We start from the raw sequence: 72089 nt of genomic DNA on the forward strand, positions 1-72089 counted from the left end.
CATATGGAGTCTTATCGGCCACTTTAGTCGAGCTTCGATTTAGTGAAAATATTGCAGACAAGAGGGCAAAACCCCAAAATGAACTAGGAAGCTCAGTTAGACTCATCATAGACCGAACCATGTCTAATAAAGTTCAGTTTCTCCTTTCGGCTACACCATTTAGTTGTGGTGTGCCAAGAGGAGTCCATTGTGATACTATACCACAATCTTTGAGGTGTGAATCAAATTCAGTATTTAGATATTCACCACCACGATCGGATCGTAGTGTCTTAATCTTTTTATCCAATTGGTTCTCTACTTTATTTTGAAACTATTTGAACTTGTCAAAAGCTTCACTCTTGTTCTTCATTAAGTAGACATACCCATATCTACTTAAGTCATCAGTAAAAGTAATGAAGTAGTGAAAACCTCCTCTAGCGGTGATGGTTAATGGTCCACACACATCCGTATCTATGAGAGCCAAAACCTCACTAGCTCGTGTCCCTTTTCCCACAAAAGGTGCACGAGTCATCTTGCCTAGAACGCAAGACTCGCATGTACCATAAGATTCGAAACCAAATGGTTTGAGCACTTTTGATGAAGCAAGTCTCTTAATGTGTCTTTCGTTTATGTGGCCTAAACGACAATGCCAAAGGTAGGATTTGTTTGGATCACCCGTTTTGAGCTTTTTAGTTTCTACATGATAAACGTCATTAACATCATTTAAAACATAAATGCCTCCAATTGAAATGGCCTTGCCATAAACCACATCATTTAAAGAAAAAGTACAACTATTGTCCTTAATCATAAAACAAAAGCCTTCCGCGTCTAACGCGAAAATGGAGATGATGTTCTTGGTTAAAGTTGGTACAAAATAACACTTATTTAAATACAACTCTAGACCACTAGCTAAATTGAGCACATAGGTCCCCACGAAAACGGCCGCTACTCTAGCTCCATTGCCCATGCGAAGATCCACATCACCTTTTGCTAGTGCTCGCACGTCCCTTAAACCCTGCAAATTATTACAAAGGTGAGAGCCACATCCGGTATTAAGTACCCAAGGGGAAGTGCAAGCATAATTAACGTCTATCACATAGGGAGAGGATATCATACCAATAGGCGTCACACGCCCTTCCTTGAGATCCTCCAAGTATTTGGGACAAATCCTCCTATAATGCCCCTTCCCATTACAATGGAAACATTCGGCCTCGGAGAGTTTGACACTTTTTTCCTTGGGATTGCCATTCTCAACGGCCTTCCCCTTTCTCTTGTTATGTTTCTTTGACGATTTCTTGAATTGGGACTTTTCCTTCCCTTTTCCTTTCTTAACTCCAAGGGACATGTTCTTTAACTTCATGGTTAAAACATCCCCGTTGTCACTCCCACTAGCTTCCATATCCCTCTCGGCTTGGGTGAGGGGTGCATGAATTTTATGATAACTCTTATCCATGCCATTCATGTTGTAGTTCACCCTGAAGTGGGTAAACTTGGTGGGAAGTGAGTGGAGGATACGATCCACCACAAGAGTCTTAGGAATCTTACACCCTAGACGCTCTAGGATGTCGACATATTCGACCATTTTGAGTACATGGGGACCAACCTTTTGGCCCCTCTCAAGCTTAGCTTCAAAGAAGTGTGCCGCTGCATCGTATTGACGGACTTTAGGTGTGTGTGAAAACATAGTAATCATACGAGTGAATATCTCGTACGCATTTAAAGAAATGCATGAAAGCTTGAGTTTTGGGGACATCGACCATATCAACACATTCTTGATATCATTCGACATCCTCACATGGTCATCATAGGCGGTCCGCACCGCCGATGAAGCCCTTGGACCGGGCTCGATGGGAGGAGCATCGGTCAAGTAAGTGAGCACGTTGTCGGACAACGCGGTGCTTTTGATGTTGGATTCCCATTCAAGAAAGTTACTACCGTCATCTTTTAAGATACATTTGTCCATTACGGACCTTAGCCATGAATCTTTGCCTAGTGAAGTAGTCGATGGAGTTGATGAAGTTGCCATTGCGAATTAAAATTCTACAACAAATAAGGAAATATTAACATCCATTATTTTTAAAAAATTACTTGTGAAAACATGTTTAACAAGTTTTAGCATTTATATAATGATCTCCCACTAAATTATATAAATGATTCCAAGACCCAAATTTTAAACAAAAATGAGCATCGCTTGGGCGAAACATCCCATAATTGTGTAAATTCGGTAAGTCACGTTGACTAATTCTACCTCTAGAACTCTTGGTCGACGAATTTCCTTAAATCCATCTACTAGCCCCGGAACACAAGACCGTCTTATATCCCGTTGAGTCCAACCAATTTTGGCATGTGATAACCGTTTACCACCCTACTTACCCAAGGTGAAAAGAGAACACCCCGCTTGGGCGAGCGTGGCTCTAATGAACAAGAGATTCATAGGTGTTAGTAATTGGTAAGGCTAATCTCAATTTTAGTTATGTGAGAGATCTTGTCAATTTTAGTCATAAATTCCCTATAAGTGAACTAAGTCGGTGAATGTAAATGACGTAAATTGACAACCGCGAAAATAAAATGCATGTGAATGACGATTTTGGCATGCGCGAAAATAAAACAAGCAAGCAAATAAGCATATGAAAAATCCTAGTATGGCCACCTAGTAATAAAAACTAGACTATTACATTTCGGAAGCCAACTCCTTGGTCCCTTGCCTCTTCATTCCAAAAGTGGCTCCTTCTTGTGGGATTTGGAACACCTTCCAAAAATAGACTCCGTCTCGATATAATCCGTCTTTTGGAAACGCCGGTAAGAACAACTATTACAATTGAATTACATAGCTATTCCTATTATACATTAATTAATAAAATAAATAAAACTATTAATTAATTACAAACCGATGATACGAGATCGTATTTAATTACAAACAAATCGATATTCCCATTCATTTCGGGTAATAACGATTAAAATAAACTATGTCATACTAGGTACAACAAGATAAATACTTTAAATAAATGACAATCATTCATTCAACTTAAATAAATATGCTTAAAATGCTGTAAAATGATGCCAAAATCGCCCTATCTATCAATCGTTGGTATCCATCTCGGTTTTTGTGGATTTAATCAATTTTAACATGTAAAAATCAATAATCAACTCTTAAATCTCATTTAAGTCCAAACTAATTGTCCAAACTGTTTTGGAGCTCAAAATTACTCCTCACTAATTTTATGATGAAGAATTAGTTTGATTTGGTGATATTTTGCTAATTTAATCGGTAAAATCATAATTTTTAAGTAAAAATCCAAAATAATTGAAACATTACCCAAAAAATTGAAACTTTGAGTATTCTGGAACACTCCCAAGAACACCAAAATGTCAGAAAAATTGCCCCAAAAATCCGGATAAAATTTATGAAGAAAAAGATCGATATTTATCGGTTTTTAACCACTAAAACCAATAAACATCAAAACAAGGTGAAATCACATTTTAAATTTCACTTTTAACTTTTAAATAATATTTTTAAATGTACATAAATTTATCAAGGGCAGGAACAATCGTTTCAAAATTATGATAAATTTATTTCACTTTTATCGACTTTTATCTCATAACATCAATAAACATGCAAAACTTCAAAACAACCTTCAAAATTTTGCATACAATCTGTAGAAAACAAGCATGATTCACCATAAAAATTTCATGACCCGAATCAACATTTAACTATTTTTAGTCAATTCTTAACTAAAATACGGCATTTTGACTCGGTTTTCTACCAAAAATCATTAAAAATAGCAAAATAACTTCATAAATCACCACAATTTACCACAAATCTTTTGAGATCATTAGGTGTGCATGCCCCAAATATTTCGTGCTAAAACCTCTTCTAACACAATTTTTGAGTTTTTATAAATTATCTCATAATTTATTAATATGCTTAAAATCAACATGCAAATTACAAGCCTAAGCTCTGATACCACTTGAAAGATCATAGATCCTAATTAGACTCTCTAATTAAAAACAAATTATCTCATAATATGTTCATTTAGTGATCTATGTAACATGCATGCAAATGTAAAAGCATAAAATTAAAGATTAAGGAAAAATAATTTACTTACATTGATATTTATGATAATATGGGCACAATCAAGATCTCCTATCTTGATTGTTCTTGAGCTTAAAACAAAAGGATGATCCTCCTAGAAAAACTTTCAAAAAGAAAGTCTCCTTCAAGTTGCACCCAAGAACAAATCACCCAAAATAATCTTACAAGTATTAACTAGATACTTGTAAAATTAACCCTTGATAATATTTGTAATATTACTAACACTCTTAGTAATAATATTTTTGATTACTAACTTCTTAGTAAATTATGTATAATAATTTTAGAGAGAAAGACCAAGTTTTGTTCACATGCAAAAGTGAAATAATGAAGTGTAGTAAAAATGAACAAAAGATAGAGTGTAAGTAGAGGAAGTGGCGGGTAGAGTGTGTGGTAGTGGAGTGTAGGATTCATTTTCCTTATTTTATTGTCCAACACATTATGACACACATAATGATCACATGATAATTATGGAAGAAAAATAAGCAAAGTGTAATGATCATGATCATCCACTACACTCCATTTACACGGTGCAATGTCCCATTTACCGGTCCATTTTGGTTCTTATATTTATCGCACAAATACGTGTAAATTTTATTTAAACATCGTTTCATGTTTAAATGCTTCCAATTAATTTCGTCCAAATCACTCCGTAAATATACGTGTACCGCTACACATATTATTTACGTACTAATATTAATCACATTAATCAATTAGTACAATTTTAGTGAATTAACAATTAATTAACTAAAACTCGTCTCCCATAATATATTATTCAATTATCGCATAATTAAATAATAACTGTCGTGCCTCGAGTTCGCAACTCGAAATCTCTCTAAAATAATCGACTAACCTCTTAGTCTATAAATCAAGGGATTAAATAAATTGTATCTCATACAATTAATTAGTTATCAATTGGGGTTCGTTCCTTTAGGTGTGACCGAAAGGGGTCAGTTGATCACCGCCGCCTCACGACAATAACGTCAAACTCTAGTCAGCTAACCGTTATCGATTTACGTTAATCAACTGACGAGGATCAAATAATTAAATATCTGATGATATTCCTTTAATGAGATTTATTATGTAAACGCACTATTGTGGAGGACACTAACTCCAACAGTAGCAAGTCAGTTAAGTTTTCTTGCTGGCCAAAGGCATGCCTAAAGAGGCGCGAGCTACTTAGTGACTGAAAGGGGTGTACTGTCCCTTTCAGAAATTTGGATTTTGTATTTGTTCTAACCAATGTTTTATTGGTTGTGATTTGTGGTCTTTGATGATTGCTTAGCCATGTCAGCTTGATCTTGGGTGTTATTTGGGGTAGGTATTTTGTGTCCTTGACTCGGGTTTTACCCGTGTGAGTCGGGATTTGAATTTCGAGTCGGTTTTTGGCTCGGTGTCGGTTTTGACTCTAATTATGGTCATTTTAATGCAAATGATGTGATAAAGACATTCATGGCATTATTTTCGACATTCGAGATTTGGTTTGACTCGGGTTGACTCAGGTTGACTGGAGTTGCGGTTTTCTGAGTCGGTTTTGAGTCTGAAGACGGTTTTAACTCTAAATAGTGTTATTTTAATGCAAATGAAGTTAGAAAACCATTTTTGAAATCATTTTTCATATCCGAGTAGTGCATTAAACTGTCTCATGAATAGCCAATCCACGCACGCATATCAAAAACACGTTATAGTCCGATCATCATCGGGTGGTTTTTGGAAGGTGCAGATACTGGGTATCTACAAGTATATACTTGAGTGTCGATATCGTTAAAAGAATGAGTGGTGCTTGCGGTATTACTTATTTGGAGTACTCTCGGTATTACTTATCTGGAACAAATGGAGTCATAAAGTAGTGTTGTAGTTGTGTATAATTGTGGTAGTATTGATGGTGTTGAGTATGAGCGAAATTTGGTGTGTTGAGCGTGATCGAACTTCGGGGACGAAGTTAATATTAAGGAGGGAAGAGTGTAAAATTTAATTTCATGGATGTCCTTGCTTGGTGAATGGCATTAGTATTGGGGTGTTAGGGAGACTGTGGTGTTAGTATTGTGGAATGCATAATGATGGCGATAGGTTGAACGTGATGACGGTTGTAATGCTTGGGAGTCGGCGTTGGATTAGAGGATTAGTAGTGTTGTTGTTATGGAGCTTGATAAGTAGTACTAAGGGCATTGCGGTAGTGTGAGTTGTGTGTGAGGATCACCTTTCCCGTAGAGTTTGTGCTATGAGTTGTCGAGACCTCTTTTCGTGGTAGTGTTGCTTGGCTTTGTGAAAGGAGAGTAAGGTTGATGGCGTTTTGTGCAAGTCGGGTGAGAATTTTGGGGATAAAGTTCGTTTTAAGGGGGGAGACTTAATACACCTCAGTTTTAGGGAGCACTAGGTCGAGTAAGAGAGTGTACTTGACCGAATGGTCCACACTCGGCCGAGTGTGGTGGACCGAGTGCGTTCTGGGTTTAACCTAGGCCGTGACTAGGTGGCAGTTGGCCGAGTGGCTGGTGCACTCGACCGAGTGCAGTGCATTCGATCAAGTGACCAAGCGCTCCGGTTCAGACCCAAAAATGCGGGTCTCGGTTTCGTGTTGCTATATATATACCCGTGAATAGTGTTTTGCCTCTCTCTCTATGATCCCTACAACACTCTCTAACTCCCTCAAACCCCCTCTAAACCTTTCCTATCATCTTAGGGGACTTAGCTTGGATTTGAAGATTCAACATCATTCTTCATATTTTATTTGCCTATTTCATATTGTGAGTCAAGATCTACCCTTTTATCTCTCATATCGTTTTCCTAACCCTAGAAATTGGGGGAATTTTGGGGTTTTGTTATTTGGGTATATTAATTGTCGATTTAGGTAATTCGATAGTGGTAATAAGTAATTATATGTATTATATTGTTGTAGGACATGGTTGTGATAGGAAGTACTTGGTTAATTATAGGAAGAGACTTGATGGAGGAGGAATTCTAACAAGTTGCTTGCTTTATGAGAGTGTGCTAAAATGTAGGGTTTTCCTTACTCGGTTTCAATAATATGAATGTTTACATATGTTATTGTTGTTGGAATCGCATTATAACATGATAACGTTGATTGTTGTTAGTTTCATATTGTGTTGGAATTACATTATAGCATAATATGGGTAGTTGTTGTTAGTCTCAGAGAATGGTGGAAATTACATTATAACATGTTAATGGGTAATGGTGTCTTAAGAGAATGTTATAATTGTTGGAATTGCATTATAACATGAGAATGAGTAATTGTGCCTTAAAGAGTTGGGGTAATTGTTGGTTCATATATTCATGGTATATTGGAGGTTCATGTCGAATGTGAAAGTGTCTTACTTGACATATTGCAATGCATATTGTGTACATGTGGATGTTGGTGTATGTTAGTGGGCGTTGGAGGTTGTTGGTGGAGTTGTGTTGGTGGTGGTACTTCGGGTGCGCCCCAGATATCTTCGTGGAGATGTGGCCGGAGGAGACTAGTGATCTATGTGCACCTCATTCATTGTATTGTATTGTTTTTATATCATGTCATGACTATTTGTATTATTGTAACTAACTCGTGTTGGTTATGTGTAAACTATCACCTTCTTTAATTGTGGTGGCATGTGATGATTGATATGACATTTCCGATCATATTGGGAGCAATTTGGAGTACAAGTTTGTATTTGACAATCGGGATATGGGTCGTGCCACGGACTTACGGAGTCGAGTCGAGTAGTCACATGTTAGTAGATGTAGATTTGTTTAGAAAGATTGTAGTAGTTGAGACATTTTGCATTGTATAATACATTGTATGTAATTCACTAAATATGTATCTTAACAAAATGTTACTTAATTGCAGTTCCGATTCACTGCCTTGAGAAACCGAGATGGTGATACTCCCGATTACCTTGACCGGGTAAGAGGAGTGTTACAGTAACTTATACGATTAGAAGTTTTTGAGGATTTTGATTTAATAACATACAAAGTAAGAGAACGAGGGAGCGGTAGGTAGAGGTCTGGTGGTCGAGTGAAGGGCGGTATATAGAGGTGGCGCGCAATGGTAATGGTGATGGTGGTGGAATGAAGTTAATGTTACGGTGACGTGTGACACGTCTCTCGTGTACCTGTCAAAAATAAACTAACTAAACTAACTATATAGCTAGGGAAGTCAGGTCGATCTCCACAGGGAGGGAAGATATCTGTAGAATTCCGTCTATTTGGTCACAAATAGGAGGGGGGGTTGTTTGAATTGTTATCTAAACTACGAGGTTTAAAGGAAGGAGAAATAAAGGGAAAGAGCAGTAAAGGAAAGAAATAAGGATTAAACTATCAGAAAGAGAGGGACATGTCAGGATTTTGGTTCACTACGGCAGTTCAGTGACTCAGCTGTAAATGACTCAGACGAATTAATGCGAGACGGATACGGGAAAGGTCCTTTCGGTCCACTTTCTATCCTAAAATACCACTAACTTAACGTTCATTCTCGCCAGGGTAGTCTACTGTTCATAGCAGGCTTATTTAGTCCAATCTTTCGATCTAGGATTAATTTTAGCCAGATTAAAGGATGACTCAGAAGCGTGCACTCAACTAAGTCGAATAAATATAATTAAATTGCTATGGTAACAGGGTCTCATAATCCATTCATCTAATTCATTTACTACATCGTCACTTTCCTACCGCAGATCCCCTAATCCCAACATGAAAGAGGTTTAGCTACTCATGTCGCTAATTAAACTAACAGCAGATAAATTTCCAACAATAAACATTATGAAATAAACAATAAATTGCATAAAGGTAAATTAGGGCAGAAGAATAAATGTAACGAAACGAAGAATTAAAGCAAACAAGAGATTAATTATTAATAAGAGAAGAGAAAGGAATTACAATCAAGCGAATCCGGCGTAAAGAACACAAAATCCGAGTGAAATAAATCCGAGAACAAGGTTACAGTGAAGAGGAATAAGCAACGCAGTAAAGTTTTCAGTAGTAAATTTAGATTAATCAAAAGATAGATAAAAGATGATCAAAGAGCCTCCTAATAACCTAGTTAACGTAGGTTTAAATAGGAAAGCAATAAAGTTTTGCGAAATAAAACATAACACGGGCTAATTAAAGCCTATAACAGCGAAACCACTCGATCGAGTGGATTAAAACCACTCGATCGAGCAAATCCTCAGCAACAACTACTCGATCGAGTAGAAAGTTACTCGATCGAGTAACCCATCTTCCTGCAACTTAAGGATCGAGTAGAAATCTACTCGATCGACCATCCTGGGACGAAAAACCACTCGATCGAGTGGTAAAACTGCTCGATCGAGTCCTTTATCTTCAAATCAACTCAAGTCCGTCATCGACTACCTCGTAGTGCGTGCCTTCACGCTTCCCAACGCAGTATCTCACTCTGGAAAATCCCGTCTCCTCTAAATGCATGCAAAAAGGACGAAAAAGAGTACGATTCCACTACTTTCGCGTTCATTTCTACAAAATGGACAAAACGAACCAAAGCAGCCAATTCGGGGCAAAATACCATAAAAACAGTATAAAAATACATAGAAATACGTGCTGAAATAGGCTAAAAAGACTATATATTATGCACGTATCAAATCTCCCCAAACCGAACCTTTACTCGTCCTCGAGTAAACTAAAATGCAACTAATGGAACGGAAATAATAACTCAGAGCTAGCTTAACTTGTCTACTTGAACCAATTTAATGCAACAAAAACTAACAGTTATAGCTAAGCAGTCAATACGCAAACGAATTATAGGCTGTTCAGAAATATAGCCAACCTATCGACCTTGCAAGACCAATAAAATCGGACTCTCTCGTGGTCACTCTTCTCTCATGAAGCAAAGGGTGAATATTATATGTAAAAGAGAGAAGAAAAGATAGTCACTCACCTAACTGCGACCTACATAGCATGCATGCAACAAAAATAAAAGACAATTCAAGTACTAATGCACACACTCCAACCAATAATGTCCGTCACAGCCGAGGGCTTACAAAAAGTATGGGAATAGTGAGGTTACAGGTGAGAAAGGCAAAACATGTTATGGAAATGTGGAGGTAAAAGCGTCAAGCTAGTTCCTAACAGGACCATAATAAACCATCTGAATCTCAACTGACTGAAAAACTAAGTACAAGTGCCCTTCATTTGGCACACAACTCACTAAACTCAAACACAACCTCCTCAAAAATATAGAATAAGAATGGAGGAGTCAGACGGTCACAAACGTTCCTTTTTTAATACCGTCTAAATGAACTAACTCAAATAAATCAACTCTTTTTTTTCAAACTTTCTTTCTTTCTTCTTTTCTCACGTTTCCAGCCTATTTTCATTTTTTTTTCTTTTCTTTTTCTTCCTTTCACGTCTTTCTTTTTCTTTTCAATCATTTTTTTTCAATTCCTTCTTTTCTTGTTCCTCCTTCCTCTATACTTACACCAACTCCAAAACAAGAAATACGGGCCAAACTGCAACGGAAAAACATACCACAAAAGAACATACTAACTAGCTTGACTAGGCAGGCTTAGTTTGGGATGTAGCTAATGGGTCAAAAAGGCAAATTTTGGCTTATGTGGAGCTAAATGGGTGAAAAATATAAAGAAAGGGAAATTTGCAAGCACCTCCCTGCATGTGACACCAACCACAAACCCGAATATGTGCATCTGACGAGAAATTGAATGTCATAAAAGTGCAAAAATGATGAACATGCTATGCAAGGAGTACTACTCTCAATTCCTAATGAACTGGTCATGAATGTCACCAGTTATGGGCTCTAAAACTCAGAATTTATCAAGTAGTTTGCCAATTTATCAGGTCAAGTCTAAACAGTCAGCTATATTTGAACAGAAACTCGTAGACTATGCGTATGACAAAGCTAATAACCATCAAAAGAAGTGCAAGGCTCAAGTAAATTGACAAGTTATAGTGCATTATCATCATGGAAATCTACCGTTCCGACTCAACCTATATGCAAAAATAAACGTGAATATTTTTGAAATTTTTGAAATTTTTCAATTTTTTTGGATTTTTGATTTTTTTTAATGAAATAAACAACAATGCAAGCTGAAAAATAAACGTGAATGCAAAACAAATGCAAATGCAGACTCAAAAGGATGAAATACCCTCCCCAAACCAAAACGGACAACGCCCTCGTTGTCCTCCAGCATACACCAGCAGATATATACAGGGGAACGGGAATATACAACCGATAATAAATAAAAACAATAAATATAAAGGAGACAAAATAAAAGATTAAGAGATACATACAAAATGCGAACTTCCCCAAACCAGCCAGAAAACTGGGGAAGTGAGTAGACCAGTAGCTACTCGTCGTCGTCGTCGTCGTCCACCAATGTGTACTCCGGATCTCTCTCCTCCTCTCTCCTCCTCTGCTCCTCAGCACGAGCTCTCTCCACTGCCACCTCAGGGTCCTCGTCCTCCTCCTCGTCAGCAGACTCCGGGTACCCCTCAGGTGGGTACCGGTAGAAGGAAGGGTGTGGCCAACCCTCTGGGATCGGACGGTGTCACCGCAAGTGGTACTCGTACAGAGGGTGTAAAGCAAGAGCCAAATCCCTCTCCATACGAGCCTGACGCTCTGCAACCTCAAGCAACAAACCGTAAACGGCGCCCCCTTGGTCCAGGACCGCGGGCGCCACAAAGGGAGGAGGTGGTACGAAAGTAGCCGGTAGGACCGGCTGAGCCTGTGTCTGGTCAGTGGCAGAGGGAGTAGGAGTGGTAGTAGTAGTGGGAGTAGGGGTCGGGATGGGAGTAGCCGTGGAAGGCTGGGTACTCTTTGAAGGTGTGGACCCCTCTCCAGTCTCAAGACGCCGCTTCTTGGCGGCGGGTGCAGCAGGAGCAGGTCGGAGTGGAAGGAGAAGGTCAGGCAGTGGTGGCAGACGGGCGCCCCTAGCAACAGTGGGCAAGGGCTCTAGACGGGGGAGAGTCTCACAAGGTAAGTGAACAGACAGGAAGCCGTCTATCTTCCATGTCCGTAGTCCGGGGTCAGCCAATGCTTTGAGAAAGCATGGCATCCAGACTCAGTAGCCTCTCTCCCTCGAGGTACTGCAAGTCACGAAGCCAAACGGGGAAAAGGCGGCGGGCAAGAATGGTGGCTATGCCACCGCAAGCAATAGTTCCCGTCTCCTTCAGCCCCTGGCTCTGAAGGTACTGGGCGGTCAAGTAAGCTATGTTGAGGGTAAAAGGACCCTCGCAGTCGATGTTTAGGTAACCGTCCAGGATGGAGAGCTCGGTGTTTGTCATGTTGTTCGGCTCCTTTCGGCCGAAAATAGTGCTCCCCATCAATCTAAGAAAACAACGGACAGGGGGAAGGTGGACCTGATGGAGCTTTCGCTCCCTAAAAGTGGTCTGGGCCAGGGTCCGCCAAAGCTGACGATGGACCTTCCTAGGGGCAGCAGTCTCGCCCGTAGAGGTAACGCCAAGTAACCTACCAAACTCCTCTAAGGTCATCGGAAAAGTCCGGTTAAACAACCGGAAGGACACTGAAGAGCTAGTGGGGTCAACATCGTGTGCCCCTGAGGAGAAGGTAAAGGAGCTGAGAAACTCAAGGCTCAGCTCTAAAAAGGTACGGCCGCTCATAGTGATGAGTCCGGCCATCCCCGTGCCCCGTAGTAAAGCACAAACCGACTCGTAAATGCCGAGTCTCTCAAGTGTCGATTTATCTAGAAATCGGGAAGGAACATGCACACAGCCTAGCAGGTGATAAAACTTCTTACGATGTAAAGCGTTAACAAAATGTACCTGCGGATAATCTGGGTGAGAGTCGAGGGAAGTGTCCCCTCGGACTGTGACCGTGCCAGAAGTAGAAGGAGCAGCAGCTGAAGTAGAAGCAGTAGAAGTAGAGGTGGCTGGAGCTGGTGTAGAACGAGACTGTCTACGACCCCGGCCTCTGGAACCCGAAGCAGAGTCTGCGGTGACGGTGTGAGGGACCAGGGGCTCTAAAAGCAACGGGCTGCCAAGCGAGTCCACCACAGGCGTAAAAGTAGCGGCTGGTGTAGAGGTAGTGGCTGCTGTGGCCACCACTGAAGAGAGACTAGCAGCAGTGCTAGCGGTGGTGGTGACCGTAGAGGAAGTGGCGGCTGAATCGAGCTAGCAGCGAGCTAGCTATGGAGCGAAAACTGCACTGCAAACAAAACTAGGAACACCGGGGCTGCAGATCTTGATCGACGACGGAGGCGGTGGCAACAGCAGAGGCCACCGTCTCACTCAAGGATGGGCTAGAAGTGGTACTGGTAGAAGGCAAAGTGCTAGACTCCATCCTGTAAACATAGGGCAGGAGGTATGATAAGAAAAATAGTGGCTAACAGTGGCTAAACAGCAAGAACCCAGCATGTTAAACCTGAAAAACTCCCCTACCAGTCGAAAAATTTCGACCTACAGCACATAATTCCCAACAATCCTCAAAAATTCGAATCATAGCATGCAAATGGTGATAGGGAACGGGATAGCAGTTAACAACAGTAGCAAGTAAGCAACAACTAAGGTTAATTAAGTCAAGGAAGCATGTAAACCCGTCTGACAGTCGAAAAATTCGACTGAAACACCCCTAATCGCGAAATCTCGCGCAATATTCGAATTAATCATGCAACAACAGCGAGGAATGGGGATTGATCATCAAGCAAGACAAGTAAGGGCAAACAAAGGCAATTAAAGTCGAAAAAAAATCGACTAAACCAAAATTTCGAACCCTAATTCCAATTTTTCCTCATAAAATTCAAAATAATCGAAATTAAAATGCATAGAGGATGAAGGAATCACTTACTTGATGATAGAAATCCTACAAATGCAATTAATCTTCAAATAAACAAGCAAAAGAGGCGATTTTTCGAGCTAAAAACCGCAAACCCTAAACCCTCTTTAAAACCGTGTAAAGGAGCACGAAACAAGGGGAAAGTAAGGGGCTTTGAAGGATTAATTAACGAGCAACAAGTTGTAGGAGGCGGATTTGGAGATTGGGCAAGAAAAATGGGGATTTGGGGATGAATGGATCGCAATTAGGGTTGAGGGACGAAAATTGGGGGTAAATGAAATAGAAATAAGAACAAAAGAGTTTAAGTTGGAAAAACTCCCTGCGTCCTTTTGCATTTACTCGATCGAGTGGTTTTAAACCACTCGATCGAGCACTTTGATGCTCCATCTACTCGATCGAGTAGAATTCTACTCGATCGAGAACTCCCCTTTATTGCTTTACTCGATCGACTGAAAGAAACACTCGATCGACCATTTTTTCACTCGATCGAGTACAAAAAGTACTCGATCGAGCTCTTTTCTCGCGTAAGCTCTTTAATTTCGTCTTTCTTCCTTTGAAATGCGTAAAACTTACCCAAACCTGCATAAAAACACGTGCAAAAATATCCCAAAATACCAAATACGCATAGAAACAGTCTATAGTCTTAATTCTACGCTAAAAACAGTCTATAAACTAATTGTCCTAATTAAAAGCAATAAAACAAATTCAACGGAAAATTCAAAAATTATTTATTACAAGATGTTACACGGGGCATTTCCCCGCTCAATTCCCAATGCAATTCAGTAGCCCCTTAGAGGGCTCCTGACTGGAGGACGTCCTCTCAGCAACATTGACTGTCCTCTTCAACTTCCATGAGCTTGAATTTGAATCTTTTAATACATTAGGAGGGGAATAGTTCACATCCACATAAGCTCGAACTTTCCTCATCCTTGCTCCTCTATCACCATCTTTAGCATCCTCACTTCCAGTTTGATTGACAATAATTGCACCATGTCCCTTGACAACTTCTTCATTGCTTTCATCTGTACCTGCAGCAAGGAAAACAGACGAACTTTCCTCCTTTTTGCTCTCAGTCTGAGGCGGAGGGGTAGCAATTGCAGCATAATACTCCAAATTTTCATCTGGAGCGTCAATAATAGGGTCAATAGAAGAGAGAGCATTGCAAGGCTGAGCTTGCATGGGAGCCCTCCGGAACTTAGACTGATGAAAAATCAGCTCCTCGTCCCCTACCTGAAATGTCAAGGTCATCCCCCCGACGTCTATATTTCACGGGCAGTAGACAAAAATGGTCTCCCTAAAATGATAGGGGTGTGTGCATCTTCGGGGATGTCTAAGACAACGAAATCAACGGGAATAAAGAATCTCCCGATCTGAACAGGTACGTCTTCTACTACACCTAGTGGCCGTGATATACTACGGTCGGCCATCTGGACAGTCATGTTGGTGCAACTCAGCTTTGTCAAACCAAGTCTCTTAGCCAGAGACAACGGTAAGACACTCACGCTAGCGCCTAAATCACATAGCGCGTTATCAATCAAATGGGTGCCGATATGACACGGAATTGAAAAACTACCCGGGTCTGACTGTTTAGGCGGTAACTTATTTTGAAATAGGGCTGACCCCACCTCAGTCAAAGCTACGGTGTCACTATCACTAATATCCCCGGCAACGGCGCCAAAATTTGACACGTCTGTCGTGTACCTGTCAAAAATAAACTAACTATATAGCTAGGGAAGTCAGGTCGATCTCCACAGGGAGGCAAGATATCTGTAGAAGTCTGTCTATTTGGTCACAAATGGGGGGGGTTGTTTGAATTGTTATCTAAACTATGAGGTTTAAAGGAAGGAGAAATAAAGGGAAGGAGCAGTAAAGGCAAGAAATAAGGATTAAACTATCAGAAAGAGAGGGACATGTCAGGATTTCGGTTCACTACGGCAGTCCAGTGACTCAGCTGTAAATGACTCAGACGAATTAATGCGAGACGGATACGGGAAAGGTCCTTTCGGTCCACTTTCTATCCAAAAATACCACTAACTTAACTTTCATTCTCGTCAGGGTAGTCTACTGTTCATAGCAGGCCTATTTAGTCCAATCTTTCGATCTAGGATTAATTTTAGCCAGATTAAAGGATGACTCAGAAGCGTGCACTCAACTAAGTCGAATAAATACAATTAAATTGCCATGGTAACAGGGTCTCATAATCAATTCATCTAATTCATTTACTACATCGTCACTTTCCTACCGCAGATCCCCTAATCCCAACATGAAAGAGGTTTAGCTACTCATGTCGCTAATTAAACTAACAGCAGATAAATTTCCTGCAATAAACATTATGAAATAAACAATAAATTGCATAAAAGTAAATTAGGGCAGAAGAATAAATGTAACGAAACGAAGAATTAAAGCAAACAAGAGATTAATTATTAATAAGAGAAGAGAAAGGAATTACAATCAAGCGAATCCGGCGTAAAGAACACAAAATCCGAGTGAAATAAATCCGAGAACAAGGTTACAGTGAAGAGGAATAAGCAACGCAGTAAAGTTTTCAGTAGTAAATTTAGATTAATCAAAAGATAGATAAAAGATGATCAAAGAGCCTCCTAATAACCTAGTTAACGTAGGTTTAAATAGGAAAGCAATAAAGTTTTGTGAAATAAAACATAACACGGGCTAATTAAAGCCCATAACAGCGAAACCACTCGATCGAGTGGATTAAAACCACTCGATCGAGCAAATCCTCAGCAACAACTACTCGATCGAGTAGAAAGTTACTCGATCGAGTAACCCATCTTCCTGCAACTTAAGGATCGAGTAGAAATCTACTCGATCGACCATCCTGGGACGTAAAAACCACTCGATCGAGTGGTAAAACTGCTCGATCTAGTTCTTTATCTTCAAATCAGCTCAAGTCCGCCACCGACTGCCTCGTAGTGCGTGCCTTGACGCTTCCCAACGCAGTATCTCACTCTGGAAAATCCTGTCTCCTCTAAATGCATGCAAAAAGGACGAAAAAGAGTACGATTCCACTACTTTCGCGTTCATTTCTACAAAATGGACAAAACGAACCAAAGTAGCCAATTCGAGGCAAAATACCATAAAAACAGTATAAAAATGCATAGAAATACGTGCTGAAATAGGCTAAAAAGACTATATATTATGCACGTATCAACGTGGTGGTTGGGGCAGTAGGAGGCCGCCGATAGAAGAGTGATGGTGGTTGGGTGGTGGCGGCAAGTGTAATACTCCACTGAACCGAATACGTTATTCAGGTGGAATTCCCCTTGAAAAGGTCCATTGATAGGCTTAAAACCTTACGAGTGCTTAAATGGATTGTAAGTACTACTCATATCACCAAAGTGCACTTTCTTTTCTGATTATTCATGCAAAAGAACTCAACAGCTGGGAGTCGTCTTAGGATGGGTGACCTCCTGAGAAGGTTCCCGAGATGCGCATGAGTGAGGACAAAATCTGCAGGAAATGACCCGTGTTGATCTGTGGGCCATATACACAGTCTGGCGAGCTACCGTGAGTGACCACTTCTGAACCTAGGATTGGGTCGGGGTGTTACAAGTGGTATCAGAGCAGCCATGCGACCGTGTGGTGAGCTTGTGGTCAGGAGTACCCGGGTCACCCACCTATCGAGGGAGGATTCGAGGTTTGGCTAGTTGCCTGCGGTCAGATGCTGCCAGGCGCAACGAGGACGTTGAGTTCTTCAAGTGGGGGTGTGTAATACTCCACTGAACCGAAAACGTTATTCGGGTGAGGTACTCCTTGAAGAGGTACATTGATAAGCTTAAAACCTTATCAGTGCTTAAATGGATTATAAATGGATCATATCAACAAAGTACACTTTATTTTCTGGTTATCCATGCAAAAGAACTTCACTGCTAAGCATGTTTGGCTGGGAGTCGTCTTAGGATGGGTGACCTCCTGGGAAGGTTCCCGAGATGCGCATGAGTGAAGACGAAATCCGCAAAAAATGACCCGTGTTGATCTGTGGGCCATGTACACATCTTGACGAGTTACCGTGAGTGACCGCTCCCGACCCTAAGATTGAGGCGGGGTGTTACAACAAGGGTGGTGGTTGGAAGGTGGAGGGAAGAAGTGAAAAGGAGAACATTGAAATGTGTAAATTGTTGAAAAGATGGTTAAAATAAAAAAGGTATAATGGTAAATCATGTACATGAAAGAGCAATACCATTTTGAAAAATAACTTGTTAGCACACAAGTTTAAGACTAGTTGTGAAACCAAGTATGGATATATCATACTAATTCATAGGGACATTTATAGATGGTACGATACCAAAAAAAATGGTTCATTTATAGTAATCCAGTAATATACATTCAAGTGGTGCATTACTTCAACTTCCATATGCCCTCCTGAAAGAGATGCGTTAGCTAAGAAATTGCTGGACAAGGAAACAGGCAGTCATGCAGCCATATGATGGTACTAAAATGGTTCGAGTTGATTTTGATAAACTAAACTCATTCTTTGATAAACTGAACTCATTCTGACATAATCGCCTAAATACATTCGAAGCAACATATGGTCTTTAAGGCTACATCGGCATAGTGTCAGATGGAAATGAATAAATTATCGCCTAAAAGCATCCGTAGACAGTAGACAGTAGACAGACCAATTCAAGAGGTGAAAGAAATAGTACTCCTACATTGTAAATAAATACAGAAAACCTCCCGACTATAAGATGGTAATATGGTAATAGTTACGGAGTAACAAATACTCGCAAGGGCTTGCTTAGGATGGAGATAACTATTACTTAGGGTAATAGAGGCTAAAACAAGAAGAAATAGGAGATTGGTGGTTTCTGACTATAAGAATTATTACCTCCATTACTTGGGAGGGAAGGTGGGTAACTATTACTCCCCTAATGGTGGGGGGCATCATGACTTTCCTCCATTTTTAAGTTCATTTAGGCTCCATTACCCAGTAATAGTTACCTCGAAAGAATGTTTACAAGGTCGCTAAAAACAATGTACAAGCTACAACCTACAAAATTGCACAAGGCAACAGTAATGAATTCCTTCAGACTTGCTCCCCCTGTGCAACCTCCACATCCTCAGCTGCTTCTTGTTCATGATTGACTATGGCAGCTTCATGTGTCGTTTCTTCAACTATGTTTCTTTGTTGAAGCTCAAGCTTCAATCTATTGATTTCAGCATCCCTCTCTTCCAATTTCTCTTGTAAGATCACCACCTGCGCGACGTAATTGTTTCCACATTCAAATCTTGTAAAAAGGCATATCGGAAGTACTTCTTGATTCTTAAATAATGGGACAGGTCGAAGAAGGCACAAAGCAGAACAAAGTCGTGGAATAAAAAGCACACAGATGAATTACCACTTCATTAGATCTCTCAGCATCACTTGCCATGGCCTCTATATTCTTACAAACTCCTGCCAGAAGCAGCAGCAACAACAACAACATCAGAGCCTTAATCCCAAAATAATTTGGGGTCGGCCGACATGAATCATCCTTTGGAACCGTCCATGGATGAACGCACGCCTCAATGCGAAAAAAATAGAAAAGAAAAAGTGAAAAACAAAAGGGGAGTGAAACATAATCCAAAAGCCAGGTAAAACTTATAGGTTTGAAAATCAAAATCCAAATTTCTTTTAAGCGAAAGAAAGAATTGGAAAAATAACGTAAACTCTAAGACGGAGAAATGAAGATTTATGGAAAAACAACTCAAAACATCATCGAGGAAACAAATTCGCATTCCTATCAATAGACATCACATAGCATCAATCTCAAAGGACAACAATCACTGTTATTAAAACTTGGACTCAAATTCCATCAAGTACATTCTGGACTGACTTGCTACCTTCAACAATGAGTGTGAGTGTTTAACTCGTTGAACATCTCATTCTCAACAACCAGCCTTAAATTTAAACTCAGTAGTCCTAATATAATTCTGAACTGTAAATTCTGGAGCTGGTTAATTAGATGGAGACATTATGACATCAGAGACTGCCTTGGACATGAAAATAAGAACGGAAAAAAGTAACCGAAAACGGCAGGGAGGGCTTTTAGCTAAGGGATGTAAACCCTGAACGAGAAAAAAATAAAGAGAAAGGATGACTCATTTGAGTCTTCATACTCAACCCTGTTCCTAGGCCTAGCAAGAGCATCTTAAGATGTGCTCATCTCTAATCCGTCCCCAGAAAACAGTTGCTGGCCAAGTGTCAATATATTTCTAAGCTCTAGATCAACTTACCGTCTCTCATTTGAAAAAGTGTGGAACTTGTTCCCATTAATCTTAGTTGAGCTGTATTGGACTTTATGAGAAGTCCAAATTTAACACCGGCCTAGGGGTTGTCCTAATAATAGGTCAATTTAAACATCACCAGCCACTCTACTGGTGCCTACAACAGAGAGACACTCTAAACACAATTCATACTTACTCACACCAGCTTGCTGACAACATGGATGAGCTTCAATTGAAAAAAAAAAAAAAAAAAAAAAAAAAAAAAAAAAAATTATCCCACCAACCCTCTTTCATGGTGTTGGACAGCACGGAGTTGAAGTTACGAGACAATCACATTAAACGGCATCATTTCTGTTGAAGAAGAAGAGTTTATTTGGGGGGGTTGAGATGGGAGAAGATGGGGAAAAAGTGAAAGTGTGGTTCCAATCACATACTCCAGCTTGATGTGCCATAAGCAGTAATTAAGCAAGAACAGTAAGACCTTCCAGCTTGATGTGCTATAAGCAGTAATTAAGCAAATACGAACAAACATTAGAAGATTGTTTCGATAGAAGGATTATATCGACAAATTCGATTTAAATTTCAAGGGAAGGGCATTTGAAATGTAGAGAATGGCATTAGTAGGGGTAGGAGGAGACCTAAGAAGCCATGTTAGCGCTATAACATCAATTGTCCCCAAACTACACTGAAATCATCGAAACTAGTAAAAGCAACAAGTACATAACAGAGGAAATTAACGGAACAATATTCACATTCACATCATTCATTTTCCAAGTTCATCATTAAGCACAAAAACACAGATAATAACATAAACTTCTCCAAAACCAGGAAAAAAAAAAAGTACAACTTCAAATAAGCTGCCTTTTGTCGATGCTAAAAAGTACAAGCAGAGAGAGAAGAAAAAAAGGGTCCATAAATGAATTTATAGGTTCATTTATTTGATATATAGGAAGAAAGTACAATCAGTGAGAATAAATAAAAAGATATCAACATTAGTTCAACTGTTCAATCACAGACCTTCAAATTGTTTCATTAACTCTGCATTCCGAGATTTTTGTAAAGCAAGTTTCATAGACATCTCTTTTATCTGTTAGAACAAAGTATAATAAATATCAGATTTATCAAAATAACCACCACATTTCAAACATTTCAAAAGTCAAAACACAAACCACACAAATGATAGTGTTTGTCAAGTGCCTCAACATTCGCTGCTTTACAAAGAAGCATTAATCTTTAGCACCGTTTACAACAAATATATGCCTGGAAACATTACAGAGTATATACTAAAGCAAAAAGACGGGGAGAACACAGTTCCCACCAAAATGCTCGTTCATGCAAAAAGAGGAGTTTGATACTTCCTCTGTGGTACATTCAAGATAAGAGGGATGAACGTCTATGGAAAAATATACAACACACCTTTCCTTCAGAAGCTTGGTTGCCTATCTCCTCATTCTCCTCTTGCAAGGTCTTACACCTCGCAATTAGCATTTTTCCCATTTTGCTGTTTGGTGTAAAAATAATTGCATTAATATTATCCTGCAATTCTTTCACCCTTTTCTCCTTTTCTTCAGCAAGATTCTGAAAAAATAAACCCAAGCTATAGAATCAACGTGAATGAGATTCATGCTATCCACAACGTAAGCTTCTAAAATGAAAATTTAAATTCATCAACATCAAAGTCAGTGTAACTTGTGTAAGAGGTACAATGTAAAAGTAGTTTGTCCGTTTTAATTCTAGTACTTGAAGCCATCAGATATTTTACTGAAAACTTCCAAGGCACTTCGAAGTGGTGAAAATTTTAAATGACAATAAAACATGGAGAATTTGGTTTAAAAGGTGTGAACTTGGCTGCCGTATGCCCTTGAAGGCCTTGATAAGCCCACATAATTTGTATATTGTGGACATTACCAGCGCTAATCTTGTAACAACATAAGCAGTACGAAAGTGGTTGGTTATAAACTAATAACAGGAAATACATATTTTAGAGCCTTCTATACGAGGCACACTTTGACATAAAAATGCCACTGTACAGTAAATAAGGTAAATGAATAGTAAAGTAAGACAACTGAAGCAGTATGTTTACATAATCGCTGCTCTTGTCGAGATGACTGCCAAATATAGGAAACCATAAGTTATGAGCACAAAATCACCATTCGTAAGCAATCAATACGGTAAACATAATGACAATACAAGATGGACTCAACATAACAAGATGCCAGGGTAAGAAGAACAAACCTTCAAGCGCATAAACTCCTCATGTATCGCAGGATCTAACAGGAACTTCCTCGTCTGTTAGGAATCACAATCAAATATTAAGCCTCGGTGACAACATTTAAAATTTTAAAGCATTAGCAGATTCAGCTATAAACACCACCCAAATAACAGTTTGAACTGGGATATGTGAAATAATTACTCATAACTATTCAAACTAATCATTATCACCACCACAGTGCCTCCAAACAGACTCCCACACAAAGTATGGTAAGGGAGGTTGAAGTGTTGAATATACGTAGCCTTCCCATACAATAAAGGAGAGATGGTTCTTAATTTACCCTTCAACCAAAACAAGGACAAAGCTTTACTGCTTTGTTAAAAAAGAAACGCCAAGGGTTAAGAGTAACTTTGATTTTAAAAGATAGTCAATTCTCAGTTATAGATGATTCAAAGCAATTCTGATTTAGAGAGAGAGACCTGCATAGAAGGAGGCTTCAGTTGTGCTCTTAAATCCCGAATTGCCGCCTACAATTTGAAAATATCAGGGATTGATCTAAATAAACTAGTAATGCAAAGGATACAGATGTGTCACTTTATAAGTAGCGACGACGACGACCACATCAACACTTGTCGGGATTGATCGTAAAAAAACTAGTAATGCACAGGATACATATGTGTCACTTCATAAGTAGTGCCGACGACGACCACATCAACACTTGTCGGGATTGATCTTACAAAAACTAGTAGACACATATGTGTCACTTCATATGTAGCGACGACGACGATTTCTAATCAACTAGTCTCATATCATTAGGATGTGGTACACTGACTTAGTTTGAAAAGGAGCACCGAGGCGAAGGCGAATGCTCCCTCCTCTTAGACGGGAGGGTCCCTATTTTTGGTAACAACGTTGTATTTCAAAATAAAAGTTTGGGCAACATATTAGGAGTTTTCAAGTTGGCTAACATGTAAAGGAGTAAAAGGTAACAAAATTGGGGAATATGAAGGGCATAACTACAAATTTTGAAGAAAATAATATGAACATTGCTTATTAGTGACCCTTGTTATGTGAGCTTTATCTAAAAGGCGCACCTAAAATGCACCCAGGCGTTTTGACTAGTGTCCGCACTCGAAACGCGCTTTTTAAACTAAGAAACAGAGAAAAAAGAGCATAGAATAGGGGGAGAGAACTAATAAAAAAAATAGTATTAAGAAAATCTTAAAGATAGACAAAAAAAGAGGTGGGGAGAGGAATAATCATAGTGAGGAAAGAAACAAAACCATAAACAAAAAGTTCAGTAAACCCAATGAAGAGGATGGATGATGGAGTGGGATAAATAAGTGCAAGGAAAAAAAAAAGAAAAAAAGTAAAGAGAACAATAGGGAAGATGGAATAGGTGTAAATGACAAAAGAAAAATGGAAGAAAGGTAAAAGAGGACAAAAAAAAGAACATTGACAAATCCACGAAAAAAAATAGGTATAGGTTTCGACTATATGCGGTCCTTTATATGTTATTCTTTTTTATGTTATTCGATTCTTTTCTATAAATAATATTTAAAAATTTAGAGAGTTGTTTTAGGTCGGCCTAAAATTTATTTTTCAAATCAAGGTCTATCTAAATATTACTAATATATATTGTTCAATAATTTTCCAAAGTTCCAAAGTAAGGAGCTTAGTATGAATGATCCCGTTAATTGTTGAGGTGTTGCTATGTGAGCCGGAGGCCGCGGGTCCAAATGGCAACGGAAGGCTTGCCCTTGTTACACCCTTGTGGTGGGGCCCTTCCCCAGACCTTGCGGAGACGCCATCGTGCATCGGACTTCCCTTATTTTTTAAAGGAATATTCTACATGGATCCATATTTTTTCATTTTCTAAGGCGTACCCCTCTTTTTGAACCAAAAAAAACTTTGACTTGCCACAATTCTTAGCCCTTGGTTTGAAAATGTGCAAGTCGAACTGAGACGCAAAGCGCAAGACAAAGGCGCGCGCCTTTTGGACATGAGGCGCCCTACTTTTGACAAATTTGTACTTTCCAAATAAAATTTTGGGCAGCAATAGCCTTTTTAGGAGTTCTCAAGTTGGCTAGCAAAATTAGGATAATGGGGAAAAGAAATGGTGAGCCTTGTCTAAAAGATATGAAAAGTGTGTCTAGTTAGCTTTGTTAGCTAAGCCTTGTCTAGAAGGCACACCTTAAATGCACCAAGGCGTTCGTTTTGGCTATTGCCTCATCCAAGGCGCGCCTTAGGCACGCTTTTTTAAACTAGGTCTTAGCCTCGAATTAAGAATAGTGAATAGTGAATAAAATATATATGTTGAACAAAATAACCTCATCACTGAAGTAACTCTAATTCACACCCACCCAGACATCCTTCCTCATTCACATTCACACCTCCCCACCCAAAGCCCAAACACCAACCCATTACCCACCCCCAACACCCACCAAACAACCAACTACCTCACCGCTGGCATCGCTGACATCAACAACCACCGCTATATTCCCACTTCTCCACCGACATTACCCTACACCGTTGACCTTAGCCACCCCTAGAGCCACAAACTTCCCACACCAGCGACCACCAAAAACCCGTTTTGACAACCCACCACGCCACAAAATCCCACCCTACGAAACAAAAAGGTGACAACCTTCACCCTTCTTTGCCGACAACAATGACCTCATTAGTCAACCAGATCTGGTCAGAAAAGATTTCTGTCAATGAGTATTAATGGTGATGGTGAAGCCCTGAATGCTCGTGATTGGAGTTAACGTTGGATTGGGTTGGAAATGGTGGAGCTTCGGGTATTCTGCATGTGGGGTGGTGGGATTGGGGTGGATGCTGGCCGTTGGGTCAGGTGGACATGGTAAGTTTGGGAGTAAGGAGAGTGGTGGACCAGGTGGTGGTGGTGGTGATGGTGGTGGTGGTGGCGGCGGCGGCGGGATTGGAGTGGGGGTGGTGGATCGGGTGGTCTGGTGGTGGTGAAAGGAATGGTGGGTTTGTTCTAGAGAACTTAGTTGGTGTTTTGAGTGTGGGGCAGATGGGTTGGGGTGAGTCATGATAAGGGTACACAAGTAATTTGTTAGATTATTACATACTACCTCCGATTCTTTGAAATTTCCCCACTTTTTAAGATTTGTGAGGAGTATTTTAATCAAATGGGGCAATTCCTAAGAATCAGAGGAAGTACCATTTATGGAAATGGTATAAATCCAAGGAAATGGAAAGTGGTATGAATCCAGTGCACAAGAGGGAGTAGTACAGAGTAGTTTATTGCCTTTAGTTTGAATTTTTTATATATGGAAAAAGGCCAACGGTAATGCGGCTAAGCCACTTACGGGTAACGCCCAATACCACTGACTGACTCAACGTCTAGATATTTATTTATTATTAAAAAATTGTTGAGTGACTCAGTGATTCTACTTTTTTCTTTTGAGATTCACAAAGATCGAAGTTATTAAAGTCGTTCAGTGGATTAGTGATTATAATTCAAAGACGCAGGTCGACTCAAGGGTTTTGGTCCTAAACTGCCAACCTGAAATTCAATTCAACGTAAACCTGGTTTCAATAAATAGTTTTAAAGCCATTCCATTTTGTTAATTATTTCAATTTGCAAATTATTAGAAAAAAATTTGCGCATTTGTTTTTTTTCCTTTTTGTGTCAAAATGAGCCGTAAGGACAGTACAATAAAGGGAAAGGGGGGATTTGAAGATGGGACTACTTGTCCACAATACCTCCGCCTAAGTTACTAAGCTAAGACCTCTTTGGCCTCACGTGCTAAAGTAATTGGAGATTTTGAGCGGTGATGTCAACTGCAGGTAACATAACTTGTCGTTCCCACAATGTTACTTCCAATTACTAAAGCGTAAAAAAGAGATCACAAGTAATCCAGCGGCAGAAGGCAATAAGCCCATGGACTTATGTGTCGCCAATCAATCCTATTGTTCAAATAAATTTTCCTCTCCATTTTTCTTTAATCCCAATTCCTAAGTGATAAGAAACATATACAAAGTTGAACAGTTTCATAAACAAAAACATAACCACCTTTCAAAAGAACCATGATTTAAAAGTAAGAGGAAGTACAAATAGAGAGCAAAAACCACTAGAACTAGCTAAAACGACATTTGACGGTAAATAAACAAATAAACCAGAATAGGCTTAACATCACTGGTAGAGCTCAAAGACAATTGTAGAATATAGTTTACCTTCAATTCTGCTATCTCTTGCTCTCGTTTCGCAAACGTCACAATAAAAGCAGATTCTTTCTTCTTTGCTTTTTCTAGCTGCCCATACAAAAAACTAACAATTACTGCCTGTCATAATTGCATATAAATTTGAGAGCATGCCAACACAAACCTGTTCTTTCAGAGACTTCTCAGATGACCTTAACGTCCGAACGTACTCAACCACAATTTTAGGTTCTGCAGATATAACAATAACAACAGCAAAGGCACGTAAGTCGGACAATAGCAACAAGAAATTTCAAACAGTAGCTGAATACTTGAATGAAAATAACACACACAAATAACAAAAGCAACAAAGTAAGAACAACTAACCTGGGTTAGTTCCTGCAGGTATGAAAGAATCATTGAGGAATGAAGAATGCCATTTCTGAATTTCAGACTTCGCAGCTTCTAGCTCCATCTAAGATAATAAACCAGAATAAAATGTTCAATAAATGATTGTGTGAAGAACTGAAAGAAATTAAATAAGCTTTAGAAAGAATCTTAGTGATATGAGTATTTTTAGGTCATGCTAGACTGCTAGTCCTTAAGTCCTTACTACAGATAAAAAGCTACTCAAAAATTAATGATAACCTTGAGTACAAATAGAATTCTAAAGTAGCATTGCACCAAGCAATAAGCCATATTCTCGGTGTTTCAGGACTAGAAGTAACATTCAATGTCTAAAAAATTAACTCCTCCCTCAGTCCCAAAAAAGTTGTCAACATCTTCATCTTAGCCATAGACAGTTAATCAATGAAAAACAGTAGACTTGGGGAAAATCATGTTGCGATAACTGTATGTGATAGCGATACTACTATAATACACGGTTATGGCTGATTGAATACATCTACAATTGCACTGTTATGGATCTCATCCTAGTAGATATAAGGTGAGAACTGATGGTGAGAAAGAGGCATGACAAATGAGGAGTTAACTGAATATATTATATATGTAGTCAAGTTACACTCTTTGCATGCCTTGACATAAGCAATTACTACTAAATCATATGACATTGTATTTTGCTTTCCAACATCACTCCTCTCTCCCTCTCTCTCCCCCAATGTAATCCAACTAAAAACAACCTAATGCAATGGTTTTACTTCCTTGAGACTAGAGTACCTTGCTGATTGTCAAAGAAAAACCAAAAAATAAAAGATAATGCAAAAAAAATGTTGACAGAAGTAGAAGCCATACTTTACACTGAGTGAGGTCATCCTTGGACTTGTCAAGACTGGGAAAAGTAACGGATAATAATTCAGTGCACCAAAAACATATAAGCATTTTAAAGATCAGGATTTCAAATTTCCAAACCCCAAAGTACCTCTCACGAAGGGCCAATATCATTCCTGTTGCCGCACCAGAAGCCGTCTCTTCTGGTTTAGAGTTAACCTAAAAAACAAGCCAAAGAATATAAACATAAAAAGGAACCTTTAACAGCAAGATCATAAACCATACACTCATTGAGGAGGTGTCTCATAATATACTCCACGTGCCTTATAAGTTATAACTAGTGTGCCTTAGTAATACATACTACCTACATTCCAATTATATTGTCCTCTTTTGACTTTGATGGTCAACTTCCATTAATCTCTCCAAATATTTGTATAGATACAATGTCAAATTTGGCTTGCTTGATTTACAAAGTAACTATTCTCATATCGTCTTTTTACAAAAATTGCAACTACGGTACATTGTGATAGAGAAGCACTTAAAGTTGACAGTCAAAATCAAAGACACATTGTCGCATACCTTTGCTGTCTCTTTGGAGACATCTCATTCTCTTTACATACCTTGATACCTTTGCACTTTATAGTATTTAATGTGCAAAAGAGGCGCAAAAAGTACACTAGTGGTATGAATGAAAAAAAAAAAAAAAGGAAAAAAAAAAAGTGTATAAGCTACTTCTAGGGTGCATAGCTAAGTGTACCCAATGACTTAGTAACATTGCAGAAACTAACTTCGTGAAGCTACGGATATACCTTTTCACAAATGAATACTAACAATGATTTGCATGAAAAGGCTCAAACAACTTACCATCGACAAAATCACCTATGTCTTGAATGGAGAAAGGAAACAGGAATGAATGAGGTTAATCTCACAATCCTAAAGATGACGGATAAGGGTTCTTTTTTTGAAAGAGATAAGGGAAGGTTTTAATTATACATGACACTAAGACAGACAGGGGAACCAAAATGACAAGGAAAAAAAGCAAAGTACGGGGAAAAAGCAAGTAGTTTCACCTTTCTTTTCCATCTCATACACTGATAGCACCCCTCACCTCAGAGAAAAGGAAGCACAAAAAAGCCCATTGTTCTAAACTTAACGGCTGCCTTGGCCATGATAATGAACCACCTTGCACATACTTACTAATTATCATCTTAGTTTTAAAAGAAGCAAGTCACAAGTCACAACCAGGCGATGAGAGCCCGAGGCGACAAAGCACAAGGAGCAGGCCCGCACCTTATAGACAGTAGGAGCGACAGTTATCACAAAAAAAAAAAAAATGTATTTTCTAGATGAAGTTTTGTGCAATATTTCCCTTTTGTAAGGAATTTAAAGAGGGTTAACATGTAAAGAAGCTAGCGTTAAGGAAAATGTGCCAAAGACAAGGGCATATATTTTCTAAGAAAAAAAGGTAAAATATTAAAATTGCGTTGTAGTGTGCATCACTAGCAGTGGTTTGTATATAAGGGTGCACTTAAGGCTCAATGAGGCATTTTGACCAGTGTCTCACTGAACCTTGGGATGAAGTGCGCCTGATGTGCGAATCGCCATACACCCCAACCGTTCCAATCCCCAGTCTGTCAACAAAAAGTTTAGAAAAAAAATGAAGTACACCAGAAAGTTTGTCTCATGTTGGCTTCGCCACTAAAGGAACAACTAACAATTGTATTAATTACGGAGTATTACTTATTAGGGTTACGAGACTACTATGTCCTAAAATTTAGATCTATTATGAAGTCATAATATTATTATTGACTTCATCAAGCTACTTCTTAGAATTACTTTTCATACTGCAAGTTTCCTGTCCAGATTATAAGCTAAAACTTAATATGCACCATTCATCTAGAACGATGGATGCTCTCAAATTATAACCTAAAACTTATAATGCAGCATGCTATTGCTTGTCAACAAAATTCATACTATTGCTTGTCTTCTCAAAATAAGCCGAACTAGGGTTTACCTAAAATAAGGCCAAATTCGATACCTTTTTCTCAAAATAGATTCACTTAAATTAGAGAACGGCTGCAAGGAGTCCAAATGTTGGATTCCGAAGAGCTTTAACCAGGAAACCTCCAAGGTATGGTCTACCCTATACAATGTAGCTGTTTCTGCTGAATGTCTTTCAAAAGTAGGCTCCATGGACAGGAACCGGTTCTAGAAATACGTCATTAGAATGTAACTCAACACGTTTATAATTGAGAGTTATAGAACCACTGACCTCTAACAATGAATTCATAAACATCCAAGGTAATGCCTCCAGACCAGGTTATAACCTAAAACTTATAATGCAGCATGCATCAAGAACAAGGGAAATCAAGCAGCATACGAACTGTACTCATACAACATCTGGACAATGTCACTATACTCTACACGGAGAGCTAACCCAAAATTGTAATCAACGAGTAGTAGGAAGTGCAAGATTCAATCAAAAAATAATAACAAGACCTTTTTGGAACCGAAAATATCGTCTTCGTCATCGTCAAGCTCTCCAAAGCTCCGCTTAATTCCTAATCAGAAAAATGAAAACATTGAGACTAATTGTTTACAAATTGAATAAGTAATAAAAGAGAAAACAAAATACCTGAGCGGGGATTGCCATGATTATCAGTAAAATCTCCCCCAAAATCATCATCCTAGTAATCGCAATAGAATTGAATTGAGAGCTTAGAAAGAAGGAAAGAAAGAATAAATAAAATAAAGAGAAAAGGATAAGAAATTACATCGTCGAGATTAGGGTGAGTTGCCATTACAATGCTAAACCGAAAGTCAAGTCGTGTATTCAGGAAATACGCGAGAGATGAGACTTGATACTGTAGAGACTACAGACAGAGATGAGACTTGGTTTTTTTCTTTTTAAAAAGAAAAAACTTAAATTTAGGTATGGCAATTTGGCAATGGATCCGCATATTATCTAGGTTCTGGGATCAAATCCAAGTATCCAACGAGTTAAATATGGATCGCAACATTTTGGCTCTGATGGATATGGATTTGGATATGGATATGGATATGAATATGTGATATGTGATATGTATTTATTTCCTCACGATTCTTCCCCTCCTTTCTATGCATTTTGACCCGTTTTGAGACGGTTTACGTACCCTTACTTGCATTTTGTGTCCCAATTTCTCGTTCTATGAGTTTGTGTCTCATTTTGTAGGATTAGAGACGGAAATGAAGAATTGGGAGCAAGCATGATCATTTGGAAGATAGCATAGGAAAGAGAAGAACATGCTGAGAAAGGGCATGCAGCCGGTCGGTCGGCATCCGGTCTCGACGCTTTTTTGTCGACGCTTTTATAAGCGTCGACCCATTTTTTCACCCCATACCCATTTTAAGTAATCTGAAAATCTAAAAATTAAAAAGCTGCCACTCTCTACCATAAACATTCATTTCTCGCGCTCTTCAAATTTCCCAACAAACCATTCATTGCTCGGGTTCTTCAAATTTCCCAAAACCCTAACTGCTCCTCACTCCTTAATCCCGATCACTCACCTCACAAACAAGTCAATTATTCATCTGAAACGGCTGTCTATTCAATGCGGTTGGCGATTGATTCAAGTAATTATAATATTTTGGTCATTTTTCTCCATGTAAGAACTTCGATCTATGTGATTGCACTTCCTTCCTATCTAGCGATTTCGGTCAGACCTGGACAGAACAAGTAAATTATCTATGTAATACCCGCCCTTTTAGAAACTCGTTGACCAACCTTGACCGACTTTGGGAGCAGGTGATATCCCTTAGTGGTGCGTGCCAGAGTTACCATTTGCCGTGTTTGCCTTTCTATGTGGGTGGTACTCGATAAAGTAGAGGCTACTCGATCAAGTAGCTTGGGTACTCGATCGAGTAGGGGGCACTCGATCGAGTACGTTAGTTACTTGATCGAGTAGCGTCTTTTCAGCGGAGGTTTATAATCGTGTTTCGTCAAAACCACAAATCATTTCCGCCTCTTTTCTCTAAACCTAGATGTCGTCCCTTCCTCTTCCTTTCACCAAGTACCTTCCATGGGAGCCTTTGAGGGTGCTTGTGCCATAGGAGTGCATAGCTTGACTCGGGTAGCAGTTCCTTTGCCAGATTTCCACATGTAGGTATGTCATCATCATCATCATCCGTGTCTTTGTGTTTTCAGTTAGGGTTAGAAGGGTAATGATAGAGGATTGTATTGTGTGTATAGGTGTTGCTTGATTGCTGGGTGTCGCGTGTGTGGACACGGAATCGTTGCAATCGCTTAAAGGTAGGTTCGCCTACTCAGTTTCTGTTGATTGTCTAGTGTGTCGGTTGCTGCGTTGTCGTTGTGTTGTTGTCGTGACCGTGTGGTTGAGTATACATGGTAATCGGTTGGTGTATGCTGTTTTGTTGATTGTTGTTGTATTGCAGTTGTCTATGATTATTGTCGTTGGTTCTTGAGGTGCGTCCTCAGCTGAGTGGAATCACTTGCGGGAGTGTCTTCACGCCCTAATTTCGCCCTCCGTGGAACCCGCCACAGGAGGGGATGTGCACATTAATGGGACAGGGTTATCGCTCGATATGATGAGCGGGGCTTAGGTGGGAACGGCTGCGGTCCCCAACTGGCAGGGCTGGTCCAGTGGACAGTCGGTGACGAAGATTGGTTTGAGTGGTTGTGATTGTGTGTGTGTTTGGTTGTGGTTATGGTTGTTATAGGTTGGTTATGTTTGTTGTGTCTTGTCTCAGTTACTGACCTTGTTTGGTTTGTCTTGTTTGTTTTGTTGTGTCTGCCTTGATCCCTTATGGTGAGCAGTCAGTCTTGGCAGGTGTTGTTTTGGATGGTTGCTGGAGTCCGGGCTGGGATGAGTCCTCAAGAGTTACGACAGGATATAGTTTATAGTGATGAGTTGTATCTTTCTTTTAGCAGTTTGGTTGTAACACTTGTAAACAGTTTAAATGTTCTTTTATTGACCTTTGATGATTACTTACCTCGAGCAACCGAGATGGTGATGTCCTTATATGCTAGGGAATGTCTTAGTAAGGCTCCTTGGTATATGGGGGTGTCACAAAGTGGTATCAGAGCTGATACGTGCATATTCTATACACTTTATTTGCAGTTTTGGCACGTATTTCCAGGCGTATTTGTTAGCTTTAAGCTACTATTTCTCCCGAAACGGTTTACTTTGCATTTTCTATGATTTATTGTAGGAATGAGTGGAAGTAAGCTAAATCAAGCCTAAATCGTCCTCCGGAGGCAACTTCAAGGAAGCTTGGAAGAAGGAGGTTCGTACTCACTCACCTCGGGATGCGTGCTTGGGGTGAAGAGGCTGTTCTTGAAGAGAAGAAGCCACTACACAGCTCAGTCCAGTCGATCGACCATGCTGTACAGTCGATCGACCAAGGAGTTTTATCAGGCGTTACTGTACTGCTATCACCAGTCGATCGACCATGCTGACCGGTCGATCGACCAGTCTGCGAGCTGAGAATTAATTCTTCGTGTTAGACTTTTTAAAAGCCCAATTTGTAATTTACTTTTGGCATCGCTTATCAGTAGAACGTATCTACAATTTTCGGTTATGTTTTTTATTATTGAAGAACTCAGTTTTTAGATCTAGCTTTGGGAACGGAAAAACCTCGAATTCGATTACTTTGTTCATCATTTTAATTAGTAAGTTTTTATGCAAATTCTTTCTTCCTTAATTTCTTGTTATTTCGATTCTTGTTTTTACCAATTTAATTTCAGCAATTAAGTTCTTACCTTTTGTCTTTAGTTCAGTTCAATCATGTCAAATTTATTCTTTGCTATCAATTTTGCAATTGTTATAGTTTTAATTATGCTTAGTTAATTTTATTGATTGGGAACGAGGTGAGCCATGGCGTAAATTGGGATTATTTGGTTAGCATGAATTCTTCTACATCGACCTTGTTGTCTTTTGATAAATCTTTTTACTAGATTGAAAGATTAGTAATTTAAATTATCATTAGATTGGAATTTCCTTTGAGCGAAAGCTTTGAGAAATTCTTGGGAATTAGTAGACCGTAAGGTTAATTTGAGCATAGATCGAAAGGCTTGCTCTTATTCCCTGAGACCGTATTTTAGGACCTCTGCTACCTTATTGACCTGACCTTAGCCATGGTGAACCGAAGTTCCCGATCTTCTTTTTATCTTGTTGAGAAATTTCATATTTAGTAATTAGTCGTTAGAATCAACCAATTTCAAACCCCCCATTTAATTGTTACTTTTATAGACTGAAAATAGCAAACAAAATTAATCTTGTCTCTCTGTGGTTCGACCCTTACTACCACTAGCTATAGTTTTAGTTTGGAATTATAAATTTAATTTTGATACAAAACGACGGTATCAAATTTTGGCGCCGTTGCCGGGGAGACGGTGTAATTCTGTTTGCTTTATTTTTAGTTTATTTTTCTTGTCTCAAGGAACTTTGGTTCCTTGAGGCCGTTGCTTACCTTTGCTTCTAGTTTTGCTTTGGCACAGTTAGAAGACAGGTTTTTGAGAGGAAGGCTTGAGTACTCTCAGTTCTGCGAATATGGCTACAATATATGATAATCTTCAGCCAAAGGAACACCATCTTCCAAAGGGGCACCAGTTACCTACCCCTACTACCGGTAACTTCGAATTTCGTTCCTCTTATATCGATTTAGTGGAGCGAAATCAGTTTGCTGGTTTACCAGATGAGGACCCCTTGAAGCATATGGAAATTTTCACGGACTCACTGCTTGCCCATACCTATACCAAATGGGGTGACTCAGGATGAAGTAAAGGGGGTGATGTTCTTATACTCCTTGAAGGATTCGGCACGAGATTGGTACCGCTACCTTGATAGGGTAGCAGCTGGAGTCACAGATTGGACATCTCTAGCATTAGCCTTCTACAAGAAGTACTTCCCGCTTTCAAAGACTGATGCCTTGAGGAGTAAAATTACAAATTTCCAAAGAAGAAGTCGATGAGGGTTTTTGTGAGGCATGGGGACGTTTCAAAGGTTTGGTCCGAGCTGTCCCTCACCATGGCTTCCAGCAGTGGTATCTTTGCAACTTATTCTACAATGCTTTATATGATGATTACAAGGTCATCCTGGACGCAGCTGCGAATGGTAGGTTCCAAAACAATACCGGTCAGAATAGAGGTTGGAACACTATTGAGGAGATGGCGGTCCATAGTGCTGAGTTTGGGAGCTCACGTGGAAATTCACGAAAGCAAAGTGATGAAATGAGCACCGTTGTGACACTCATTACTTCTATTACTGCCCATCTTGAGAGGCTCGAGGCCTCTGAAGCTTCCAAGGAAAGAGTTGAAATTCCTGTCCATAATTCAGATGAGACCGCGAAGTTGAGAGAAATGGTCCAAACTCTTTTGGTTCAAGTGGCGAATATAGAAGCAGCCGGGATTGAGTCCTCAAAGAATTTTGTGAAGCAGTTGGAGAATATAGAGGCTAAGCAAGTCGCCAATTCTTCAAGCAAATGTGAAGGGACAATTGAAACGATTAATGCCATTAATCTCAGAAGCGGCCTCTCTTATGAAGGTCCCGACAAGCCAAGAGGAGACTCGGGAAATGATGAAGAAGCTAGTTTAATTTCTGGTGCAAAAACGAGCTCAATTGCCAGTACTTCTGGTCGATCGACCACTACTATCAGTCGATCGACTGATGTGTCAGATAAAAAAGTTTCTGATCAGAAACTATTCACACCCAGCATAAGCAGTCGATCGACCAACATTGTCAGTCGATCGACTGAGATTCCTGACGAAGAGGTTTCTGTCCAGGAACTGTTCACGCCCAGCCAGTTTGGTCGATCGACCACTCTTACCAGTCGATCGACCGGGGTTCCAGTGCAGGATGCAAATCCGTCAACTAATTCGCATGATTCTACACTTATTGATGATTTGACGGAGGTTTTAAACTTACGGCGGCGGCGGTTACTGATCCTACGACCAGTGTTGTTGCGATCCCGTGTCCGAGCGTTTAAAGAATACTAAGCTGGAGCGCAAGTTTGGTAAGTTTTTGGAGATGGTCCAGGTAACGATTCCTTTCACTGATTTAATTACCCAGGTACCCTCTTACGCTAAATTTATGAAAGATATTTTAAATCATAAGAGAAATTTTCGTGATGATGGTAATGTTGCTTTTGTGGAAGAATGTAATGCTCTTTCGCAAATTAATGTACCACCTAAATTAAAGTACCCGGGTAGTTTTTCAATTCCTTGCACTATAGGTAACCACGAAATTGGAAAGGCCCTTTGCGATTTAGGGGCCAGTGTCAGTGTCATGCCGTATTCTGTTTGCGAAAGGTTAAATATTGGTAGACTTAAGGTGACCGATATTACCGTTCAAATGGCAAATAGATCGACTCAGAGACCTATAGGAGTTCTAGAGGATGTACCCGTTCGAGTGGGTAAGTTTTTTATTCCTGTCGATTTCGTTATTTTGGACATTGCAGAGGACAGTCAGATACCTATTATTTTAGGTAGACCGTTTTTACATACAGCCACTAGTAGAAAAACCCCCTATCGTGTCGCCGCTATCGTGGCGGTTCTATAGGAAACGACATAAAAGACAAAAAAAAAGGGCGGGAACGAAATTTTTATGCTATAGTAAGTCTATTGTGGCGGTTTTAATAAAGAACCGTCACGATAAAATAAATTATTTGTGTCGGTTTTAAGTTAAAACCGCCGCCATAGGTCATTTGTGGCGGTTATTCATACAACCGACATTAATAATGACACTAAAGATAGTGATAAATAATAACGCTTCTTTATCAAAAACCGCCACCAAAGAGTTTTATGGCGGTTTTAACTACAATAGACATATTAATCGACATATTAAAAAAAAGACCACTTATAAAAAAACTAACATTAAGCAAGTAGAAAAGGCTAAAGTCGTTGAAAATAACCGTAGCCTATTACAAAAGGCTACGATCGTTGAGAACCAACCGTAGCCAAATATATATAAATAAAAACAAACGGTTACGGTTCACCTTTAAAACCGTAGCCAAAAATTATTTTAGTAGGTCTCCTGAGAGACGGTCTCTTAATAAGCTTTTTTGAGAGACCATTGTACAATTTTAAGGAAAAAATGGTACTAAAGGTAATAAAATAGGTACAAATCATGATTAATGATAAAATAGGTACATTTATTATGTAAATAGGTACGAAATTACTATGTTACGATCAACAATAAAAAAGAGTGACGAAAATACAAATAAAAGTGATTTAAATATTTGCCTTCACAACTTAAATGGTGAGAGGCGCCTCTCCCAAGTTTTAGTGTATTTTATAAACAGTAAAGGCAACGGTTCTGTAGCAACCGTAGCCATTTATACTAACATAAATTCCAATATCTATTTTGTTTATATGAAGACTTTCTTTTATACCATATCACCTCTTTATTGTAAAAGAAAACACAAAACCTCATCTTTGGCAAAACCTTATGTTCAACAACGCTGAAAACCGTCGGCCGCCTCAAATCCACGTCGCCCGATATCGTCACCGACCCTACTACCTTGTTATCACCGACAGCCAGCTTGTCACCCACAACCACTTCGTCGGAGTTCGTCAAATTCCAGTTCGGATTCAGGTATGATTTTTTTTTTGATTTTTTTTTAAATAATTCATCAACATGCATCTGTTTTCGAAGATTTTGTCACTGAATTTCAATTTTCTTTTAGTTTGGGTTTAGGGATTCAATTATTTTTATCCTGTTAGGATACAATTATTAATTTTTATGGTTAGGGCTTCAGGTGTTAACCTTAATGAAAATAGAAGAAATTAACACATTTGAAGAATATTGCAAGCTTTTGTTTGATTTCACGTTATCTCTGCCTAATTTTGAAAGAAATCATTGTTGTTGGACATAGCTTCGTGGAATCAACATTGCTCTAGTCATGGAATATTTTCCTGTTAATATTAAATTCATTCTTGCTCAGTTTGCCGAATATCAAAGTGATGTCGATTCAGAATGCTTGTAATCAATCCAGCTAGCTGTATTTAGTGTGGAAGTTGCAAGTCAGACCGTTTTTATTTGTACTGTGTTCTATGCTTAAAAGATAAGACTTCACGCAGTATAAGATATAGTACGAGATAAATAGGATAATATTAGCCAGTGTAAGAGAAAGCTACCCCTAAAATTGATTTTACCATGGCATTCAGGAGACTCTCCCAAGGAGATCTAGACACTACAATTAGTATAAAAGACTCTATAATCTTAACACGCCTTCTTAAACTTGCAGACCCACTGGTCGGACAGATTGCAGTCGGGAGGCATCATTTCTTGGAAATTTGCTAGGTAAGTCCAATCTTTGTGTGCTCATTGAAGGTAATGGATGATAAGTCAAAAGTGGACAATGTTAATGAGATGGATGGAGTAATTTAGAAGTTGATACAGTGTTAAATAACAGTTTTTTCGTCCCAGGCTTTTGCTGGAATCGTTCTCTCCGTCATGCTTGGTTCACTGACATTGATATTACTCTTAATGTATAGGGAAAACGTTTAGATTTTCACTTTTGCTTTGATCGCATTACCATGAGATTTATTGACTCCATATTTGTTATCATGAGATTATCTTTTCGATTTTCACATTGTTTCCTCTTGGTACATAGTAGTACAAATTACTCTCTACTGTCTTCTTTTTCTCTATTTTTTTTTGTAGTAATTGAGTGTTTGTTGATGGGTCAGATAATGAGTTGATGAGAAACAGACCAACTTCTCCTCAACACGTTGATTTTGATGAAGCTGGAGATCTTATTTTACCTCACCGCTCCAGTGAGTTCAATCCTTCCATCAATCTTGTTTTCATCCTTACCCTCATCAATTTTTGAACACTATCTATGAAGTACAAATAAATGCTGAACTTGCTTCCACTCATGTCTGTCAACTTTAAATAAAGTTTTAGAGAAGCTGTGCTTTCTTATCATGAATATTATATCTACCCTGTTTATTACTCCCATCTTGTTTCGTCATGCTTTGTGCTTTCTTATTATGAGTTTGCTTTTGGTAGATAATGGATCAGGCATTTGAGCACAATAACATGGAATATTTATGGTTGCTCTTTTGTGGGGGCGTAGTGGCTGATCGCCATGGTTGAAAGACTGTCATGATATAAAGCACGATGGTAGTGTCAGTACTCAGATTTATTCTTCTCTGTGCACGTTAGATTGGGCATCTTCGCGTCATTATTGTTAGGTTTCATCTCTGAGTTTACATTTTCGTGCACTGTAGAATTGTATTCAATATGCTATTTGGCATGAGCACAAGCTTCTGAATGGCAATTACTAAGCGATTTCTTCTTGGAGCTTTTTGTGGAGTACTAGGACCAATGAGCCTGAGCTTTAATTTTATATGAACATAATGGCTTTTTATTACTGTCTTCCCTTCTTCTAGCTTTTGAGTTCTAAATGGGGTGACAAGTACTCGAACAAATACTCTTATCAGTTTTAAGTCATAGTTTTAGATGCTTTGTCGTGTCTACTGTCTTGTAAGAGTAGTTCTTAATCTTCCTCGGCCATTTATATGGTTTTGCCTGATGAATTCTTCTAATTCTTTTAATTTGGCAGATTGGGAGATCGAGAAACGAGTGTTGTAGATCATTAAGCTCACTATTAGGAGCCGTGCCTAAGAAATTGTTGGTCTGTAAAATCAATTCTAATGATGCTGCCTTTTAATGATGCTGCCTGGATCATGGAGAAAATCTTTTAATGCATCCGAGTATAGAGCCCAGCTTACTATAAACGTGGATATTACGTTCCTGGGTTGAAGGTATATAATAATTTCATGGATTTGCTAGTTTCTTTTATTGATTTTAATCCCTTGGTAATTCAAGAAAGCGTATTCCATTTATAAGTTCAATTTGCTAAATAATTCTATGCATTGTCAGTTTTTGATCGTCCACTTGACATCCATCAACTACACTCAGAAATGGTCACCTCCTCTTTCCTTGATCTTTGTGTCAAAAGTAAAGGTAATCAAAACTCAACGGGTTGACATTGTAAATGTATCACACTAAGAATGATCATTACAGTTATTTTCTATTTTTGTGAAAGGAACTGAGGAATACATATGGAAACCAGGAAGTTCTTGTACACTCAGACAACTCGATTAAGTCCTGCAGAACAGAACAGACCAATCGAGGGTAGTCCAACTATCATGGTAGCCAAGGTCAGGTATTTAAACGAAATCTTTTTTAATAACTCTTTACATGATCCTTTTAATCTGTTGTGAACTAATGCTGTTTTACATGCCTACATATGCTAGCCAATGTCTGACATTTATTCATTGTGACAGCAGTGACATGGTATATTTGTTTACAGAGCTTTTGTATCTGACGAGGAGTGTGACCATCTTATCTCTTTGGTAATCATTCTATGTGTATTATACTATTATTCCCTTATGAGCGAGATTTGCTTGAATCGGTTGTTTTTAATGTGTTTTCTATCATGTATCAGGCAAGGGGAAAGACTAACTCCGTAGTCAGTGATACGCAAGGGGTGATTGCAAGATCATTAACTGATGTGGATGCGAAAGTAAGTTCTCTTGTTTTGGAAATGAAATACACATTTGTTTGTTACAACCTGAGTAACCTTAGCGGACCAAAAAGTGAATAAAAATATTTAGGTAGACCGAAGATCGGACCTAAAAACTTCGGTCATAAACAAACCAAAACTTTTTCAGCAAACTAAACGGATTGATAGTTCATTATTTATAGTGTTTTAGGTTGATTTTATGTAAAATTATACTGTTGATTTAATAACGTTTAGGTTTGTTTTTCTTACTATTGGTTTGTTAAATGTATTATCGCAGACAAAACATTCATGAGATGAAGAATGTTAAAGACGTTTGAGCTACCAAGGGTTTAGAGAATACGTAATGTTTATTAGTTAATTAACTAAGACGTGTATGTAAATATTTATACACTTGGATGTATAATTTTTTAACATCGACATTATTGTTTTGTCTGATGATACGCAAGCTTGCTGGTTGGCATTCTTTTGTATTTATTATTTGTTCATTAGATATATGGATTGTCTATAGGACATTGCTGTCAAAATTTAGGTAGCAAATATTTTTTTTTTAAAATATTTTTTTATCTATGGTGGCGGTTCTTAAGTTACGAACGCCACAATTGATTTACCTATTGTGGCGGTTCTTATGCTAGAAACGCCATTATAAGTTCGCCTTTAGTGACGGTTGTTTACCTACAACCGACATTATAGGTAACCCTATAGTGGCAGTTGTAGACTCACAACTGACACCATAACTTACCCTATGGTGGCGGTTTCAGACATACAACCGACACCATAGGTTACCCTATAATGGCGGTTTTGGACTTACAAGCGACGTCATAGCTTACCCTATGGTGGCGGTTTTGCAACCGACACAAAAAATATATGACCCCAGCAATCACGTCGCTAGGAAACCGCCACTAATACCCTATTAGAACAGCCATTGTAGGGTATAATTCCACTAGTGAGCTGGGGCTGTAATAGATGTCAAACGCGGAACCATCACCTTAGAGGTAGGGGATGACACCATTGAGTTCAGTCTTGCTCACAAGGCGACTGCTGACGATGATACGTGTTATTCCATTGATATTGTTGACAGGGCTGTTAGTTATAATTGGAGAGAATCCTTAGCCAAGGATCCCTTAGCTGATCTAACTGGTTCAGATGAGTGTGCAGGAAATACAACGGAGAATGCTGAGGAGCCAGGTGTATTGGTAGCCTCAATGGAAAGCTACGAGCTCACAAAGGAAGAAGATGAGATGCTCTTGAGCCTGGCCAACGAGAATTTGGTGAACACTTGCTATACCATTGAAGCTGATTCTGTCTATCTTTGTAGAGGTAAAAGTGCCGGCGTAAGCCACTTCCTCCTAATCTTAAGTATGTTTTTCTAGATGATACGGAGCAGTACCCAACTATTGTTAGCGCTAAGCTTAATGATGACCAGTTGTCTGCTTTGATGTGTGTGCTTAAGAAAAATAGGAAAGCCCTAGGTTACTCTTTGGATGATATTAAGGGCATCAGCCCTGATATTTGCATGCACAGGATAGAGTTGGAGGAAGGCCACAAGCCTTACAGACAAGGTCAACGCAAGTTGAACCCGAAGATGCAGGAAGTTATTATGGGCCGAGGTGATGAAACTACTCGATGCGGTATTATTTATACGATTGGCAACTCCAAGTGGGTTAGCCCGATTCGTAGTCCCGAAGAAAGGAGGGACTACCGTGGTTAAAAATGAGAAAAATGAATTAATACCAACACGAGTAGTGACGGGGGTGGCGGATGTGCATTGATTATAGACAGTTAAATGCCGCCACAAAGAAAGACCACTTCCCCCTCCCTTTTGTTGACCAAATGACCGAAAGACTTGCTTCTAACAAATTTTTCTCGTTTTTTGACGGATATTCGGGTTCTTTCGGATCCCTATTCATCCGAGATGATCGAGTAAGACCACTTTTACCCGTCCACGGGGTGTTTTTGCATACCGTAGGATGCCTTTCGGATTATGTAACGCCCCCTGCTACCTTTTAGAGGTGCATGATAGGGATTTTTTCGATTACATAGAAAACATTATGGAGGTATTCATGGATGATTTCTCGGTTTATGGTAGTGACTTTGATCGTTGTTTAGCTAACCTTGATAAAGTCATGCAAATAGTTGTATTGATGTTAATCTTGTTTTAAATCGGGAAAAGTGTCGGTTTATGGTCAATGAGGGAGTTGTGTTAGGGCATCGATTTCGATAAAGGTATACATGTTGACAAAGCAAAAGTGCAGGTGATTGAGCAATTGCCTCCTCCCGTGAATGTTAAAGGAGTGAGGAGTTTCCTTGGTCACGCCGGTTTCTATCGGCGTTTCATTAAGGATTTTTCAAAAATTGCTAAACCACTTACACAATTGCTCCTTAAGGATCTTTGTCTTTGAGTTTCTTGATGAGTGCCTTTTAGCTTTTAACGAGGTTGAAGGAGGCTCTAGTTTCGCACCAATCATTCAAATTACCGATTGGGATCTCCCATTTGAGATCATGTGTGATGCCGCGATTATGTAATTGGTGCGATTTTGGGACAAGAAAAGAATAAAGCTTTGAATGCCATATACTATGCGAGCCGAACTCTGGATGAGGCTCAAGTCAACTATTTTACCACTGAGAAAGAGTTTCTAGCAGTAGTTTTTGCCTTAGACAAATTTCGGTCTTATTTGTTAGGTTCTAAGGTTACTTGTTTATACCGACCATGCAAAGATTGAAGACTCTCTTTCTTAAGAAAGATGCGCCGAGGCTTTTGAGGTGGATACTCCTTTTGCAGGAGTTTGATTTGGAGATCAAAGATAAGAAAGGAGCCGAGAATGTGGTGGTGACCACTTATCTCGTCTGCGGTGACGAAAAGGGAGGATTCGTTACCTATTAATGATTCTTTTCCTGATGAGAGTCTGTTAGCTATTACTACTTCAGGGTCTTATCCACCTCCGTGGTTTGCTGATTTTGCTAACTTTGCGGTGACAGGTAGGATACCACCCGAGCTTTCATGGCAGCAGAAGAAGCGGTTCGCTTATGATGCTAGACAATACTTTTGGGATGATCCTTATGTTTTCAAGGAATGCGCAGACGGTCCCATCCGGAGATGAGTGCCTCAATGGGAGGTGAAGGATATCCTAGAAGCTTGCCACTCTTCTGCCTATGGTGGTCACCATGGTCCGTCCCGGACTGTGGCTAAGGTACTCCAATCTGGTTTCTATTGGTCAACTTTGCATGCGATAGTCGCAATTTTGTTCTTTGAGTGCGATGCTTGTCAAAGATCGGGAATATTTCAAGAGACATGAGATGCCACGGTAGGCATTCTTGAGGTTGAGATTTTTGATGTCCGGGGCATTGATTATCAAGGACCCTTTCCGAGCGATCAAGGTAATAAATATATCCTCGTAGTCAGAGATTATGTGTCCAAATGGGTGGAAGCTATTGCTACTCCCCATTGCGATGCAAAAGCCGTGATTAAACTGTTTAAAAAGATTATTTTCCCTCGTTTTGGTGTCCCTCGGGTTGTCATTAGCGATGGTGGAATGCATTTTAAAGAGAAACAACTTAGTGCTTTATTGACTAAATTCGGTGTCCAACATCGTAGAGGTTTGGGGTATCATCCCCAAACTAGTGGTCAGGTTGAGGTTTCTAACAGAGAATTGAAAGAAGTCTTAGCTAAAGTTGTTTCTAAATCACGGAAAGATTAGAGTCTTAAGTTAGATGATGTCTTATAGGCTTATAGGACCGCGTTTAAAACGCCAATCGGGATGTCACCATACCGATTGATTTATGGTAAGACATGTCATTTGCCTGTTGAGTTAGAGCGTAAGTCTTGGTGGGCTATATGTGATTTGAATTTGGATCCTAACCTCTCTCGTGAGAAACGCATGACACAAATTTGAATGAGATGGAGGAATTTAGGTCGCGGCCTATGACAATGCTAGGATCTACAAGGAGAAAACAAAGCGGCACGACAAAGAATCATCAAGCGCGAGTTCCATATTGGCGATAAGGTACTTCTTTTTAACGCTCGTATCCGTTTATTTCTGGTAAGTGAAATCCAGGTGGACTGCCCCTATACGGTCACAAAGATTACAAAGTTCGGATCAGTTGAATTGGAGACCTCTGTTGGAGAAAGGTTCAAAGTTAATGGCCAATATGTGAAGCATTATCACGGAACAGATGAATTTGTTGGAAAAGTCGAGGTATTGTACTTCTACCCGTTATCGGTGTTGGAATATGTGTCCTCCGACAATAATGCGATCACGACTGTTGATCATGATGATCACATGTTTAAGTCTCATTATAAAGAATACAATTGGGAAGTAATATTTTTACCGTCAACTGGTCCACACATATCGGTAATGATTGGCTGACTAGAGTTTGACATTACTGTCGTGCGACGGTGGTGATCAGTTGATCCCCTAGGTCATACCTATAGGGCAACACTCTTAATTGATCATTTAATTGATCGTATAACGTTACGAGTTAATTAAATTACTTGAAAATTGACGGACGATTTTGGAAGTATTATTTACGTATCTCATTGAAATTGATTAAAATGAGATACGGTCTGAGTAATCGAATTGTATCATTACTCAGATGAAATTATTGTTTAAGGAAACAATTGAATTTGAATGAATTATTATAAATACAATTTGTTGTGATTTATAATTGGTAAAATATTTTGATACAAGTAATTATGAATTACTAAGTCGATTTTTGTATATGACGTATTTTTATTAATACGTTGATTTTTAATATGTTAAAAATACATAACAAATTTATGTAACATATGACATGTGACATATTGACAATTGACAAAAATAAAATGGATTCCATTTTATGAATGTGCCGAAAATAAAGAGGAGGATTGGGCTAATATTGTGTTTGATTATGCTAATGGAAAACACAATCATTTCCCTAATAGACTAGCCTTGCAACCTAGTTTACATTGTGAAGATAAACTCTTGCATGCATTGGCTCACTCTTTTCTTCCCTCCTCTTCCCTTACCCGGTTTTCCATAGGAAAATCAAAGGGGTTTTTTGCCTTATATTTTTGATAAACAATACATAACATTGTTGTTGTATTATTCATTTTTCATTCATCTAAAATTTGAGTTTTAGAGAGATAAAAAGCTTCCTTCTTCCTCCTCCCATAAACCGAAAATATTAAGTGTTCTATAATATTTTTGGGTCAATTTTTCTTACAAGATTAATATTGTACTAGTATTTATAATATTAATGTTAATTAAGAGTGTGCTTTGGGTATAAATCCTTGGGACAGATCCTATACTTGGATCTTAGTTCTTCCACTAAGGAAAGCACAAGAACAAGAGAGAAAGGAGATCTCTCTTGTGCCCATATAACCAATATTCCAATGTAAGATGAAGATTCTTTCTTTATATAGTTCATTAGTTTGCATGCATAAGATCATTTATTAATTTTATGACAAATTAAAATAAAACATATATGAATATATTAAGTATATAGATCTACTTTTCCTTCAATTGGTATCAAGAGCCATGGTTGTTTGCATGCAAATCGGTTAAAAGTTTTTCCGAGTTATAAGAATAACATATAAAACTTGTAAAATTTGTGTTATTATGATATATCACGAAAATCATCATGCATGTTAAAATTTATTGTCCTAAAATGTCTTTTAGGATATTTTGGTTAATTTACGGATTTTTATTGTTCATATTATACAATAATGGCATTAAAATATGATTTTATGAGTAAAAATGTCATTTTCGGACCAAAATTAGCTAAACTTCGAATTTTTCAGTGATTTTTTGATATGTTGTAAAATATATTATTTTGAGATGACCTGTAAATTTTCATAATTTTTGGACTTCTTATGCTCGAAAAATGGATTTTTCATTGTTAAAATCGGATTTAAGTGAAAAATAGGTTAATATGAGATAAATTTCGAATCTGGTCATAGAAATTTAGTATGTTGTCACATGCAATTTTACAAGATGTGTGTAAAATAATAGGCTATATTGAAGTCTTTTTGCATGATTTATGGATTTTTGAAGAAAAATAGCATGAATAGTGACTTTATTAGTGAAATATTAATAAAACATACTCTATGACTAAGGAAAAATATTATATGTTGCATTTTAATATCTTTTTCAGATCTAAAATTGAAAAGTTGATGTATATAATTTTTCACATGTTTTTATGATTATTTTAGTTAAAACCGATAAACCGCAACATTGTTTTTCCGGATAAATTTCGAAATTTTTAACCTAAGTTTTTGAACATTATGAGTGTCATGGTATTTTTTCCAGAATGTTCATGAGTTTAAATTTCAAATTTCAAATTTATTTGAAATTTTGTGATTTATTGGAAGTTTATAGCTTATTTTTATTTTTTTAAGTCCATTAATGAACAAATTCTAGAAATATGAGTTAATTATGGTCAAATAATTAGTGAAGACTAAATTTTGAGTCCTAAGAGGTTAGGGTAATTAACTTATGCATAAATACGAATTTATGTATTTTTTGTGATTATAAAATGTTAAAATCACGCAAATCCGTAAAAACCGAGTAATATACGATATTGGCTAATTAAAGGCGATTTAGCATAAAATTGGGCATGTTCATACATATTATAATGCTGCATTTTCTTTATGATTGTCATAATTTTAATTTATGTAATTTTTGAATTATGTAATTTTTACTTAGTATGGCCTTAGTTTTTAATTGGTATTTCCCGAAATGTATGGGAATATCGATTCGGTTGTAATTTTATTCTGATCTCGTATCACCGTTTTGTAATTTAATAGATTTATTTTATTTTAGTTACAAATGTATAATAGGAAATTATGTAATTTATTATGTAATTTTATTCTTTTCGGAGTTCCCAAAGACGGATTTCTTCAAGATGGCGATACATAAAGACGGTGTTACCTCGAGATGCGTGCCACAACCGAAGTTCAAGGGACCAATGGAGTTGGTTTCCGAATATGTAATAGTTAAATAGTTTTTCTATTTTAGGAAGGCCATACTAGGATTTTTTTTATGTTTTGCATTTTATTTATATGTCACATGCATCGCTAAATCGCCATAACTTAAACATGCATCATCATCTTATCGAGTTCATCGACCGTGTCAATTACAATTATCGTAGTTCACCGCTTTAGTTCACTTAAAACGTGATAGATAATAAATTGACATGACCTCTCGCTAAAACAATTAATTGAGACATTGCCTTACCAAATAGTAGAAACCATGAAAACCTATTTCGCGAGGGAGTGCACTCGGCCGTCCCGGGGTACAAACCTTGTTACGTAGGGGAAGTGGGTGATGAATGTCTATCCACCGAATTCGTGTTGATGAGGGTTTCATCGGCCATCCCGTGCCCAAATTAATGTGAATCTGGATCATGGACACATTTATTCGAAATTTGGATTGACCTCAACGGAAGTATTCGTGACCGTAGTCGCATGTGTTCCGGGCTATAGATAAACATTAGAGTAATTTTATCGACCAAGAGTTCTAAAAGTAGAATCGATTAAACGTTAATCCACCGAGTTATATTAATAAGGGTTCCATCGGCTATCCCGTGCCTAAATTGATATGAATTTGGGTCTTGGAATCATTTATCTAGTTGGGTAGAGGTCACTAGAAAAATGCATAAAACTTGTTTAAATTATAAATTTTTACGAGTATTATTATTAAAACGACATTTGTTTTACTCCTTCTATTTTGTTTTGTAGACCACTTTTTTTTCTCATAACAAATGGCAACACCAACCCCTAATGCCACGCCTCTCGCTAATTCATCATGGCTCCGATCCTTCATGGATCGATGTAAACTTGAAAAGAATGGGTCAAATTTCTCCGATTGGGATGCCCAACTCAAATTAGCCGCCCAAGGTGACGACAAGCTTCGTTACCTTACCGAGGCCTCTCCACCCGAACCTACTACTAGGTCGACCGCCGCCACTAGGGAAGCATATGAGGCTTACCAAAAGGAGTCCGCCGCAATGAAAAATGTCTTGATATTTGCGATGGAGGCGGATCTCCAAAGGAGAGCCTTTAAAATGGGCAACGCTAATGAGATTTACTCCAAGCTTGTGACAATGTTTTCACAAACTCCGCGGATCGTCCAATATGAGGCGGCCGCGGCATTCTTTGATCTCGACTTCAAAGAGGGCCAAAAGGTTAGCCCTCATGTGCTCAAACTTATGGAGCTTGTCGAGACCTTGAAAATTCAAAAGGTTGAAATCCCCAAAGAACTCATTGTAGATAGGATTCTACACTCCTTGTCCAAAGTCAAAGCGTATGTTCAATTCCGGGTGAATTTTAACATGCAAGACAAGGATGTGTCTCTTGAAGAATTGCACAAGTTACTTGTGCAAGCCGAGAGGGACATGGGGTTAAATGTGAACCCTCCAAAGGATGTGCTTAACATAAGCACTAAGAGTAAGGGGAAGTTCAAAAGGAATGGGAGGAAGGGTAAGAAGCAAGTTCCCACTTTCACCAAAGTAAAAGCTAATGATGCTAGCACTTCGAAAATCAAGAAGGGTCCTCTTGATAAATGACATTATTGTAATGGTATGGGACATTGGAAAAGAAATTGTTCCAAATACCTTGGTGATATTAAGGCTGGAAAGATTACTCCAGTAGGTAAATGACTATCCTTTCTTTCATGTTTCTAATTCAACTATGGTATTGTGATACAAAGTTGTGATAATATATCTCCCTTTTTATTGTAAATAGGGCCTCCACCAAGCAAAGACAAAGGAAAAGAAAAGCAAGCTTAAGAAACCATCAAGGAGCTAGGAATAGCTTTCATGGAGCTTCGCTTTTTTATTGTCTTATTTTAAATTATGTTTTGGATTTTAGAACCTTAAGTTTCCGTGTTCGACATGGAAAGGTATTTTGGATAATTGGTTGTATTTTGGATAATGGTGACTTGGTTTGCAACCCAAGTCACCCGTTTTATCATTTTATCCTTTTGTTCTAAAATTCATGTTTAAATGCTTGTTCTTAGAAACATATAACTTAAAGTGATCTAATAGACAAATATAATGACGGGATTCATTATATGTCCACATGCTTAAAGCTTGTGTATGATCATTCATAAAAGTGACCTTGAGTCTACGAACTCTCTTAAAGGTATGTCAATCACCAAGTACACATACGAAATCTAAAACTATTAGTCAATCTATGAGATAGTTCTCCTTATAACTTCAACATCATTATTTGTGTCTCATATGCTATCTTTGAATCTCTAGTGTATTTATTCTAAAGATAGAGTGGGAGAAAAATGAGGACACAACTCACACCAAGATAAGATTGTGTAAATAAGATCTACGCAAGAGAGAATGATTTGAATGAAGGCATATCTATTTATATAGTATACCTAATAGATGAGATCTATGGTCTCAAGTAAGTTCTATATGACTAAAGAGACCAAGTGAAGTAATCATAAGAGTATGCTCTCAAGATAACTACACGAGGAGACCAAAAGAAAGTTTTGTGTTCTCAAGATAACTACACGAGGAGACCAAAAGAAAGTTTTGGAACAAAATGACTAATGTAAAGTCTTAACAAAAGTTTTGACTAGTTTATGAAAAATTTTGACTATTAGTTTCAACCTTGAGATTTACTTAAGAGCCTAAATGAATCAATGTAACATCCTAGTAATAAGCGATATTTATGACTAGAGGTTGCAAGGATTGATATACCGATATCTTCAATAGCCAAAGTTTTAAACCACGCAGATGTGATTACTTAACCTCATTATGAAAATGAATTGGTTAAACGTCCTTCTAAAAGGGATATTTTGAAGGATGTGTATTAGATATTACTTATATTTAATAAATGACATTGCCACACATCATTATGACATGAATGTGTGAGAGATTTAAAATCTCTTTCCATAAGGTTAAGATGAGACCTCTTCGAAATAGGAATTTTGAAAGGATATGATGAGAACATATATGGTGTCATCTTAATAACTTTGCAAAGTGACATACATTCCAAATTTTGAAATGTTTTCAATTGAGTAATCAATTTCGAAACATGTGGAATTAAGTGGGAGCTTTAGAAATTATCATGTGAAGACATGGAATTTAGTGGAAGCTATCATCCTTTGAATGTTTACAACTCATTACTCATTAGGAATGACGAGCTAATATCTTCTTTCACAAAGAAGTATTTGAGTTTTCAATTCTGGATGAATTTGGATTATGATGAATCCAATTACGTCAAGAAATATTGGATTAGTATTAAGAGATACACATCGCATCAACATACACATAGGTTATTCATGTAGATGAAAATGGAATTGCCATTAGCAGTCATGGTCGTTCATTGAACATATGAACGGTTGATCTCATGATTATTAGTAACTAATGTTTCCGCCATTAGAATAATCATGCACATGTCCAAAAGTGAATCATTTGCATGAGAGCATGATGATTCATTGGCAAGCCATACAAGAAACGTCATGAATTCTCGAGGAGAATCCGATGAACGATTTCAGTGTTTGACAGAATACTATATTATGTGTTAAGAGGTTGCACATATTATAGAAAATCCGAACACACGTAAAGATTTATGAAAATCCTAAACTTTTCAAGTCAAAAGGAGAAATAAGAAGTTTGGAAAGATACTTAGTTGAATAAGAAGTTACTCAAAAACTAATCTTTCCTAACTATGCTAGGACTTGTAAGAAGTGCTAGGCTGATCATCTTGACAAATTGTTGCAAGACTCTACAAAACATATACCTAGTGCATTGTGTGTGGATGGAGTACTTGATCAGTACAAGTTATATCATTCACCACAAATTCGTTCGTTATGTGATAATCGATAAGGAAGTTCTTTCAAGATAAAGAACCGAAACCAAGGTCGGGAACCTTGATGTGTACTTGGTAAGGTTCATGATATGAGTGATAACATGAATATAAAGGATAATACGATTAAGAAGTTTGAACACATGGACACATTGCATGTTAAACTTCTATTGCAATCAATAAGTGTTTACACTTCCGATATGCATCACAAGGTTGTAATATGGTATTGACTACCCGAGTGTGATGTCGACATTTGTCGTTTGAGTTATTATTAACTCACCTTTTACATTGTTATATCCAAACGGGTTGTGGAGACAATTGAACCCCGTTAAAGTGAACGTGGATTAACATTGTATTTGCCCATAGTTACTTACATGAGGTGACGTCTCGAAGTGACTAGAGTGTGATGCGATTGATGGCAAGTTCAAGTGCCATAGAGTCATGTGAGATGACTAGTCGATCACATAGGCAGACTGTTAGGAACATTTTGTCGGGCCTAATGACCGCTTATAGAGTTCTGGCAAATTTATATAATCTGGTCGTGGCGAGAGCTACTATAGTATTCAAATGAGTCGATTCTTTTGACTAAAGACTATTCGCCTAAGATGGCACAGTTTCAGATTAACTTTGATTTGTGTTACTACGACCTTCGTAAATGGGGTCAAATGGGCATATTTTGGGTTATGATGGCTGTGGCTAGTTGAAGGGAATGAGTGCGATAGGAATTGTCCACCTCTAGTCAGGGTTATAAAAATATTTCAGGGCCACTCGAGGAGTAATGAACTGGAAATGCGTGGCCACGCTCGGAATGTATCCATGGTGGATAAATCCGGTCAATCAGTTATTCTCCAGATCGAGGAAACCACTCTCGATATGATCACTTGCAAGTACGACCTGAAAGACACCTTGCATTGAGTGGGAGATAGTAATAGGACAAGAGAATTGGTGACGCACACTTGTCGAGGACAAGTGGGAGATTGTTGGAATATGTGTCCTCCGACAATAATGCGATCACGACTGTTGATCATGATGATCAAATGTTTAAGTCTCATCATAAAGAATACAATTGGGAAGTAATATTTTTACCGTCAACTGGTCCACACATATCGGTAATGATTGGCTGACTAGAGTTTGACATTACTGTCGTGCGACGGTGGTGATCAGTTGATCCCCTAGGTCATACCTATAGGGCAACACTCTTAATTGATCATTTAATTGATCGTATAACGTTACGAGTTAATTAAATTACTTGAAAATTGACGGACGATTTTGGAAGTATTATTTACGTATCTCATTGAAATTGATTAAAATGAGATACGGTCTGAGTAATCGAATTGTATCATTACTCAGATGAAATTATTGTTTAAGGAAACAATTGAATTTGAATGAATTATTATAAATACAATTTGTTGTGATTTATAATTGGTAAAATATTTTGGTACAAGTAATTATGAATTACTAAGTCGATTTTTGTATATGACGTATTTTTATTAATACGTTGATTTTTAATATGTTATGTAGACATATTGACAATTGACAAAAATAAAATGGATTCCATTTTATGAATGTGCCGAAAATAAAGAGGAGGATTGGGCTAATATTGTGTTTGATTATGCTAATGGAAAACACAATTATTTCCCTAATAGACTAGCCTTGCAACCTAGTTTACATTGTGAAGATAAACGCTTGCATGCATTGGCTCACTCTTTTCTTCCCTCCTCTTCCCTTACCCGGTTTTCCATAGGAAAATCAAAGGGGTTTTTTGCCTTATATTTTTGATAAACAATACATAACATTGTTGTTGTATTATTCATTTTTCATTCATCTAAAATTTGAGTTTTAGAGAGATAAAAAGCTTCCTTCTTCCTCCTCCCATAAACCGAAAATATTAAGTGTTCTATAATATTTTTGGGTCAATTTTTCTTACAAGATTAATATTGTACTAGTATTTATAATATTAATTTTAATTAAGAGTGTGCTTTGGGTATAAATCCTTGGGAGAGATCCTATACTTGGATCTTAGTTCTTCCACTAAGGAAAGCACAAGAACAAGAGAGAAAGGAGATCTCTCTTGTGCTCATATAACCAATATTCCAATGTAAGATGAAGATTCTTTCTTTATATTGTTCATTAGTTTGCATGCATAAGATCATTTATTAATTTTATGACAAATTAAAATAAAACATATATGAATATGTTAAGTATATAGATCTACTTTTCCTTCAATCGGATGATGCAAAGTGAGGTAAAAGGGTCGTGCGGGACCTCTTAAACCAGCGCTAACCGGGAGGCAACCCGGGTTGTAACTTTTTGTAATTCGGAAGTTTATTTTGTTATTTCATTTAATTTGCATTTTGAGCTTTATTTATTTCTTTTTAATTAGCATTTCATGGTTTGAAAAATGTGCGCCTTTGAGAATTTGCCCAGGAATTTATTTTATGCAAAGTGCGTCAAGTGGTTTACTGAATATTCATGCGAGAAGAACGTGAAATTGAAGTGGCAAAAATGAATTTTTGACGATTTTGGGTTTAATTCCCAGCGTTTGTAGTCGATCGACTAAGTTACTCAGTCGATCGACTGAGGAGAAACAGAACAGAGGGTACTGTGCAGGGATATTGGTCGATCGACTGGGTCATATAGTCGATCGACCAATACACGAGACTCCAGAAGCTGCTGCAAGTGAAGACTGGTCGATCTACCGGGTAAGGTGGTCGATCGACCACAGCGCGGGTTCAGAAAGCATTTTAATAAGGGAGTCTTCTTTCCTTTCTCATTCATTCACCCTTACACTTTCACAAAATCAAAAAACGCAATAACAAACCCTTGTCTTCTCCTTTTCTCGCGATTTTCTTGCTAATCCATCCCTTCATCCCGATTTTTCATGCTTTAATCGTCAAAGGTATGCTCTAATCTCATTTCCATCCTTTATTTTCGATTTGTATTGAAGTTTCATGCCAAATTTTTGAGCATTGTGCCTTTGAGACGGAAAAATCGATTTGGGATAATCGATTTTGGGGATTGATTTCTTGTCATTTTTGTGCTTTAATTGCTTGTTCTACCCTTTCCCCCTTGATTTTCGAAACTAATTAGCAACTAGGAGGTGTTTAAAGCCGTTTCCCCCAAAATTTCGAAACCCTAATTTGATTTTCAGTTCTAATTATGTTCGGGTTTTCTTAAATTGTCACTGTTAGGGGATGCTTGTTGCTAATTTGATTGTTTGCGGCAAGGAGCACATGTTTGAAGGGCAGTCTAGCCAGGGCGCTGCCAAGCGGCCTCGGGGTCCGCCGCTGATGATTGAGGACACCACGGATAGTCTACCTGACTATCCGCAGGTTATCTTTTCTAATTCTACTCAGCGTGCTAAGTTTGCTCTTTTTGCTGCAAGAATGAAAGTTACAGCTACCCGATTTCTTCACAAACCTACTTTGGAGAAATTAGGCTGTTATGAGTCGGTTGTGTCCCTGCTAAACGGGACAGGTATGACGGGTCTTGTGGACATGGCTGAGTTCACATACTACATTTTGACCCTCGAGTTCTTTTCGTCTTATGCTTTTAACTCAGCCTCTTTTGAGGAAAACAAGAATAATGCTTGCATTTCTTTTCGGCTATTCAACGTCAACTACTCCTTGACATTAGCCGATTTTTCTAGATTTTTGGGTCTTTATTTCGAGGGTAGAACCTCGGATACCTCTGATGTTCACCGAGTCATGTGATCTTGTATTAGTGACTTTTACGGGCCTAAAAGGACGGGCACTTCCGTCCACTTGCCCCCTCTTCGTTATTTTCTACGGCTAATGGGTAATACCATTTTCGGCCGTAAAGAGTCAAATAATGTGAATAACATCGAACTGTCTATCTTGGCGGGCTATCTGAACATTGAAAGTCGGACAGCCCGTATCTATAACATCACTTATTTGACTGCCGCTCACTTTCAGACTGTTAGTGAGGGCACTTTGACCACTATTGCTTGTGGCGGATTGGTGACACGTATCGCCAACCGTCTAGTTCTACTTTTCCCTCGAGAGGAGGCCCCTATTGACCCTGACCTACGTTTCATGGACCTTGCATACGCGAGGGCTGTGCATTGGGTCGATAGTAGGAGGCGGTGGAAGATCGATTCTTTCATCTGTGACCCCATCCCTGTCCTTGGCTACCCTCCTGTCCTGCCCCTCACCACTGTTTCGGGGGCAGCTCGCCCGCCTTTTCCTAGCTACAGGCTCCCCATTAGGGCGGGCACCACTACTGCTAGCACCTCGAGGAGAGCTCGTACCTCCTCTTCACAGGCACCCTCTTCCTCCACTCCTGCTCCCACCGGCTACCCGGCCACTTTTCAACCACCTACACCTTTGGTTGTCCCTCCGGTCATGGACCAAAGAGGGATGTCACGTGTGTTGAGTGATTTGTGCAGGAGCTTTGACCAGCACAGGCTAGACACGGCCCTAGCCCTGTACCCAGTCTACGAGGAGTTAGCTCGGACGGGGATGCTCCCACAGGGTGCCTGGACTCACCCTTCCTACTTTGTTCCCCCGGTGGGTGGGTACCCTCCGCCTGCCAGGAGACCTCCTCCTACTACTACTGTTGCTGTCTCCACTTCCAGGAGAGCCACTGCCGCTGCTGCTGAGGCGGACGAGGAGGATGACTCAGGGTCCGGAGAGTCTAGTGGTGAGGAGTACGACGGTGGCGATTAGAAGCTGGTGACCTCTCCGTTTTTGGCTGGTTTGGGGAGGTATTCTTTTGTGAGTTTCCGATCCTTCTTTATTAGTTTCTTTTTATTTTGTTTTGCTTTTATTCTTCCCTATTTTTGCTGGTGATTTGCTGCTGAGCACAATGAGGACATTGTGCGTTTTGGTTTGGGGAGGGTATTTGCATATGTCTTTTGCATCTGCATTTGTTTTTATTGCATTTCAGTCACACGTTTACTGCATTTTAGCTTGCATTTGTGTTATTTCAAAAAAAAAAAAAAAACAAAGAAAAAAATTGATAAATTCACAAAAAACCAAAAATATCACGTCTACTTTCGCATATAGTTGAGTCGGATTGGAGTTTATTAATGATGATTTTGCACTATTAGTCAAATATGCCATTCCTTGCCTTTTCACAGCTGCTTAGCGAGAATTAAAAGTGATTTCTCAAATTTTGTTATGGAATTCATTTCGGGTAATTATACTTGACTCATTACTTTTGGCAAACTACTTATTTTTTCTGAGATATAGAGCCTATAACTGGTGACATTCATGACCGGTTAATTTAGGATTGAGAGTAGTACTCCCTTCATTTCATGTTTTGCACGTGTATGAGTTTTGATTGCTTATTGCCTATACGCATCGGTTTGTGGTCGGTATTGCATGTTTTGAGAACTATTGTATCTTCCCCTTTCTCATTTCACCCCATTAACTCCACTATAAGCCATATATGCCAGTTGCCCTTAACTACATCCCATACTTAGCCTACTATTGTGCCAAGCTAGGAAGTAGTAGAGGATTTTGTCGAATTATAAGCGGTTTTGGTTCGTTTTGTACTGATGGAGTGAGTATTGATGAGAAGTGAAGGAGTTGCTAATGTGTCAGCTGGAAAGAAAGAAGAAAAAAAATCAGAAAAATGAAAAAAAAAAAAGAAGTTGTTGACCTGGGCAGAGAGCACTTGAATGCACAGGGTGGTCGATCGACCACCAGCTCAGAAGTTGAAAAAAAAAGGGAATGAAAAGAAAGAGAAAAAAAGAAAAAAAGAAAAGAAAAGAAAAAAGAATAATAAGAAATTTGAAAAAATAATAATTTGGTTGAAATGAGAACACGCCTCATGTGCTTATTTCATGAATTGGAGGTGTTTGTTTTGGGATATTGTGTTGCCTAGTCTTTTAAAGGCATGGTTTATATTTCGAGTTGGAGGAACGGGATACGGTTTTTGATGGTTTGTTAGGTACTAGCTTGGCTCTTACCTTCACATTTCCATACTTGTTTTGCCCTTTCTCTCCCACTTAGCCTCACATATCCAAATCTTGCAATAGTTCGGCATGTAATAGTCCTTGACGGTGGTTATGCGTGTGTACGGTAGCTAGAATCATTATTCATACTAGTCAAGCATACATGTTTTGTCGGTCGCAGTCTAGGTGAGGGTCTGTAATTTTCTTCCCTCTCTTCTACATATATTCTTACCATTTGCTTTGTTGAGGGAAGAGTGACCCGGGAGAGTCCGAATTTATGAGTCTTGCAAGGTCGTCGAACGCCCGATTTAATTCCATGATATGCATAAATTTGTTCACTTGATTTGAGCTTTGCGGTAGTTGACTATGTGCATTAAACGGTTTGGCATTAACTTGTAGCTAGCTCTGAGATATACTCTTTTCCATTAGGTTTTTATATGGGTCATAGTGCTTGCTTGGGGACAAGCAAGGTTTGGTTTGGGGAGATTTGATACGTGCATATTCTATACACTTTATTTGCAGTTTTGGCACGTATTTCCAGGCGTATTTGTTAGCTTTAAGCTACTGTTTCTCCCGAAACGGTTTACTTTGCATTTTCTATGATTTATTGTAGGAATGAGTGGAAGTAAGCTAAATCAAGCCTAAATCGTCCTCCAGAGGCAACTTCAAGGAAGCTTGGAAGAAGGAGGTTCGTACTCACTCACCTCGGGATGCGTGCTTGGGGTGAAGAGGCTGTTCTTGAAGAGAAGAAGCCACTACACAGCTCAGTCCAGTCGATCGACCATGCTATACAGTCGATCGACCAAGGAGTTTTATCAGGCGCTACTGTACTGCTATCACCAGTCGATCGACCATGCTGATCGGTCGATCGACCAGTCTGCGAGCTGAGAATTAATTCTTCGTGTTAGACTTTTTGAAAGCCCAATTTGTAATTTACTTTTGGCATCGCTTATCAGTAGAACGCATCTACAATTTTAGGTTATATTTTTTATTATTGAAGAACTCAGTTTTTAGATCTAGCTTTGGGAACGGAAAAACCTCGAATTCGATTACTTTGTTCATCATTTTAATTAGTAAGTTTTTATGCAAATTCTTTCTTCCTTAATTTCTTGTTATTTCGATTCTTGTTTTTACCAATTTAATTGCTATATGATATGACTAATTTGAGTAGATTGGTTGCTTAGGTTAAAGCATGATCATGTTGCTAGTACACTTGAATGATGCATGTAAATTTGATGTTAAAGGAGCGATTAGAGTAATGTGATTATAAGTTTATTAACGGAATGGTAGCCAAAGGTTTAATTATAAGGTAGTGCATTAAATGTATACATGAGCGATTCAATAATGTGGCAAATAATGTCGTGTGAAGTTCATTGTAGAGTAATATGATATGAATCTTAGTTGGTGAATTGTAATATAATTGAGTAGTAATGGCATAATGTGAATGTATATGATAACCGGTGACGATTTCCGAACTTGGTTTGGAATCGACACGTGATATTGTTTTGCAGGAATCTTCAGTTAAACCTTTATGTTTCGACCATGTACCCAACCTTACTTGACCGAGTGTGAGTGCCTACTAGACCGAGTAGACCTCACTCGATCTAGTTAGGAAGCTATGACGTCGGGAATGTAGGGATTTCCTACGAATACCCGATCAAATAGCGCCTACTCGATCGAGTAGAGGGCACTCGATCGAGTACCCTAGATACTCGATCGAGTAAGCTACAGTACCAGAAATTATACGGGTTCATAAACCCATTTTCCTTCCTCATTCTTCTTATTTCTTCTTCACATCTCACAACCCTAGCTCCTAAATTCCTCTCAAACTCTTGAATCATTGTGTTTTTGATGATTATTTGAGTGATTCTCATTGCTTTTGTTTGCTCTTTCACTTCTTATTTGATTGAGGTATGATTTCCTTCCTATTTTAATGCTTTTCATCAATTAAAAGGTAATTAGAATGGTAGAAAATCCAAAATTTCGATTTATATGAAAGGAAAGTTGCTTGTAGTTGTTGTAATATGATCCACATGCTTCCCTTTTATGACTGTTGTTGTTTAATTATGCTAAAAATTGAATAGAAATTGCATAAATTGGGGCCGAATTTTCTCGGGTTTGAGAAATTAAGTTGATTTTTGGTTGTCTTTTACATGTTATAGGATGAAATTTGGATAATGTATGTCGTATATATGATGTAGGAAGTTGATTGTTGTGATTTTCACCTCAAAATTTGCCTAAAAACTCCGTCTTAAAAGTGCCTCAAATTGAAATTCGTTTCATATAATTGGGATTTTGTGTTGTACATGGATGCAATTTGAATGTAGGAGTCTTAGAAATTGTAATAGATGAATTAACTCATGTTGAATTTGACAAAATTTTCGCAGCTGTAAAGACCGCCTGAACTTTGAAAACTTGAGTCTTACTTGTAATTTGGGAAATTGTTGGTGATAGTGTGTACTTAGCTGATTCTTTCATGGTATAATTGGTGTAATTAGCATGTTTTGGTGCATAGATGTTAGTGTATTTAAATTATGTCTTGAACAAATGCCAAGACTAAACTTTGGGATCCGACAAAGTAAGAGGGGTAGGGCTTCCCAGCCCGAAGTTGGGGAGGGTAGTGGACCAGTAGTACCAGCCGTACCAGAGTACCCTTCGGTGGTTTTTGTAGACTATAACCAACGGAAGCAGTTTGTAGCTCTACAGTCTCGCAAGATGAGACTAACCCGTTGTGTTGACACGACTATTTTAGAGGACCGGGGTGTTGAGACGGATGTCCGTCATATTTTTGAGACTTTGGGGTTCACTGGGTTGTACCGTTTACGAAAACATTCATATGCTTTTCTGACCTTGGAGTTCATGAGCTCGTTTAAGTACGAGCTGGCTGAGCAGACGGTGCAGTTCCGTCTTATGAACACCAGTTTTATGTTAACCATGGACCTGTTTGCCTCCCACCTTAGTTTGGCTAAGCCTCCCAAGGGATCTCTCCGTGACATTCCAGCTGAGTGCGGGGTTTGCTGCCTTATGCCCTGTATTACTAGGAAATCAGCCCACACCGCTAGTAACATGTTGATTAATGATGTGCAACATGTTACCTTGAGGATCTTCCTACGTGCTGTGTCGAATCTTCTTTATGAGCGGCCTGATATGAGTAAGTTGAACTCCCACGAGTTGCTGCTTCTGATGGCCTATCTTAACCCTGAGGCGACCGAGAAAGTGGTTTTCAATGCTCCCGCTATGGTTTGTGCCAGCCTTGCTTTGATGACCTCTTCTAGTACTAGGTTCCTGAGTTGTGGTGCGATTGCCACCCGGTTAGCTGAAAAGCTAGCTTCCTTTGCGGCTTCCTCCGAGTACGTTCCCTTAGCCACCCCCGTACCTACCATGGATAGAGATTATTTCCTCGACCTGAAATTGTAATACTCCGTATTTTAGTTGGAGTACTCGGTCGAGTGTGTGTTACTCGGCCGAGTGCACTTGACCGAGTAAACCGGTTCAGCGAGTTCGACGGTTTATTTTATGTTTTGGCCAAAGGGTTTTTGTTTATAACAGTTAAGTGCTTTCTAAAATCATTTTAACATTTCTAAAACTATTTCTAAACCTAGAGAGAGGGAGAGGAAGAGGATTTGTCGAGCCCTTCATTTGCTTGAAGATTTCTCATCGATTTCAACCTAATTTGATTTCCTTGTTTGTAAGTCGATCTCATTCAATTGTTTAAACTGTTTTAACGTCGTCTTCTTCGAAAAGTTTGAGAAGAGGAGAGTCCTGTTTATTTGAAGTCTATTTTATACATATCAAATTCCGTAGTCAAATTCCTTATAGTTTGTCCTAGGCGATTTATTTATGAACATGTCGCTGAAAAGTCCGCGAATCTGATTTGGTTGTGAAAAATGATATGAAACCCTAATTTATATGTCGATTCAGTTTTGGGGCTTTTTCGTAAATCATATTTGTAGAGTCTAGATGACAATAGGATTTGGAATTTCTGAAAAATAATGGTTTAAACTCGTTTTATGAATCAATACTTTTTATGCAACGGATTCTGTCAACTTTTGAAAATCAGTCTGAAAACCCTTGATACGTTTGGAATTTGAGAAAAGTTTGCTAGATATAATTTATAGCCAAGACTCACGGGGTTCCAATCCAGTTGGCCTTGCATCCATTCGATTTTTATGGAATTAGTTATGTAATTTATATCGAGTCTGTCATGTGCTGCAAAATCAGGAAAAGACGTGTTAGTTCTTTAAGTTGATATTCCTATTAAGTTATGATGAGTCTAGGTTATGTGCATGATTAATTGATTGAGTAGGTGGTAATTATATATAATTATGTTATGTAGGTGATGGATATGTGAAGGTTCACAATTGATTGCTTGTGTGTGCTTGGATTGCGAAAAGGTAGGGTTTCTCCTACTCAGTACTGTTTATTGATTGAGATTGCATATATTTTATAATTGTTGTTATCTGCTGATCATCGGAGGTTGGGTGTTGTGGTGACGGTGTTGGTGTGGTTGTGTTGTGACGGTTGTGGTGTTGTGGCAATGTGTGATCTTTGTGTGTGTGATTGTGGTGGAGTCACTTGCGGGAGTGGCTTCACACCCTAGTTCGCCCTCCGTGGAATCCGTCACGGGAGGGGATGTGCATATTAAGGGACAGGGATTGTTAGTCGCTCGTTGATGAGCTGGACTAGGTGGGGATGGGCTGCGGTCACCCACTGGCGGCGAGGATTACCTGTTGCGATGGGTAATCTGCGAGGGCTACACACTTCGGTGCGTAGTCGATTCTTGTGTGATATCGGAGACCGGGGATAGAGGATGATCAGCCGGTTGCATTGTTTGTTTGTCTTATATTGATTGAACGGCAGTGCGACCCGTTGTTGTTGTTTTGTAAAACCTGCGGTGATCCATTCGGGGATGGTGAGCAGACTTGACAGGTATTGCTTTTGGTGAGCTTGGGCGGTCATGGGGAAGTCTTCACCACCAGTCGTAGTATCACAGTTACGAGTCTTAGTTATGATTTTGTAGTTGTTACCAGTTGAATTCATTTTATCGGTTTTGGTTTTGGTTTTGGTTGTTGTAAACATTAATACTTTACGGTACTTCTAATAAATGTGTTTAGGACGGATGCTTTTGATATATACTAACCTCGGGCAACCAAGATGGTAACAGTCTCTAATGCTAAGGTAGTCCTTGGTAAGGTACCTTGGTATGAGGGGGTGTTACAGAAATGGTTGAGAACTTTGGCGGATGGTAGCCTAGCATGAAGGGTGTGGGGCACGAGCTGGATGAGGATACCGGCTCCTGAGCACCACCCACCGACTGAGCCTTTACCTGCGTCAGTGGTAGCTATCGATTCTGATGAGGAGGAGGATGAGGGTGCACCACCGGCGAGACAGACATACCTCATTGATGACGCGATCCTTCAGGTTATGCCCGAGCCAAGAAAAGGGGAGAATGTGAGAGCTACAGAGGATAGACCCAGGTTAGGGAGAGGACCACGCCGTGTGAGGTAGAAGATGGTTGAGACCCAGCCACAACCGGCAGCACCACCACAGCACCCGTTTCCTTGTTACCCTTACCTTGATACCCCGGAGACACGTGATAGCTATCTGACTGAGAGAGTGTCTTCTACCTTGACGCTCCGGAACATGCATGAGATGGCGTATTCTCAGGGGATTGGGACCACATCCAGCTTGGTGGAGGGGAGTCGGAGATTACAGCGGGGTTTTCCACTCTTACGGGGTGGATGCGTCCACATGGGGAGCGCCTCAGTCCTACCCTTACGACGGTTTGACCCCTTGGTATATGAGGTCAGATGCTGGGGCCGGTGGTGATGCAGGGGTTGGTACGTCAGGAGCAGGCACCTCAGGTGGTGGTGGATACGAGTATGACGTTATGGATGAGCAGCAGCAGCAGGAGTGATACTCCTTTTCTTACTTTGTTAGTAGTTGTATCGGATGTTAGTTTACTTTGGTTGGAACTTTATCTTTTCGTGCTTTTATGTTCGGACTGTATCGGTGGCCTTAAGGCCGTATTTGCTTTCCCTAGACTTGTTTGCAGGATTTATGGTCGGGTTATCATCCGACTCGTGGCTATGCGATTATGAATATAGATATTGATGTCGTGTTTGGGAGATTTTGAGCAGTTTTTGACCTGAAGCTACTCGATCGAGTAACTAGGATACTCGATCGAGTAAGACCCGCTCGACCGAGTACCTAAACCACTCGATCGAGTGTCACTGTTACAGGAACTTTTCGAAAATTTATTTGTTTGAATGCTTTTAGTTTTGCATATTTTGATACTTATAATGGTCATTGATGATTAGTGACATAGTTGGGTCGACTTATTAGTTATACTTGGGTCCGTGCTTGACTTATAAATGACATTTTGTGGGAATAGATGTGATATAAAGGGTTCTTTTATTACATTCACAAGCAAGCCTAACTTATTCATTATCGAAAAGACTTGTTACCTATTTCGCAGAATTTCCATAGCTATATTACATACAAGTGATATATGCATGTTTTTATGATTCATGATAATTATCCTCGTAAGGTAGCATATATTTGTATGTATGACAATGTTAGTTGGAATTAACGAGTAATGTCGACAAGGGCAGTTTGTATTAGACAACTTGTTTAAAGGTGAACTTCGCGGACGGAGTTCCTTTTTAGAGGGGAAGAGTAATATCGCGAAATAAAGAAGCCGATATTATAATAATCTTGTGGTATATTATTCTAATTTCGTTGTTGTTAGCAATGCTCGTTATTGTCTCTGTTATGATTCTCGCATGAAGTTGTAATTGTCTTAATTGTTGTAGTTGTTTTAATTGTTTTGATGCGATTGTTTTAATTGTTGCAGTTGTTTCAATTGTTGCGGTGAGTAATTTGTATATTTAAGTAAAGGTTGAGTAATTTGTTATGAAAGGACGGTCATAGAGAGATAAGTATGTCAGGAACGGTAACGAAGTAGTACAGCTTTGAGTCATGCATTGTGATAAGATCGTTTGGTAACATGTTAGTGTGGTGTGACATATTTCGTGTTGGCAATCATGGACTAGTGAGAGTATAGTTCCATAGCTGTGTGGCTGAACGTGGCTGAAAGTTCACAGTCGTAGTATGGTTGTTAATTGTGTTAGTACATTTGGTGAATTTGGTAATTAACGTTATGGTTCGTGGAAGTTTGTGTATATAGTATTAGACAGTTGATGATGATGACATGGGGGATGGAACTTCTAGAGAGTAGTGACCTATGTTGGAAGAACGGTGGCGTCGATCTTGTTTCCGTGTCTTGTGCTTTTGGGAAGGGTGAGTGGAACTTCTGGGACGAAGTTCTTTTTAAGGGGGGAAGACTGTAATACCCGCCCTTTTAGGAAGTCGTTGACCAACCTTGACCGACTTTGGGAGCAGGTGATATCCCTTAGTGGTGCGTGCCAGAGTTACCATTTGCCGTGTTTGCCTTTCTATGTGGGTGGTACTCGATAGAGTAGAGGCTACTCAATCGAGTAGCTTGGGTACTCGATCGAGTAGGGGGCACTCGATCGAGTACGTTAATTACTCGATCGAGTAACGTCTTTTCAGCGGGGGTTTATAATCTTGTTTCGTCAAAACCGCAAATTATTTCCGCCTCTTTTCTCTAAACCTAGATGTCGTCCCTTCCTCTTCCTTTCACCAAGTACCTTCCATGGGAGCCTTTGAGGGTGCTTGTGTCATAGGAGTGCATAGCTTGAGTCGGGTAGCAGTTCCTTTGCCAGATTTCCACATGTAGGTATGTCATCATCATCATCCGTGTCTTTGTGTTTCCAGTTAGGGTTAGAAGGGTAATGATAGAGGATTGTATTGTGTGTATAGGTGTTGCTTGATTGCTGAGTGTCGCGTGTGTGGACACGAAATCGTTGCAGTCGCTTAAAGGTAGGTTCGCCTACTCAGTTTCTATTGATTGTCTTGTGTGTCGGTTGCTGCGTTGTCGTTGTGTTATTGTCGTGACCGTGTGGTTGAGTATACATGGTAATCGGTTGGTGTATGCTGTTTCGTTGATTGTTGTTGTATTGCAGCTGTCTATGATTATTGTCGTTGGTTCTTGAGGTGCGTCCTCGGCTGAGTGGAGTCACTTGCGGAAGTGGCTTCACGCCCTAGTTTCGCCCTCCGTGGAACCCGCCACGGGAGGGGATGTGCACATTAATGGGACATGGTTATCGCTCAATATGATGAGCGAGGTTTAGGTGGGAACGACTGCGGTCCCCCACTGGCAGGGCTGGTCCAGTGGATAGTCGGTGACGAAGATTGGTTGGAGTGGTTGTTATTGTGTGTGTGTTTGGTTGCGGTTGTGGTTGTTATAGGTTGGTTATGTTTGTTGTGTCTTGTCTCAGTTACTGACCTTGTTTGGTTTGTCTTGTTTGTTTTGTTGTGTCTGCCGTGATCCCTTATGGTGAGCAGTCAGTCTTGGCAGGTGTTGTTTTGGATGGTTGCTGGAGTCCGGGCTGGGATGAGTCCTCACGAGTTACGACAGGATATAGTTTATAGTGATGAGTTGTATCTTTCTTTTAGCAGTTTGGTTGTAACACTTGTAAACAGTTTAAATGTTCTTTTATTGACCTTTGATGATTACTTACCTCGGGCAACCGAGATGGTGATGTCCTTATATGCTAGGGAAGGTCTTAGTAAGGCTCCTTGGTATATGGGGGTATCACAATCTATCATCAGGTTTTCGTAATATTTGTTTATGTTAGTTTCTTATCGTCTTCAGTTGATGTAATTATAGGGATGCTTTTGTTTCTCCATTTTAATACATTGTTTATTTGAGAAAAACTAATGTTCTTGTATTTAATTCTTGTTTAACATGATGCCTAACAAGTGTTTGATGAAAAAACTGAACTAATAATATACCTGAATTGACAACCTCTCAAGTATAATATTGCCCCTTTTAGACAATAACTTTGTTACACATTGACGTACATGTTCCCTAATTTGCTAATGGTGAATTCGTTTTCAACCGTTGTTTTTATTGTCATTTTTATTCACTATATTGCAGCCTAAATCATTGGTTAAATAGTGAGTTGGATGAAGCTAGTTGTCTTTCTAATGATACCATCGAGTTAATGATTGTTGTATTTGATAAGGGTTCCTAATGTAGGCTAGAGGATGCTAATGAAAAAAGACAGCTGTTAGCCATTGTGTAGGTCTTGCTAGTTCTGCAATTGCATTGCCCGTCTAAAGATATTGGACCTAGAAGCGGAAGCAGAAATGTGTGCCCCTACTTCGGGTCTTTGAGGTACGAATACCCCTTTGTTTTTCATGTAAACTTTTGTCTTTCATCTAACTATTGGATGCACTTAGCTTATCTATTGTTGAACATCTAGTTGACAGGTCCAGTGTCGGTCCTATGTTTGATACCCATGGTCAGTCTAGGATTGGATTCCAAAAATGTAATTTTTTTGTCATTCAAGTTGTGATACACATACAAGGGTGCACTTGCGTAAAACCAACCCCATTATTCCATTAACCCGCAGTAAACCGAAACTTTGATGCACCAAGATGATGGTGTACATCATGGAGGATCAGATCTTTACATAGCTGGTCAAAGAAGTCCTTCTGCTGCATGTAGCCTTTTTCAGATATGATTGGATCACTTGCGTCACCCCTCTTCTCCCTAAAAAACTAGATAAAAACAAATCGATAAATTGCATTGCTTAGGTGAACTTTTCTGCAAAAAAAAAAAAAAGATGTTAGTGAGCTTTGATTACCCTAGTTTCTGTAATTCAACATGAACTAATCACTTGGATTATCATCTTCCAGTTGAATGAGCTAAATAGAGCGCATTTGATGTCAAAACATGTGCTACAAGAAAACCTTGCTAAAACGGACACCCGCTTCTAAGTCATTCTCCCGAAGACGAAGCAAGCACGCTTCAATTTTGCAAGGTTTGTCAAATTATTTAGACATCATCTGGAATCAGTCTTTTTTTTATTGTTAAAACTAGAATTGCATCTAATTCTATTAACTTTTGATAGCCATGACAGTTGAGCATACTAAAGAACAGCACGGAAGCGAGAGCTACCTTTGACAAATTAGTGGAAGTGGCGATACAAAAGCGTCAGAGGGCTCAACTTCTGATGGAAAATGCTGACCTGCCAACTTTTGAGGATACTTTTCAAGTTAATGTTTGATGCATTTGAGAAGGTTTCCTACTGGCTACTGTAGTCTAGAGGATGTTAATGACGAAAAGATGGCTGTTAGCCATTGTGTAGGTCTTGCTAGTTCTGAAATTGCATTGTCAGTCTGTAGATATTGGACCAAGAAACGGAAGCAGAAAGGTGTGCCCTGTTGGAGTATGTGTCCTCGACAATACTGCGATCACATGTTTAAATCTCATCATAAGAATACGTAAGGGATGATTCAATTATATAGTCAACTGATCAACATTAATCGGTAATGATTGGCTAACTAGAGTTTGACATTACCGTCGTTTTACGATGGTGATCAGTTGATCCCTTAAGGTCATACCTATAGGACAATTCCCTTAATAGATTAATTAATTAATTGTATAATGATACAAGTTAATTAATTCCTTAAAATTGAACAATTTATATTTGTGAGTAAGAATAAGTATCTTATTGTAATTTGATTAAAGAAGATTCATTTTAATAATTAAATGTTTTGTTACTAAAATTAATTATTGTTTATGAAACAATTGAGATAAGACTGAATGGTTAATTATAATTACAAGATGTTGCGAATTATATTAACATGACCCATTTTATACTTGTAATCATGAACTAGTATAGAACCCGTGCTACAGCACGGTAATTTTATAGGAGGTGTTTCTAGAGAGGTGTTCGAATTAATATTATTTATATAAATTGAATGTGATTTTAATTTAATGTTAAAATGTACTTGATATAACTAACATGAAAGTATACGAAGTTTAAGTTAGATGTACGATCTCTAATTAAAACACGTATTAGCCTTATAAAAAATCCGGTAAAAACGATATAGTAAGAATCTAAAAAGACGATTTATAAATTGGGGGATAATCTCGATAGAATATTATAGTGTACATAATTTGTGTATTGTGTATATAATTTGAGTATTGTTTATTGGATGATAATCTCGGTAGAGAATATTCTATAGTGTATATAAAGTTGCCATTTTATTGTTCTTGATTTTCTGTGTATATATATTTACGGAATTACTCTTTCACATACGAATTGCTCAAAATAAATTAACAGCAATTATTGGACAATATATTATTGAGTACAATATTTTAAATGAGGATATTTTAGCAGGGAATATTCCATATGGGGGCAGTTGAGCGGGAAATATGAGCGGGAATAACACAGATGTGTTATTCTTTTAGTCTATAGAGGATTACTAGTTAAATTGTCACATGTAATTTATTTGTTATAAAATGATATTTAATGGGTTAAATATGCATTAAAATACATATGGACATGGTGTGTGACACATGACCTAGCATATTACAAATGACAAGTTAACAAACATAAAATGGATGTCCATTTTATCATCCATTTTATGGGTGGACCGAAAAATAGAGGGATTAAGGAGTTAGTGGATGTTTTATTTTATGATGATTAAATAACCATAATGATTACCTACACTAACTAGCCTTTACCCTACAATTTATGGGTAAGACCAAGGCCATGCAATGGCCCTTTTCCTCTCACCCTACCCGGCCCCCCTTGGCTCAAAATAAGAGCTTGTGTCTTATTCATTCATTCCCATCTCATGTATAGAGTATGTATGTATGCTTTTTCTCCTCCATCTCTCTAACAATTATTTTTAGACATAAAAATTTTTCATTCATATATTACATATTACATTACTAGAAGTAGTAATAAATAATATAGAATATATTTTAAGGAATCTAATAATAACATCTAGTTAATATTATTATTAGATTTAAGGGATTGTTTTGGGTGCATTCAAGAGGAGACTTTCTAATTTGAAAGTTTGAGTTTATGGAGGATCATTCCAATGTATTAAGCTCAAGAAAAAGTGAAGGTAGGAGGCCTTACTTGTGCCCAAAATTCGGTACATTCACAATGTAAGAAAACTCGATTTTCTTACTTATTTCATTATTTTGTTATGCATGCAGTAGATCTACATAAATATAAATTATTGGTAATTTATAAAATGAATTAGATGAGTTTAATAGGGGTATATAAACCTAACAATTGGCATCAAGAGCTTTGGTGTTGCATGGATAAACGGTTTGGTTTTTCCGAGTTAAATGTAACTTAATTAAAACTAGATATTTTGTGATTTATAAGGATAAAGCTACAAAAAATTTTGTATGTTATACATTATGGTTCTAAAATATCTTTAGGTCATATTGATGATTTATGGATGATTATTGCTTATTTTAATGATTTTTAGTGAAATAATTACATTTTATTGAGTAAAATGAACTTTTATTTACTAAAAATAGTTAAACTTCACTACTGGCCGTGATTTTTTAGTATGACCTCACATGCATATTTTATGTATTGTATGTAAAATTTCGTATTAATGTGATTAATATTGCATGATTTATGATTTTTATGTGATAAATATAATATAAATGGAGGTTAAATGACTAAAAATAGTTAAACTTCGAAACAGGCCATAAAATTTTAATATGAAGTCACATGCATATTTTACAGATTGTATGTAAAATTTGAGATAAATGTGATTTATTAGGCATGATTTATAATTTTAATGGTTAAAATGATATAAATAGTGACTATTTTTAGCAAAAATAGCTAAAATGAATTTTATGGCATGAAATTTTTCCTTAATGTTGTATGATATGAACATTAGATCTAAAATTACATGATTAACTTTGATTGATTTGGTATGTTTATTGATTTTTATGTGATAAAATTGATAAAGGGCAACTTTATTAGTCATAAAAATAAATTCGAAATTTTTGGTTTAAATTTTGCCATTTCCAGGTTCTGGAAATTTTTTAAGAATGTTCAAAATTTTGATTTTGATTTTTTCATAATTTTTATGTTTAATTTGGATTAAATGGTAAAAGTTATGATTTATACGATTTATTAATGAAATAAATTATAAATATTTTGTGGGCAAATTTTATTGAGTTTTTGGAATCTTGGAAATATTCCAGTATATACAAAAATGTGATTTCGAATTTTTCCAAATTTTTATGATTTATGGGAAATTATTTCATAATTGCTATGATTAAGAGAAGTTTAATAAGCAATGATAGAAAACCAAGTTGAATTACTGTCAAAAATTGAGTAAAGTCTAATTTTTGAGTCCTAAGAGAGTTAGGGTAATTAACTTGGGCTTAAATTTGATTTAAGTATTGATTTGTGATTTTAATAAGTTATTATCACGCATTTCCATAAAATCGGATTATAAACGATACAATGTTTAAGTAGGGCGATTTGGCACATAATTTGGCATGTTAGATCATATAATAATGCTGCACTTTTTATTGATGAATGTCATATTTTATTTATGTAATTTTGAATTATGTAATTTTATCTTAGTATGGCCTTAGTTTTAATCGGTATTACCCGTAATGTAAGGGATTGCCGATTTGGTTGTAATTTAATGTGATCTCGTATCACTTTTATTTTTACTAGATTTAAATTTATTAAAAATGTATAATAGGAATAGCTATGTATTTTTATTATTATTTTGTAATTCCGGAGTTTCCTAAAGACGGAGCCATTCGGAAAGGAGTTCCGATCAAGACGGTGTTTTCCTTGGAAGGCGTGTCACATGAAGTTCAAGGGACCAATGGAGTTGGTTTCCGAATTTGTTATAGCATATTAGATTTTTCTATTTTAGGAAGGCCATACTAGGAAATTTATTTATTGCTTTGCATTTTTCTTTATATGTTTGCATGCATTGCCAAATCGCCATAAACAACATATGCATATTATGTCGAGTATTCGACCGTGTCAATTATAATTATCGTTAGTTCGAAAATTTAGTTCACTTAAATTTGATAGATAATAAATTGACTCGACCTCTCACATTTTTAAAATATTGAGACTTAGCCTTACCAAATAGTAGGAACCCATGAATCTCAATTTCATAAGGAGTACAATACGATTTTTTGGGGTACTTCAATTGATGTTGGGTAAGTGGGGTAATAAATAGTTATTACACTTCGAAATTTGGTTGATCTCAACGAAAGTATTAGAGGGACCGTTGTCCCAATAGGTTCGGGCTAAAAATGAACTTAACTTAAATTCATCGACCGAGAGTTCTAATTGTAGAATCGGTTAAGAGGGTTAACCCACCAAGATTATATTAGCAAGAGGTGTAGAGGGCCCGTAGGCTCACATCCAAGATTTAATATGAATTTTTGGGTCTCAGAATCGTTTATATAATTGGGTGGAGGTCATTGTATAAATGCTAAGACATGCTAAAATTTTTTAGATATAACGATGAATGTTTAATTTTTCCACTATTTCGTTGTTTTTAATGTTGTTCTATTTCATTACTCCTACTCATATGCGATATCATTCGATTGTAACACGAGTCTCCACTAAACCACTATTGCTAACGACAAAGAATCTCTTTCTAAAAGGAACCGTATTATAGGTTGTGGACTAGCTCCATAGGAATCGTTCTATTCCATAGAACTCCATAGGAGTTGTCCTATGTCATATAAGATTAGCATCTTAAATTCCTAACATACCTATGTATGATTTCTTGTGAAGAAATATGACTAGAGGTAATGATTAGTCAAAATATGTTTTGATAATATTCTTCTATGCATCCATGGCTCAAAAGTCTTATTGCTCAACCTAGACACTTGTCATCAAGCACTTAAGTTGTTAAGAACATGCCAATGTTAAATTGGTAAATTAATTTGTTAGAAATTTTGATTAACCAAATACCACAATAGAGTTCATCCTTGTGAAGGATTAACTAGGAATTTAAATGAAGATAAGTTTTCATCAACTAGAAATTCTTGAAGTCAGTGGGAGCAATAAAAGGTAAGTACCTATCTTAATTGTTAAGGATAGAACTAGGCTTGAAAGAGAAGGTGTTAGACACTAAAATAGATACAAAACCCCAATAAGTAAAGATCAAGGAAGTTGGTGGCGTGACTCCAACATATTCCTTCTTGAATATCTATGACACTGATATTACATTCTTGCCAAATACCACATCATGAGTATTTGATACAAATTTATAGATTTCATCATA

At 38.3% G+C, this 72089-nt stretch overlaps 2 protein-coding genes and 1 non-coding gene across 6 annotated transcripts; all 3 read right to left on the bottom strand.

Moving 5' to 3' along the window:
- Window positions 1–699: 699 nt before the first annotated feature.
- On the bottom strand, window positions 700–4410 carry LOC141602027 (uncharacterized). 2 transcript variants are annotated; one of them, XM_074422357.1, is made up of 3 exons: window positions 4086–4410; window positions 1096–2019; window positions 700–994 (listed from the first exon to the last, which is right to left on the bottom strand). In XM_074422357.1, the coding sequence occupies exons 2-3, from the start codon at window positions 2003–2005 to the stop codon at window positions 960–962; spliced, it is 945 nt and encodes a 314-aa protein (XP_074278458.1). In that variant the 5' UTR covers window positions 2006–2019; window positions 4086–4410; the 3' UTR covers window positions 700–959. The 2 variants fall into 2 exon arrangements, with proteins under 2 accessions (XP_074278458.1, XP_074278498.1); XM_074422397.1 differs by having other exon boundaries at window positions 2655–4410.
- A 14043-nt stretch (window positions 4411–18453) lies between these two features.
- On the bottom strand, window positions 18454–30598 carry LOC141608813 (FKBP12-interacting protein of 37 kDa-like). Of its 3 annotated transcripts, XM_074428162.1 has the most exons (14): window positions 30423–30598; window positions 30284–30335; window positions 30148–30209; window positions 27800–27867; window positions 27673–27709; window positions 26809–26896; window positions 26609–26673; window positions 26458–26535; window positions 22734–22781; window positions 22278–22331; window positions 21459–21620; window positions 21060–21129; window positions 19175–19230; window positions 18454–19032 (listed from the first exon to the last, which is right to left on the bottom strand). In XM_074428162.1, exons 1-14 carry the CDS (start codon window positions 30447–30449, stop codon window positions 18862–18864), a joined length of 1038 nt encoding a protein of 345 aa, XP_074284263.1. In that variant the 5' UTR covers window positions 30450–30598; the 3' UTR covers window positions 18454–18861. The 3 variants fall into 3 exon arrangements, with proteins under 3 accessions (XP_074284263.1, XP_074284269.1, XP_074284276.1); XM_074428175.1 differs by lacking the exon at window positions 19175–19230 and having other exon boundaries at window positions 18614–19032; window positions 30423–30582; XM_074428168.1 differs by lacking the exons at window positions 30148–30209; window positions 30284–30335; window positions 30423–30598 and adding an exon at window positions 29921–30023.
- Window positions 30599–34570: 3972 nt separating this feature from the next.
- LOC141620417 (small nucleolar RNA R71) lies at window positions 34571–34680 on the bottom strand. Its single transcript, XR_012531960.1, has one exon. It is a non-coding gene; the product is annotated as a small nucleolar RNA R71 (small nucleolar RNA).
- Between the last annotated feature and the right edge of the window lie 37409 nt (window positions 34681–72089).

Source organism: Silene latifolia, chromosome 1 (assembly GCF_048544455.1).
Source record: "Silene latifolia isolate original U9 population chromosome 1, ASM4854445v1, whole genome shotgun sequence".
Lineage (NCBI taxonomy): Eukaryota > Viridiplantae > Streptophyta > Magnoliopsida > Caryophyllales > Caryophyllaceae > Silene > Silene latifolia.

Bases quoted from the DNA above. Each gene is read 5' to 3' on its own strand.
- LOC141602027 (XM_074422357.1), bottom strand. From the start codon at position 2,005: ATGGCAACTTCATCAACTCCATCGACTACTTCACTAGGCAAAGATTCA. The intron at 995-1,095 runs GTATGATATCCT...AATAATTTGCAG, and splicing joins AGGGCGTGTGACGCCTATTG to GGTTTAAGGGACGTGCGAGC.
- LOC141608813 (XM_074428162.1), bottom strand. From the start codon at position 30,449: ATGGCAACTCACCCTAATCTCGACGAT. The intron at 22,332-22,733 runs GTCTCTCTCTCT...GATTCCTAACAG, and splicing joins TGAAGCCTCCTTCTATGCAG to ACGAGGAAGTTCCTGTTAGA. The intron at 19,033-19,174 runs GTAATTCATCTG...TACGTCGCGCAG, and splicing joins CTGAGAGATCTAATGAAGTG to GTGGTGATCTTACAAGAGAA.